The following is a 62,103-nucleotide window of genomic DNA, read 5'->3' as shown; positions in this document are numbered from 1 at the left end:
GGCTTTGCACGAAATTTAGTATGCGTTGCACGTGTATGAGCACTCCTTGTTCCAGTGAATCATATTTCAGACACCAATGTTACGTTTTTCTTGTTGCCACGATAAAGAAACTCTGTCAAAAAGTGTAATTTAGGTCCATTGTAATTTACTTTGTTCTTAGTATTTTTGTTCCATTCTCAATTTTGCCTTGATTTCCGATCAAGGAAATATATGTAACATATTAGAGAAGCCTTCTTCTGTCAAGACAATTAAGATGGGTTTTATAACAGTCTAAATTTATAATAACAGTTAGATATCTAATTCTTAATATTCGCTAAAAATGTACAGTTCAGAGTACAATTAATTACCACTGGCACTATTTACGTGTTCGTTCCTTTGTGAACTGAAAAATATTTTTGATATCTCAGAATATCTAGAGTAGGAATTGACACATTTAGTTCAAAAGCACAGTTCAGCGAACTTTCATCTAGCATACATATTTCCGACTGCTTCAAAGGGAGTCCTCGGAGTCAAATTATCTCATTTTTTAGGAAGTTTTCTAAGGTAGATGAGTAATCGCTGACATCTAAAAAAACATGAAAACTAATGGTTACTCCGGAATTTACACTCTAAACGTAAACAAATTGAAAATAGTGGTCAAATTAATTAAACAGATGGTCGTGCTGTCATAAAATAATGTTTACACAGAACAGTTGATCATGTTTAACAGGCTCTTTCAATAATTAATGCTTTCGCAACTTTAGAGACCAAGATGAGAGTTTTCACTACTTCACAGAACAGTAGGGCATAGCCCGGAGGAATTATCGAAACAAGAATATGCCTATATTCATCCCAGGGACACTAAGAATGGCCATCTAAAATTTCAGTACAATCGGTTAAATATTTTTAACGTGAAAACATAACAAACAAAATATTATAGGATGGAATTAGGACAACGACTTATTTTTCTTAAAATGTTTATTTTGAATATTAATAATTAAAAATTAATGGAACGATCGCGTTTCGAAGACTCTGTATAGTAACTATTGTGAACAATAGCAACTGTTGTGAACAATACCAACGTCAGTGGAATTAACACAACTTTGAAATGTTTCAGAATCTAATTGATGATACATAAATTAAATTGGTGGGTATTTTTCTAACTCTTGAATTTTCTCTGTATTTTGTGAATTTTAATTAACTTTATTTAAAAACAGAAGATACATATCAAGATACGATAATGGTTTTCTTATTTAAGAATAAGATTACAATAGTCTTAACTAATATTACGTATACAAACAAACACACACGCACATGTTGTGTGCGTATAGCCCGACAGTATAGCCAGTATAGCCCGATTGTAGGCTACTGTTGACAATTATTAAAAGTCAATTTATTTATTGGTATGATATATATTACACTAATGTATTTGATCAATGGGATCTCGACCAAAGTCAACGTGAACGAGGTATTGCTGTTGGTGAATGTAAACACAAGACCAGAGTTGATGAGATAGGATACCATAGCTTTGGATACAGTGATAAAATAGGGAGATGATAGGATGACTTTTTTCAAAGAGAAAACAGATGATGTTTTGCTAAAAGAAATCTGGTGGGTAGATTAATTAGAGTGAGAATGGAAGAAGTAGTCATTAACTCATCTCAAGGCTATAATTTATCTGGTTTTGATTGGCTAATCTTCAGTCTTTATTTGTAAGATCTATACTCAACCAATGATAACAATCACATAAAGCACTTATATATGTTGAAATAACTGTCTGTCAATGATATTTTTTACTTAAATGAAGGCCTACTTAAACCAGGAAATATTTTAGGATTAATTGAAGGATAGCCCATGAAAAAGGCCAAAACTTTCCAGATAAACAAAACTGTATGACTTTCCTCTTAACTGCATTGCTGACTAAACTCTGTGCAAGGTAATGTAAAAACAGTTTGTCAAACAACCAATCTCTTTCAATTGTGTTCTCTAGAATATGTTTGCTACATAGTGTAGTTGGTGCTGTACGAGCAAAACTATTGATAGACACAGCAAATTATCCGATAATTATGGTGAATCTCTGTGGCCACTCTTTCTTGTTTCTGGTTATGATGCACGATTTGGGTCTACTTAGTGACTTCCTAGGTTTTATACGTATCATAAATGATACTTCCATTATATTTAAGTTTCGAATCGCGAGAGTATGCTTGACAGAGGACTTTGGACGTGTTCATGCCATTCCAAGTTATGGTTTTTCGATCATTAAGTAGGTCAACTAGGTAACCCCCATCAAGTGTTAACTTTATTCTTGGCCCACTGTACTATTCATTTCTGCTATTATTGGGATTTGCGGTTGACTATGAGCTCTCTCGTGCGTTGATGCTGTTTGTACTAGACTAGTTTGTGTAACTACATACAAAATAATTTTCTTCTTCAGACTCCTTTATGATAATATACGATTCAACGGCCACTTAAATTATGGCTTGCAGCTATAGGAACATGTTTTCAACGGCTCTGAGTTCATATTATGGCGTACTTCATAATAATGTAATCTTAATAATAATGTCAAGCTACCGTCTGGAACCTTAAGGCTTCTCATCGTAAGTTCTGTATCATCCGTGACTAAAATCATTATATAATTCTCTATATGTTCTTCGTAGAAATTAAAACAATTCAGTTTCCTATGAATGATTCCATTTACAAATGGATATACTCAATATCAATTTTACAATATCTAATAAAGTAGGGAACTGTTTTACTACATCGGTGTCTATAACAAATTTTATAAAACAGTGATGTAGGGGTGGTTAACGTAGTTAGTTGCAGGCTAAATAATTGTGCAAAGGAATTTTACTTTTAATATCTACTGTACTTAGTGTCCCAAAAATCATTTCACCAAGTGGAATAAATATATAGTAAGAACACTACTTATTTAACTAAGATAGTGAATCTAAGCAGTTTAAAAGTTGAACATTTACTGGTACTGTAGTAAACACTAGGAGCTTACATTCATACAGGTATGTACCTGTATGTACGAGGTATGTGGTGGTCCAGGGGATTAGTTCAGTTAGTTCTGTGGACCGACGCTAGGTCTGCGCCACAAGCATCTCTGATAAGTGTTAATGAAGTGTCATACCAAGTTACAACGACACCCCTTAATCCTTTTCCACCATCAGAAACCACACTTGTTCATCAACCGAGACAGTGAGAGAGACGGTAAGTTCCCACCACAGAAAGCATACGAGTGTTCGCTTTAGTCGTGCCTCAATGTATTTAAACCTATTCAGAAAACTAAACAAGCATAATAAGTCATCTTCTAGTAAATCTTGATTAAACTATGAACGACAAGGTTTTAATAGTTGTACTACGTGGAGTACAAAATAAATTAATCATTATTTTTGTACATATTCCACTAACACTGTAGAAGGAAATACTTTCTTCGGTTGTTATTTTGCGATTTGTGGCTACAAATTTCAAGACAATATGCAAATAATTAAATTTTGAAACTGAATAAACATGGAAACCAACATTGAAGAGGAAAGCCAACTTAAATTCCTGTAATAAAACAGCTGTGTTTCAATAATACATCATATACAGGATTATACAGTACCGTCTTTAGGGACATCGAATACTGTTAGTTACTCAATGCTTAACTATAATTATTTCTTTATATTATAATATAATTTGTAAAGTACTGTTGTATTATTTAGTTAATATTTATTTGTGTTATATTTTACGTGTTTTTATTTAATTTTACGAAAAAATCGTATATTTTGTTTGATTTAAGTCAAGTCAAGACAGGGAAAGTGGTCGCCTGGTGAAACAAAAGACAATTAATTTGAAAAATCTTCAATGACTCGCATTTGAGAATTTTTCAATAGGAGTTATAAAGTAAGTTATTGTAACTCCCGTTTTTATTTTATTTTTTATTCTAACTGTACATACCATTTTTACAATAAAGGTGCAAGTTAGATGGCAAAGTGTACATTAAATCTATAATAAACAGTAAGCTTGTAAAAGACTAAATAAATACATAACAGTAACAAATAATGGCAGTAAGAAGTCCTATAGAATCAGTAAATTGTAAAAATAACAAAAAATTGTATTAATAATAATTTAATAACAGAACAGCAATATAAGAAAAGATGAGCAACAACAAGCACATCAACAGAAAAGAGAATTATCTAGTAGAGTATACAACTAACAACGTAAGTGCAAAGCATGACATGGCGCATCAATGATATGTACAAGACAAGCAAGGATTGTTGTGAAATGAAGCCTCTTGTTGACTTTATTTAGAAACCCGACAGAAAATATGCCTTGAAGGTGATAGGCCTACTAGGAATATGGTCAGCAGGACTTGGAGTGATGATTATAACAATTCCAAGACCCCTTAACCGATCAACTCTGTCGAGGATCACGCCTCCAACATGGTAGTTCAAGTTTAAACGTAGAGCTGCACGAGAAAATGATTACTTGGCATTTCGATGTGTTCAAGACTGTAGCATTTGCCTCGCACTACTCTAAGTGTTGGAGAGCGACTTCTGAAGATACTTATGGTCAGATGATGAAAGGATACGAGTAGAAATCTACATATTATCCGCAAACAGAAGAGAGTTAACTTGAATAATTTAAAAAAAAATACCTATTGTTCAAAAATATATCTATCTATTGTTTATTGATAAGTATAATAAACAATAGAGGGCCCATGTGAGAACGCTGAGGAACACCAGACAGTACTGAGAAAGGTGCAGAAACGGAACCATTACACTTTACAGATAAATATGGTCGACAAGGTAGCTCAACAACCATTTCAGAAGCAAACTATCCACCCCATATCCAGCAAGTTCTACTATCAGCGAGTCATGGTGAATCTTGTCAAACGCTTTAGAGTAGTCACAGAAACATTAGGACGTTGGAAATCGTAGAGCGGCCATGGAGAAAACCGTTTAAGTATCGTGTATAAAAGGTTTCTGGTAAAAGTATGGTTGCTCAAGAACCAATGTCAGGAAGATCTTCGCCTATACAGATTGAATGATTATATGTCTTATATGATTAATTGCTTATGACAGAGCTGTCACCTTTCTTAAAAATTAGGGCTACATATACACTCTTCAAACCGACAGGGAAAAAGCAAGTAAGGGTGCACGGTACCTTAGTAAAGCGGGAGACCGCACTCTTGTTGTAATCAAGAGCTTCAAGTTTCTTTTGTACAACTGTAACACATAATGCGATCCTTGAGAAGGAATTACTCAATCAAAAATTAAATAAAGGGGTATCTAATGAGCGGTTCGAGAAGTCTGTAAAAAAATATCTAACAAATGGGTTACTGATAATCAGAGAATCATCAGCCATATATCCATGCAATATAATTTTAAGTACTAGGGGAGTGTTGATTTTCGTGTTGTTAATATGCGACGAGAAGTATTTAATATTGTGTGGAATACTGTCTTCAATCTCTACAATATCGTTCCTGTAACAGTACGAGACAAACTCTTACAATCTCGCCACGAAGGTACAATGGTCATAGGAGATCCTTGTAGTTTTGTCCCTAATATGCAGCCTTTTTCAATGACAATGGGTGTTAGTCTTCTTTAAATCCATGTAGGGAAATGAGACAGTGTAATTCTCCTCAAGGGAGTGTTCTGCTCTATGATTGATGAAAGAATCTGATACAATGTAAAGTGGTATTCCGCATCATTGGCGTTATAAATACAGGGAAGACTAAGAGCTTATCATTTGTAGAAGTCATTATCAACATTATTAAAATCCCTGAAATTCCTGAAATCCGGAACGAATCTATTGTTAGAACATATCGGGTGTGATTTAAATGAAATAATGATATTCAATGCAGGACGTTGCACATCTTCAGGAATAAGAACATCTATAGCATGTGTGGCTTCCGTAGCAGGAAGAGATGAAACTCCAGACCCAAAACAACCTCTCGCTAATTTCTTGTGCAATTAAATAGCGCGAGGTCATGGAGGGAGGCCAATTCATGAATTTCGGAGTTATCAATAGATCCGGAATTATCATGCCAATCAACGTGAGGTAGTTTGAAGTCACCCGCCACAAGATAATTATCCTTCATCTCTCTAGAACTAACAGCCTTGTCGACGGCAATGCAGAAGTTCAAATATGTAAACGCAGCTTGATTTGGTGGGATACATACAAAGCCAACTGTTGTATGAGGTAGTGATGAGGTACACTTATCAAAAAACATTTTTGGTATTACAATATCCAAACAACATCCTGTAGTATTGTAAAGAATTGTGTGTGGCAATAAGCATTCCACCAATCACTACATTTGCGACGGTAGATTTAATCAGAGGAGATCTATCACTTTTGAATACCATATGGTTTACGAAACCCAGTTTAGAGTCATCCAAGTCAGGATTTAAGTTAGTTTCCACCAAAACAAAACAATAACATGATATGAGGTAGTTACCAGTGCCTTACCTAACTGTATCAATTTGTTGCTAATACCATTTCATTTTAAAAATAGCAATCAAGTTTCCTTTGTGTACCGTTTGAAGTTACATGATTTTTTTATCTCTTACAATCCCCTTCACCACACTCGACCCTTCTACTCAGCTCAGATCTCAATGAGCTTAGGTGATCCATTCACGAGGGGTTCTGTCTCCAAACACCCTAACGGTTGAACAATACTATTTAATTTGATTTCCAGAATTCGACTCCAAGAATGCCTTAGCATTAGTATAACGAAAAATAAGTACCAGTACAATAAGCGGTAAGTTTGAAAGGCCGCTTCTTACTTAGCTGGGGCTTGCCCACTCTCAAGATTTTAACAGTAGTAAAATGAATATCTGGAAGGTAGGAAGTAACTAACTTATTATAAGTACTGCGATCATGTAGCTTGCGAGTTCAAATGTTTCTGTCTTTAGATTCAGTCAAATTGAAGAGATTGACTCAGTTATGACTTTCTCCGAGTCACATGAAGGCTCCGAGCTGCATAATGTTCCATAATTTTTCTCTAGAGTCTTGATTTTGGTCTCATTGTTGCATACGCGTGTCTCCAGCACTAGCAGATTCTTATTGAGATTATTAATCTTTGTAATCAAGTTGTTCAATTTTGCTGGGAGGGATGTTAGTGAGTCTGCTTTATTAGTTAGTTCATATATGTTATCAGTGAGCAAAGTAAGTTGACTTAAAAGTAGTTTATGATGCTGGTTGAATTAATCAAGATAACCAGCTCTATAAATTGAAGCAGCCATCTTAGGTAAAAAGTTGTTGGGGACTTAAAGAGTTCTTTGAAGGTGACAAAGACACACATCATCCCACATCAACGACCATTCATATAAATGAATAGTTTAATCTTCTAGTTATTGTAACACGACTCATCCAAAATTGTAGTCAAACATTAAGAATGCATTATGTTTCCAAAGGTTTGACTGTATATCGAAGATGTTTGAGCAATCTGGCCTTGTTTCATAGCAATGTATAATGTCACCTAGAATTCAAATATTAAAAGTCGAGCCAAAGGTGTGTTCTACACAACAGACAACATATAAACCGTCGGCCGAGAAAATGGTACTGAAAGGTAAAGATAAAATTGTACTATTTTTTGCCTTAAAGGCAAAAGAATGCGTGGCTTCTACATTCTTAAGTACGATAATTATTTTTATACATACATGGCCAAACATTGTTTTAAAAGTATATGCTTTGATTTTATTTTACTTTAAACGCCTTTGGCAGAATGGGCACACATGTTCTTTGAATTGTTCAAGTCGGTCAGTCAGCTGGCTGGGATTTAGTATGCTGTCTGCTTGCGTCCGTTGTGCTGTCTGCTAGTGCTTGCCCCTGGCATTGGTGAAAAAAGAAGGGCCGAGATTAGTTAAATTAATAAATTCCGTGTTATGCCAGTAAATATTATTTAAGTATCACTCTGTTATCAACAAGGCATAGATGTAGTATTAGCTTTAATATCGCTATATCGTTTTAATGAAACTCCAGTTGTCTTCTGAACCATCTATTCTTGTGACCCAAAACCTAAGGTAAGGTTAGTGTGAGTACAATGTTAGGTTAGGCTCATCTTCTATACATTAGTGTAGGTTCTTTCATGGGCGACCTAGAAACCTCTTTTTATTATTTCAAAGCTTTCTCCTGTTGAGCATTCCAGAGCTCATCCTGAACAGGTTTCATATTTAGAAAGTCTGCACATTTCACACTAAAAAGAAATTTAAACCCAATTTTCATAAATGAGTTGAGTAAAAAATGTGAATGACCAATATTGTTTATTTTAGATGCTGAAAATTATTTTATAATGTAATGATAATTAATTTTGGTATCAGTTGACTTATACAGGAAAATAAATATCCAAGCTATTTTATGTAAATTAACCATAAAACAAATTAAAAAATGCTAGCAATATCATGTGTACAAAATTAAAATTGATCTGATGCCATAGGAAATTCTTTTATATGTGAAGAATTTTATTTATTGACTACAAATTACTTATATTTTCATCTAGTGAGAGTATTTTTGAATATGAAATAAGATACTCAATGATGCTCAATTTATTACTGGTAAAGATTACTTGGCACTTTGTCATACACTGTCACAATAAAACACATTATTGTACAATTCAATGTTAAGAGCAATGCAATCCTATAGCTCGACAAAACTTCTAAAACAAGCAATACATTAAATACATAAATCATTAATTAAAACAACAACCCTTTATAACACCAATAAAAGAGTTTCCTAAGATTAACAATAACAATAATTTTTTTAATTCATCAGTAATCTCAAAAAATAATACACTTCATAAAGTGGGTGTTCCAAGAAGAATAAGCCAAATTTATCTTTTGAATATAGTATGTAATATGGCAGTGATAAACTATTTGGCAGTGCATTCCATAATTTTGGTCCAAGAGATAATGTTGCTAATGAATATTGTTTGGAAGTCAGGTTGGGTAGGGTCCAATAAGCGGACCCGGTTTTTTATATCGAAGAATAAATCATCGATACCTAATATTCGCATATCGAATCATAGACTATCAATCGATATAAAAGTAATAACAATCGAATATGTTTTAAATTAAAATGTGAATTTAATGATGTAACAAATAATAAATGAACATAACCAAAATCAGGGAAACTCATAACTTTAACTAAATGAAACAGAACGAAAACGTTTTTACTAAAGTTGTGTCCACCATTACCTTCTTTTTTGCATCTGAAGACGACCATGTTAGCTCCTCTGACAGTTACATTTGTTACCTTTCCACAAATATCACATAATGGATTCTTAGGTCCTAACCCAACATTCTGAAGCCATAAAAACATGTTTTATCGTCTTTTGAAGCAATTTTGTGAAGCTTCCTAAGATTGACAGCCATTTTTAATACACAATGTTACTTATGTGAAATTTAAAATATTACCTTAATTGTATTATTTGAAAGTGTTTACAGCTGTTCATATAGATTATTTGAGTTAATTGTTAAAAATAATTAATCAGTATCGATTGATTATATCGATGGTTACATGATTAGATAATATCATTTGCCAATTTCGATATAAAAAACCGGGTCCGCTTATTGGACCCTACCCGTCAGGTTTTTTGTTACAATATTGATGTGTTAAGTTGTTTGATCTAGCCATATAAAGCAATAGTTTATACACAACTAAACAAGGGACTGTCACAATATGAAGTTCTTGAAATTTTTGTTTACATAAATTTGTATAACCAATACTAGAGATATAACTTACTGCTTTTTTGTATTAACAAAATTTTATTAATGTTCTTTTTAAATGTATTTCCCCGTATTTCAATACCATAAACCGATTGAGAGTAAAAAAGCACAATATACCATTTAAGAGCTTTTTCATTGCAGAATTCAGACAGGTTTCTAATCATAAATATTGCTTTAGATAACTTTAAACAAATAGTGGTTATATGGTCATTCCAATTTAAGTTTTTGTCAATAATCCATCCGAAAAATTTTGTAGAACCACTCATTAGTATCACTAAATTGTCACCTGCTGTTTGAATTTCAAAGGAAGATTTTTTATTTGAAGTAAAATTTACAGTTGTTGATTTATTTAAATTTATTAATAATTTAATTTTTAAAAGTTTTCATAAAGTATTGCACTATACTCGTACATTATTAATCTGTATATTTCCTATGATTTTTAAATTCTCTAAAGTTTCATGTTTACATAGTATAGATGTGTCATCTGCATATATAACATTTTCTGGTTAGGATTACGTATATTTCTAAAGTTATTAATATATATTAAAAAATAGCAATGGAACAAGAACGGAACCCTGGTGCATACCCCACTTAATTTCTGCTGTTTTAGATGTGACTTCAGTCTGATGATTTTTTTATACTCACAAACTGTTTCCTACAGACTAAGTAAGACTTCAGTAAATCATGAGAGGTTTCCCTCTATTCGGCAGTTTTCTAATATATCAAGTCAAATATTTATATGTTATATTCTAGGTTAACTAGCCTTGCATTAAAAGTAGTAGCCCTAGGCCTAAACATGATGGTAATACCCTGAGATAGGCGTACATTCTGATATTAATACAAATAAATCATCTGTATGTGGACAGAAGTTTATAGGATGGAAACTTTTTGAACTTACGAAGAACGTTTTAAAACAATCTCAGAGATTTTACAATACGAAAATGAGATAATTTAGAGAAATATTTGAAATACCCTGTTTGTACATGTTATTTTATAAAACATTTATAATCATTTTTTTTTTTGCTTATTATAGCTAATAATCTTTTATATTCTTGATAAATTGCCTGTCTTTAATTTCACTTTTTAGGAAACAATCAGTATTTTTATTTAATAAAAGTAAAAACCTATGAAGTGAGAAAAATTTAATTGACTAAATAAATAATACTTTTATATTCCACCTAAATGTGTGTTGTCCAATGAAGACAGTTAAACAAAACAAAAAACTTGTGAATTAATGATGACTGAATAACACCTGGAATTTTAGTGTCAAGGAAAACCTCAAATCATTGTGGTTATGATCTAAACAATTTACAAGTCCAAATTTCCAATTTTGTATAAAGTAAAACCAGATTTATAACATTCCCTCTAGTTTAGTCGGAAGAAAATTAGATTTCACATGTGGTTGTCTTAAATTATCAAACTCAAGATTCATTATTAGTTTTACACAACACTGATGGTATGAGTTAATATCAGTTACTTCTAATATACTCAAATATTTAGAAACTTCATTATATTGAACTTTACAACACAAAGCCGTTAAAGCATATAAATTGCTTGTAAATACATGGACTTCATTTAGTTGCTATTAATTCAAAATTATGGTTTTAAACATAGTCACTAATAATGATTTGATTGTATACTTTTAAAATTTTTGAATAGCTGCCATCTTGAAATATTGATTCATCAAAAAATGAATAAGAGTATTTAAAATTGCTTGAAAAGTTCAGAAAAAATGTCAATTTTGGTTTATGTTCGAGATAAAAATTGTTGCTCAGATGTGACTTTCCGGATTCTTGAAGCCTATTATTGTTTCAGAATAGGTAAAGAACATATTCAAGCAATGTGTAAGTACTGTCTTAGTCCCAAATTTAGATTGAACTGGATAGAAATTATAGCAATTAAATTGATCAATATTATTTCCACATTGTTATATTACTCAAAACATTGTATGGTCATTATCTGTAAACGTTTCAAGATATCAAAACTCACATAAAAACAAACTTTTTTATAAGTATTTAAAAAGCACTTTTTTGTTTTGCTCCACGTTGTATAATAAATGTGATATAACTTAATCATTTCTTTCCCAAACTCTGAACAGCCGCTATTTTGAATTGTTAAGAAATATTATAAAATTCAAGAATAAAAGTAATTTAAATTTACTTCCTGGGGATTATATGGAAAAAATATCTCCTGGAAATTCAGTCATGAGGGTGATTGTAGTAGGCAGATCAAATGTACCTAAAAAGGCGACAAGAGCAATAAAAGTGTACAAACATGGAAAGAAAGCTGAAAGAAGTAACAAAAAAACTGTCAGAAGCCACTTGGAAAACTATTAAATAAAAAATTACCATTGAAATCAAACTGAAAGGTTGTATACCGCTTTGTAATAGGAAAGCAGATTTTGCTTTCATAAGCCACACAGATGATTTAAGAAAGGCTTTGTTTAAAATTGTCAATGGTGAAATATATTTGGAATACCTTGGATCAGCTATTATTAGATGCTTGTTGAGACGCTCTCAGGCACAAACAGTTCCCGCGCTTTTGTCCGCTCAACTCAGGTTTTTATTAAAGGAGGAAATAACGTTTTTATTACTGGAAATCCTACAATAATTTGGCTGTACAGTGACTTCATGTATGGAGTAGACAAAGCCTACCAGATGTTATATTGTTATTTGGACGGATGCTGTTGTTCGAAGTACTGGAAAAAAGTCACATTTTTTCAAGAATGATTGTAAATTTATATGTTAAACAAAATGAAAACTGATAAACCCCTGGCAAGGACTGGTTTCACTGTCTCCATAATAAAGGAATTGTCTGCTGAGTGGTTAGGTGATGTACCTGCAGTTTAGAATGCAAGTCATGGTGATGACGATCCCCTTGAACACTTACCGGGTGGAAAGCGAAACACGCAGTTTTTGTTTGTAAAATGTGCCAGAAAAAGTGTACATCCTTTATGTTTGCCCAAGCACATGTGCTAATAATAATAAAATATTGTTATGTGTGTTTTTGTTAACATTCATAGGTATTTTGTAGTTATATTATAAGCAAAATAAAATGAATTTGTTCAGTTATATGATCTAATTCCCATTTTTAGGTTCTTTTAGTTTATAAGCTTTATAAACGTTGAACAATCACCACTAGTTAAACTATCAGAATTGTATTGAGAAAAGGATTAATTTTCAAAACAAAGACCAAAATAGCACTTTTTGAAAATTCTTTCACCACTTTAGTTTTTAATCTACATGTATCTAGTTTTGTATATATTTTTATAATTAAATGTAGATCACAATAAAAAATGGTTCTATGTATTAATTTTTGTTATTTACCTAATGTTACAGTAAACTTCAAAACAAATTTCTATTGAACACATACCAATTTTTTGCAAATCTAAAAATTAATAAATAATTAATTACATTTTTTATTAAATATCCTTTTTAGATCATTCAATTTACTGTTATATACAAATTGATAGATATATCTTAATAAACAAATGTACAGTGAATTTCTAAACAAAAGCCTACCAGACTGACCTATTTCAATTGGCTAAAAGCATTAAGTAAGATGTAATACTTGAAGTATCTTATGGTAATTTCCTAATACTGTCCAAAGAGTGGATCGGAAGTAATGATTCTCATGATCCCAAAGACATAAACCTACATATAAGACAAGGGAGTTAACGATTAGCTAACTTATGCAGAAATTGTAAGGCAGAAATTTGAGAATCTAGATGATGTTGTGTTATTAAAAATAGCAACAGAGAAAAAATAACCTTAATTTATGAAAATAGTGTATTCATTAGAGTTTATTTACTTATTTACCATACATTTCTGTAGTGACTAGTTTATTTGAGGAATAATAAACAATTCCAAAGAGTAAACAAAGTGTTTGTCCAAAAGGATCAATAATGCACTCTATTATTGAATATAGATGATACACACTAATATATATACCATATCTCGACATGAGATTGACAAAATAAGGTGTTGGCAAAGTAAGGATATACCATATCTCGACATGAGATCGACAAAATAAGGTTGTTGGAGTATTTCAGGCTGGTGAGTGGTGGGATTGAATTAGAAGGAAAATTGATGTGTTTCTATTATTCTTAGGACATTGAGGTTGGGTTATTGGAAAACCACTGATAAGATAATCATGCTGTTGAAACTTTAGTTTGTCCAGTGATGCCGTAAGGCTGGTTAGTTGACTCTTAGCAAGGTTGATATATTTTTAATAAAGCTTTAAAACTGGGAAATGAAAAAGTACTTGTTAATGTTTCTAGGAATATATTGTAGAAACACGATAATTCGTGAGGAATAGGAAAATATTTATACATGTATATAGTAAAATTTATTTTAATTTGACAACAATGCAATATCTAATAATGCTTAGTATTAAATACAATCTTTAAATGATTTAAATAAGAAATAGTTTAATTTTGGATATTTTTCTTCACCTTAAGACCTTTATGTGGGTGTTTTTTGACAATCATTAGCCATACTCTTCGATTTTTTTTATGACTAATTATAAAAAAATAATCATATATTGTTCGCACAAGTTTTATCATTATCAGTATTATTTAAAATGTCAGAGTTGTACTGCCAATAGGTCAACACATGAAGTGTGCGATAACCTGACTGCCCTTCATCCACCAAGTAATGATCTTCACCCAATGAAAAATATCTTCACTAATCATTTAGTAAATACTCGGTAATCTCCTGCAATATTGAATTGAGAAAGATTTTAGTAATCTTGATGCATACAAATCTAGGCTTTCGAGGAACGCAGTTGAATAAAGTTAATAAAATTAAGACTTTTCAATGTAAACTTAGTAGTTTACAATATTAAATAAGTAATATTAAATAGTTTGTGTATATTGTTAGGACATAATTTTATAAATTTGGTATTCTCTTAAATTAAAAAATGCCTTCGGAGATAACAATAACTGCCATCACTATTATATTCGGAGGTGCAGATGGCCGAGTAGTGGGGGACGTTGGGCTCTGAGTCTGAGTTAGGGATAGTGCACGTTCAAATCCTGTCTGTGATTGTCGCACTTTTTATCAGTATCATCGACCTTGTACTATATCGACTCTCCCCCTTATTATGTTTGGCAAGATTCAGAATCAGAATCAGAATCAGAATCAGTCTTTATTGTTACGTCAACGTTTATACATAGCATTGCTATAGAAACAGGTAACATTGTCATAAATTAATGTAATAATGATACATACACATATACATTCATACATTTGCACATCACAATTCACATATACATATAAACTTAATAAAAATACATATAAGAGGTCAAGACAGCGTAACAAATTTAATGTAATCTATGTTAAAACACAATTTTAAAATTCAGGATCCATCAAATACTCATCAACACTATAATAGTTTTTTTCCAACAAAAAATCTGTTAGTTTGCTTTTAAATGTTTTTGAATTGATTAAATGTTTATATTTTTGAGGTAACTTATTGTATAGTTTTTTTTGCCGTGTATATTGGAGTTTTTTCTACCAGACGCAGTCGATGTATGGGATATTGAAAATTAGCTTTAAATCTTGTATTGTAATTATGATCAAAGTTATCACTTGATAAGCTTTCAAAATTTGATTGTACTGTTAGTAGGGTTTTCAGAATGTATAAATTTGGAAGTGATAAGATTTTCAATTCTTTAAACAGAGGTTTGCAAGAAGTTCTAAATGATGAAAAGGTCATTAATCTCATAATTTTTTTTTGGATCTTAAAAACTTTATCAAAGTCAGAAGATGATCCCCAAAATTCAATACCATATTGAATTATTGAAAAAAAGAAAGAGTAGTAAATTATTATTCTAGTTTCCAAATTAATTGAATTTCGTAACACTAGCATTTGATAACATGCCGAGTTTAATCTTCTATTAATATTTTCAATACATTTTTTCCAAGAAAAGTTTATATCCAGATCTATACCTAAAAATTTTGCACTATCACATAATTTTATTTGTTGGCCGTGGAAAATCACATCCTTATTATAGCCCTCCTTTAATTGTGCTGTTCGAAAATTTAATAGTTGAGTTTTCTCTTGATTTAATTTCAATCCGTTAACCTTAAACCAGTATGCCAATTCATAAAAAGCTTGATTTAATTTATTTTTCAATTGAAAGTGAGAGTTTGCTTTAACAACTGCGGTTGTGTCATCTGCATATAATATAATTTTTGGTGAAACATTTTTAGGTAAATCATTAACATACAGAAGAAAAAGTAGAGGCCCCAAAATAGACCCTTGAGGAACGCCAACTTTAATTTCCTCCCAACGAGATCTAGATTTTACACTATTTTTAAAAATTACTTTTAAAAATAAAAAATAAGATTCTTGTGCAGACCAGTGGCCCATGAGGACAGGTGGAATAAGGCTTATAAGGGGATTGGTCTTAAAAAAAATAAGACTTCAGATATTAAATCGTGATACCTTTATTGCATCTCGTAACATGTCAGTCATTCTAGCAGATAGTTTAGATGATAACTAAATAGTTAATGCCCACCACAGTTGTTCAATATAATTTTGAAGTTTTAAAAAACCTTATTTAATTAATATTCCTTTTACTTTTATTTTTCCTTAATGTTTTACTAAAGCTAAGTGTAAAGAAGGCCTATTTGAGGGAAAAGAACAAGTTGCTGTCTATCAGACCTTCTTAGCCAGGAGTGTTTTATTAGTTGAGTTTAGACTCCTACATTGGCTGGGATGGTACTCAGAGAGCAAACACTCAATCTTCTACTGAGTACACTACAACAATAATTAACTACTAGTATGGGGTTTTATTAGTTGAGTTTAGCCTCCTACATTGGCTGGGATGGTACTCAGAGATCAAACACTCAATCTTCTACTGAGTACACTACAACAATAATTAACTACTAGTATGGGGTTTTATTAGTTGAGTTTAGCCTCCTACATTGGCTGGGATGGTACTCAGAGAGCAAACACTCAATCTTCTACTGAGTACACTGCAACAATAATTAACTACTAGTATGGGGTTTTATTAGTTGAGTTTAGCCTCCTACATTGGCTGGGATGGTACTCAGAGATCAAACACTCAATCTTCTACTGAGTACACTACAACAATAATTAACTACTAGTATGGGGTTTTATTAGTTGAGTTTAGCCTCCTACATTGGCTGGGATGGTACTCAGAGAGCAAACACTCAATCTTCTACTGAGTACACTACAACAATAATTAACTACTAGTATGGGGTTTTATTAGTTGAGTTTAGCCTCCTACATTGGCTGGGATGGTACTCAGAGAGCAAACACTCAATCTTCTACTGAGTACACTGCAACAATAATTAACTACTAGTATGGGGTTTTATTAGTTGAGTTTAGCCTCCTACATTGGCTGGGATGGTACTCAGAGAGCAAATACTCAATCTTCTACTGAGTACACTGCAACAATAATTAACTACTAGTATGGGGTTTTATTAGTTGAGTTTAGCCTCCTACATTGGCTGGGATGGTACTCAGAGAGCAAACACTCAATCTTCTACTGAGTACACTACAACAATAATTAACTACTAGTATGGGGTTTTATTAGTTGAGTTTAGCCTCCTACATTGGCTGGGATGGTACTCAGAGAGCAAACACTCAATCTTCTACTGAGTACACTGCAACAATAATTAACTACTAGTATGGGGTTTTATTAGTTGAGTTTAGCCTCCTACATTGGCTGGGATGGTACTCAGAGATCAAACACTCAATCTTCTACTGAGTACACTACAACAATAATTAACTACTAGTATGGGGTTTTATTAGTTGAGTTTAGCCTCCTACATTGGCTGGGATGGTACTCAGAGAGCAAACACTCAATCTTCTACTGAGTACACTGCAACAATAATTAACTACTAGTATGGGGTTTTATTAGTTGAGTTTAGCCTCCTACATTGGCTGGGATGGTACTCAGAGAGCAAACACTCAATCTTCTACTGAGTACACTGCAACAATAATTAACTACTAGTATGGGGTTTTATTAGTTGAGTTTAGCCTCCTACATTGGCTGGGATGGTACTCAGAGAGCAAACACTCAATCTTCTACTGAGTACACTACAACAATAATTAACTACTAGTATGGGGTTTTATTAGTTGAGTTTAGCCTCCTACATTGGCTGGGATGGTACTCAGAGAGCAAACACTCAATCTTCTACTGAGTACACTACAACAATAATTAACTACTAGTATGGGGTTTTATTAGTTGAGTTTAGCCTCCTACATTGGCTGGGATGGTACTCAGAGAGCAAACACTCAATCTTCTACTGAGTACACTGCAACAATAATTAACTACTAGTATGGGGTTTTATTAGTTGAGTTTAGCCTCCTACATTGGCTGGGATGGTACTCAGAGATCAAACACTCAATCTTCTACTGAGTACACTACAACAATAATTAACTACTAGTATGGGGTTTTATTAGTTGAGTTTAGCCTCCTACATTGGCTGGGATGGTACTCAGAGAGCAAACACTCAATCTTCTACTGAGTACACTGCAACAATAATTAACTACTAGTATGGGGTTTTATTAGTTGAGTTTAGCCTCCTACATTGGCTGGGATGGTACTCAGAGAGCAAACACTCAATCTTCTACTGAGTACACTGCAACAATAATTAACTACTAGTATGGGGTTTTATTAGTTGAGTTTAGCCTCCTACATTGGCTGGGATGGTACTCAGAGAGCAAACACTCAATCTTCTACTGAGTACACTGCAACAATAATTAACTACTAGTATGGGGTTTTATTAGTTGAGTTTAGCCTCCTACATTGGCTGGGATGGTACTCAGAGAGCAAACACTCAATCTTCTACTGAGTACACTACAACAATAATTAACTACTAGTATGGGGTTTTATTAGTTGAGTTTAGCCTCCTACATTGGCTGGGATGGTACTCAGAGAGCAAACACTCAATCTTCTACTGAGTACACTACAACAATAATTAACTACTAGTATGGGGTTTTATTAGTTGAGTTTAGCCTCCTACATTGGCTGGGATGGTACTCAGAGAGCAAACACTCAATCTTCTACTGAGAACACTGCAACAATAATTAACTACTAGTATGGGGTTTTATTAGTTGAGTTTAGCCTCCTACATTGGCTGGGATGGTACTCAGAGAGCAAACACTCAATCTTCTACTGAGTACACTACAACAATAATTAACTACTAGTATGGGGTTTTCTCTGCAGTATGAATTAAGGATTGACCTCTTAAGAGTTCAAGTAGATTGTTTCCATTTAAAATCTATGCCACCTGCCACTTACTTTTGACTTTTAAGGCACTATGACACCTCCCTTGTGAAAACATGGTCAAGTAAAGGAATAGATACACCGCCTTGTGAAAAGCTGTTTCTGTGATATTTTGTATCTTCAGATGCAGGTAGACAGCAGATTTCTGTTGTCACTTTGTTACAGCTTACTCAGTTGAAGATAAAAAGCTTGCTCTTTCTTCAAGATTCATCCCAGTCAGTGTAGGAGAATAAGCTCTACTACTGAAGACTTCTTTGTTTGTTGATCTGCATTAATCATTAACAATCTAACAATGGTAAATAACTAAAAAAAAAAACAAGTTCCACATATTTATTTTGTCTAACACGGCACACTCTTTTTCCATTCCATCCTGAAAGTATTTGCTTCCTATCCATGCCCAATCCTGGCATTGTTCATCCTCTGGCATTGTTTTTGTCTGAAAAGTTAACTTTATTATTTATATTGATCCTTATTGTTACAAAATCAAGTTATTTCCTAATATCTAACAAATGCCTTCCTGGGTATCAAATGAGTTTTTATGGTAATTAAAACTATCTGTTATGTATGTTTTTCCCTCTCTACATAGTGGTTATTTTATACATGGTTACAAACACTTGCTTGTTTTAATGAGGCATATAACATTTCAATGGGTTGTTTATAAGGTTCTTTTGGAATTTCTAACAATGTTTAGAAATAAACCAGGATATCATGGAAAATTTTAAGAGAAAAATCTCCCTTTTTCAAGAAAATCTAAAACACAAATGCAAAAAATAATGTAAAATATCACATTAACATGTTGACTGCAACAGAGGTTTGAGAACACTTGTTGTCTTATTTACTACTTCTCATCACTCAATGTAGAGCCGCAGCAGTGAAGGTATTAAAAATGTATACAGAAAGTGCATGAATCTACATATTTATTTCTCTATTTGTTGTGTACAGACTCTAAATTAATTGAAATTTTATAATTCATTATGGTTTTTTATTGGAAGAAATAAAAAAAAACAGCTCTAGTTATTCTGCCCATTATTTAAAATTTTAATTATTTTTGTATAGATTAGTAATCATTTCAAATGCTCTATAAAAAGTTTTTAAAAGTTTTAGATATGGGATGATACATTCTATTGTTGTAGTGACAGTGGACGGCACCACTGTAATGTCATGATCATGAAAGATCATGCATTTCATCAATTTACTAAAAGAATGTGGATGTCTGACTTTTTACTGTAATTGAAAACTATAGAATTTGACAAGATTATTTGGTCAAAGCTTATACAGCAAGAAACTAATAAGTAAGATCAGTATTGTATGTACAATATGTTGCCATAAGACTGAGCAGGGTTTGTACTTGACAGTATGTATGAAAGTGTCCTAACCAACTCAGCCATCTGCTTCCAACAAGTTCCTTGTTTTTGAAATGTAAGTGTTAAATTTTGGTCATTAATTAGTTATTGTGATTAATTTAAAATTTAGGTTTCAGGTTTTTATTGTAGTGATACTTTAATATTATTTGATTACATAATGTTAATGCGGTATGATTCTAAAATTATACATGAAAAATAGTGGTGATATACTAATTTTTAAATGGGCAGCTTTCAAAATCTGTTATTTCAACTTGGACTGATAATTAGTTAATCAAAATAAATAATTCCGTTTCGAAGTCGTGGTCAAAGAAAAACTGCTATATGAGTATGTGAGATGATTTTCTCTGGGAAATCAGGGCAGCAAGGTCAGCACTCTAAAAGTAGCTTCTTGCCATCAGTGAAAGGTTAACTAATGCCAGAATGTGTTTGAGCATTGTTATTCAATCAGCTGATAGAAGAAGGGCTGAGCAACTGGTTTTAGTCAGCGGTCCATAACACCACAATCAGTTCTCCAATCAACATCTAAGGGCCATTCTTGTGCTTCTTCTGACACCAGTGTGTGATTATTATTGTTGTGCACGATAACTTGAGATATTTTAATACTTTGTAGGTTTCATAGCGTGTGATTCTTTTAATTTTTTTTCTCTTATTGTTTTGGTTTAGTTGCATCTTGAGTTGCTTGGTAAGTTAAAAACAATTGGCTCTTATTAATATCAATAAATAATCTAATATTAAAACTAATATGTATAATAATTTGTTATATAACTTTTTAAAATTATTTCTAGCCACAAAATAACAATATCTGTGAATTTTTTTGGTCAGGTTGAATGTAATGAAAATTTGGCTATAAATATTAGTTTACAGTTTAAATGTAATTTTAAATTCCTGTTTTAACTTTTAAAAAACAAATGTCAATTATGCAGTTTTATAATTACAGTTATTGCTTATTCCAAATAACGTACTCTAATAATAAAAATTACAAATATAATAACAAGTAACTAATAAATATCATGTTTTATTGCATGTGATGTCAATTTAAGAATTTTATATAGGGTAAATAGAAGGAAGTAACTTAAAAAAAAAAAAAAAAAAAAAACTAAAGGGTCAATATAACCTAACATAGTGCAAAATTACAAAATGTTTTGTTGTAAGTTTTGAGAGATGGCCAAATTTTAATTTTAATATAAAACTGCTTGATCTGACCATTTGGATCAGGTGATAGATTTAATCTATTAAATGAAATTTGTACATACATAACGCACAGCTATTGAGCTTTTTTATAGATTTTTTTGTTACAATGGTCTGAAACAAAAAGATATAATAAATTTCAGTAATTAATGAGCCCAGTGATATCAGACCTTGTATGCTATCAATATAATCAGTACCTAAACATTAAATTTATGTAAACCTAATATAATGTCTTATTTTGTTATGAGATTTCTATAATTTGTATCTAATGATAATGCTCATATATTTTGCATAAATCCATGATAATATAGGATCGTATTTTAGTGATATGTCTTTACTCTAATAATAAATTATCTGTGATTAAAATATATTATAATTATATAAATAACCCTTTCCTTGTCAATTGTCTCATATTGCCAAAACCCAATTGCCTCCAAATACCACCAATTGCTTTATAATTGCTCCTGCTTTGTGCTGACATGATATGAATAGTTTTTGAACTGCTAATAAAAATATTTATTGAATTTACAGTATTGTTAGCCACGTTCTTTGAATGATTTTACTCCTAGTAGGAATGCTATCTAGTGTATGAATTGTATATACTCGTATGTATATAACATGAATAACGTATTAATTGTTTTATGAATCTCTTTAATGACAGTGATTTAGTTGTTTTACTTCACAATTCCTTCCAACTTGTGATGCTATCTTACATAATCATTGGAACTATTTGTGACTTTCTGCAAATACTGTGTTTTATTGATATCATATTGTTATATTGTTTCCACAAGTCATAACAACTCTTATTTCTGTCTGACAATTACAAACAAAAATTTCTTGTACAAATGTTTAGAATTAGTGTATCTCAAAAGCTTTACAATTTTACAAATACGACTACATTATAGAGAGTACTCTTTACAACAATATATATGCCAGAAGTGGGCCACAGTGGTTCAACCAGGAGAGTGTTAAAGGTATAGGTTGTGTATTACACTTTGAAGTAATAATGATCAAATAATGAAGTAGTATTTCATAAGCAAAATTAGCACCATATTATCTTCTATTAACTGATATAGTTAAGAGTAATCATTCATACCTTATTATGATATTAAGCTTATCATTTTACGGTACCTCTGAGTTATTTTAATAGTCAATTGATCATGAACCCTAATCATGTCTTTCCAGTTCATATGGAAGAATTAGGTGGAATTTACTACAACAGAAATATAAATAATGTATTGTGGGATTCACATGTAAATACAGTACATTTGAAAACTGTTTGAAGATATAATAACATTATTAATTACAGAAAGCTTAGGATTTATTATAAGCACTCCAGAATACTCTTATATTTGTTATCTGTGTTCATAAAAAAATGAGTTTTGAATTCTTAACATTTTAAACGGTCACCACATTGGAACGGAATGGCAAACCAAACTAGCAATAAAGATATTTTTTAACTAGAAAAATGTTTGTACCAAGTTTGAACTTGTTTGGGGTTTTTTGGAGCCGCTCTCTTTCCCACAAACCATGTTATGTAGCATAGATATATAGACTGTATATATCAAAGATTGGGGAATAGGTTTTGGCTCTGGGGGCATGTTTGGTAAACTTATGTGAAAATTTGTTTTAAGTGCTATCCTGAGGTCAATTGCAATAGGCTGATTTTATATACAAAATCTACCAGAAAGATAAAATATTTATCTACACACTTTTTAGAATATTTTACACAGTGTGCTTCCTTCTACATTATGATTTTTCCAAAACTGGTGTGTTGTGCTTCAATAAATGAATTTGAAAAATGTATTTCCAGATTTATTTTAGTATACGTATAAAAGATGTTGTTGGTTAAATTAGTCTTCCTGGACGGGAAGGATCCATTCAACTCTTCAGAAAATAGATATTAATATTAATGAAGTCTAAACTAACAATGTTTTGTGTGCTCTGATGGTATATATAAACAGTTCTCTGCTGCCTGTAACTGTAATAGCTATATTTAGATCAAATTATTAATAGAAGAGAGGAATAACTTAACAAAGACATTCAATTGTTAGTCAAATGAAAAGATGGTCAACAGATCAGAGATCACTTAACACTCGAAAACTATGTAACAATTATTCCCTGTTAAATATTAATGGAAGGTTTCATGTTAATGTAGCTTTTAACTGCAATAATTGTTATTTATTATTCCTTTAAAGTGGTTAAGTTTAAAATTGTGTTTTCAAGAAAAGGTCTGTAACTTTGTCTAAATCAGTATTTGTACTTAATTGTTTTGATTAAAATTAATTAATAAAAATGTTTTAGGCTTTTATTCCATTTGAAAATGGTGTGTGTGTGTGTGTGTGTGCGCGCACGCGTGCGTGCGTGCGTGCGTGTGTGTGTGTAGCTTTAGTTTTGGAGGGAGCAATTCATCTAAGAGGTCAAGAATCAATTTCCATACAAATTTTGAATCAGGTGTAAAGTCTCTTAAATCTACTACATGTTGACTTTTAAACGAATTGCCATCATAATCATTGTGTTTAATTCTAAATGCAAAATGTACTTTACTGATAGGTAAGATACTGCCAATATTAAATATTTTGTAATGCAGCCAGAAGCGTTACATTTGCGAAAACTTACTCATTAATGCGTGCATAGTTTGGTACAAAATTTATTCAGCACATAACTGGTACATTGCAATAATGCCATACCTTATAATACATGGACCACACGAAATACCACTGCATCTATTTAATTCCACAACTTTTTGTATCAGTCTAGTAGCTAATACAGCCCTTAGCATACAGAAATCCTGAGCCATAATATTAAAATAATATAAGTTTTTATCAATAAATGCATGCCATGCCAGTGTCAGATAAAAGTGGAAAGACTTACTTCTGTTAAAGGGGGTAAAAAGCAAAAATTTAACCGGTGTAAAAATCAACAGCACTAATTATTAATATTTTTGTTTTAATAGTTTCAAAACAAAATTTGGTGTCGGTATTAAACCCAAACTTGGACAAAGAATTATTGGTTCCAAGACCTATCATTTAACTTTAGAATTAAACCAGCCTCTGGTGATGTAATGAAATTTGGGAGTCAGTATCGTATATTGTCCTCTATGTTTAGGAATTCGCTATAATTAGGTCCTCAATTATTTGTTCCAAGATGAGTTATTTCTAGCTGATATTGATTGTTTATGAAGTCTCACAAAATTCCAATTAGTATTCCAATAAACATTTGCCACAAGTGAGTCATTCACTTTTACATGGGCGCCAGACTAAAAAGGGGTTTAGATGTTAACTGAAGTTGACTGAGAAAAGACAAAATCGATTCCAGTCTTGCCTACAATAGCAATCCAGCTTTTACTGAGAATTTGACTTCTAATGTTAAGTTCCAATATTTCACCTCTCAAGAAGTCTGGTTACCTTTATACGTCTTTGTCATCAAAGGAGTTTGTGTAGACATAGGTGGAAAAGAAAGCCCAATTCTCAAATTCGAAACCAACCTAAAATTTTGTTCATGAAGTAACTATGTTATGTTCACTAAGAACTAGCTAGTAGGGATCATCCTCAGTCATTCATGAGATATTTCTCAGTATTAAGAGAAGTGTTGTAAGTTAATTCTTTCAAAAGGTGGAACCGTATCTCGTGGTCAGAATCTATCTCATTGTGTGACAGCTCTCCTTGCTGACATCGTTATCTCAGATTTATTCACTGTAAGACTTCTCTTAGGAAACTGAGTGAAGAGATATATCTCAGTTTTATTCAAACTACCCAATATTTTTCTAGTTTTAGTTCTGTACATGAGGATATAATGTAAAAATGTTAAAAGTTTATTGATAGAATTTGTTATATTTTTAGTGTATAATTTTAACATTATATGTTTAGATAATGATATAATATAACTGTACTATGATCATTCTTGTTGTGGTGTAGTAATATCAACTTAATAGTTAAAATGGTTTTTACATTTACCCAAGGAAAAAAATGCTATATGATGCCATTCATAGAAGAGAAATGTTAGTGAAAATTAATCGGGTAATGTATGACAGATAGAAAGACAACTTGATATACAGTAGCTGTATAAGGTTATGTAAATATTTGTGATTTGGAGGTTGGGTGAATTAAAACAGGATATAATGGATACTAGATGCCATTTCCGATCCATAATACGAGTAGTTTTGTTCATCATGGCAATGTAAAAAACTAGCATTTACATATTGCGAGGCTTTGCATAAAATTTCTTATTGAAAAACAGGTACAACTTGGGTATATTCTTTTTAAATTACATTCTAAACACTCTTGAGTTAGGTGATAATCACTAAACAATATTCCAATCTTCTGATCCATTTTAGATTGAAGCTTAAAGAACTATTTTGTTTTGTTTTGGGGCCCTCCAGTCGGAGAGTAAAACAGTTTTTATAAAGTAGCATGTAATAACTTGGATTTTTCTCCAATATTTTATAAAAAAGGATTTTAGTAAAAATTAAACTATTTTAGGCCAATGTGGAGGCCTATAGTTTACTACCTGCCATTGTAGGTTATTTAGGTTTGAGGTATTTCTGGTGCCATAGTTGAGTTTGTCTAAAAGGCCCTACTTCAGTAAAACAGAAACAACTAAGATGTGTTTTATAAGTCTTTAAATTAGTACTAACAGTTAGTAACTTTGTCTTTGATATCTGCATTACACTAATGATCAAGGATTGCATACTTAATATTTGCTAAAATTTACAGTTAAGAGTATATTTTTACCAAAACTTTCTATTTTATTATCTGTATGACCGCTGTGCTCATCAGTGATTTCACAGAAGAGTATAATAAGTAGTGTTGTTAGTTTTAAGCTTACTCTATGCTTTCAATCTAATAAACGTAAAGAACTTTAAATTAGTACTTAAACCAATAGAACTTAAGATTGTGTTATCATATTATGTTTTCAATTATTTACTGTAGGGTGATTAAGCCAAAAAGGGGATTTTAAGACCAGTGGGGCTAGTCTGAAGAGATTTCCGAAATAGGAATAGGTCTATGTTAACCAGGAACACTAAGAACGTCCATGTAAAATTTCAATACAATCGGTCCAGACGTTTTTACATGATTAAGCACACAGACAGACACTATTAGATTTTTATATAATAATATAGATAGACAAGCAGACATCAGTAAACTTAAAGTTGAGATTGTTGATTAAGTAATAAAATCTGATCATTCGTGTCCATAAACAGTACGTAAATCCTTAAGAGCCATTAGAAGTTGTTTGTGTAAAGTGCTGAAAGATAGTGTTTAAATAAGAAATCCGGTTGATTTGATTAGCTTTTATTGAAGATTGATCCCAGAATATCACTATAAACAATGTTATATTTTATTCCTGTGGTTGGCTGTTCCAGCATGGGGCCACCAGAAGACGTGGGTATCGTGGCCTTGGAGCTAGTGGTACCGGCTCAATGTGTCGACCAGGCAGAACTTGAGGTAAACATTCACGTCAGCAGGATTGTTGTATATAAGCAATTTTTATTGCCAGGTGTATGATTATGTCTTTTAAGTTATTGTTATTTAAACTGAAGGAAAACTCCATTAACATTCATGCTACATACACAACATAATATGTTTCAATTAGAAATCAGTCAACATGATCAGTGTAATTTTCTGCAGTCCTCGATCCTAACTTTTCTAACTCTTTTTAACCCCTTACTTTACTTTATTTACAGACATTTACTCCATAGGATATTTATAATGTTGTGACGATTATCAATTGACATAGTAGTCCCATGCATTGTAAGTAATTTTGGAAGGTAATGATGTAATATATGCAGAGGTTAAGAAACTATCACTAGTTTAGTAGAAGATTAAATATAATGGAATATAATAATTTCTTTATTTTTTATCCGTCCGGTCAAAATAAAATGAAAATAGTAATTTAATTACAACTTTTATCATATAATTCTAAAACTGTACACTGCAAAGACTACATTTGTATCTAACTTGTATAAAAATTTGGTTCTAATCAGATCTGAAGTTTTGTATTTATGAATTTAAAAAAAATATAGTTTGGATGAAAGCACTAATAAACTGGTACATTTTTTGTCATTATTTACATAAAAGCTGGACGTTATTGTTTGTAAATAATTTGCTTTTTACGTTTAAACACAGAAATAAACCAGCTAAATTTTAATGTAACTCCTATTATTGTAGCTTTACTGGTTAGGCATGGTTAACATTCAAATTCAAATATTTAAATTTTTGATCCAAGAGTTGTATTATCTTTGCTCCAACAGAGAATACAAGATATGAACACTGCTGAATAACACAGAGGTTTCAGCAGTAGTAACAGACAACGGGACCTTTGTTCACTGAGACTTATCTATTCCGGACCTGTTTATAACAATAAACCATCAAATTATGCATCCTTTTTTTTATTATTAATCCTTTATTAATTCTGTACATAAAACTTTCTGAAACAATTTATATTCCTAAACTACTATGATTTTACTGTTTAATATCTATTACAGTAGTATTAAATCTTGTGCAAGGTGTTTGATGGAGTGTCGGCTGGAAAGTACACAGTAGGACTTGGACAGGCAAGGATGGGCTTCTGTACTGATCGAGAAGACATCAACTCTCTTTGTCTCACTGCGGTCGCTCAGCTGATGGAGAAGAACAACCTGAGCTACAGAGATATTGGCCGTCTCGAGGTCGGCACAGAGACTATCATTGACAAGTCCAAGAGTGTCAAAACTGTACTCATGCAGCTCTTCCATGAGAGTGGCAACTACGATGTTGAAGGTATTGAATTATATTTGTTCAGATTATAGGAACAGCAGCCAAAATTGCGTTCTTTGTAATCATTGGAATTTTGGGTTGATCATAGTTGCAGATAAACATGCAGATGAAATGTTGTTGCTGTCTGTGAATTTTTATCTCTCTTGAGAACAAAAAGCAACAATCTATAATTTTTTTTTAGTTTTTGACTATGGAAAATAGTTAGGTTACAATATGACACTTACTGGAACATTGTTTTAAGCCAATAGAATCTTACATGTACATGATAACTTGAGTCTGACCTTCATTAGCTCTGAGAATCAAAGATGTGTATGGATTGGAAATGCATTATCTTGATTTTGCATGTAGTTTATTTTGTATAATGGTAAAAATCTTTGAAGGTCTGAAAATACAAATAAAAACATCTAAATTAATTCTTGTTTTTAATATTGCTAAAACATTGGATTAACTACAGAAAAACTGCATGGTCTGTTAAAGAAGTAATCAGTAACCTTACACTTATATCAAAGAAAGAGACACACAGGGAACAGGTAAATAACTACTACGTATTACTTGCTTACCTAGGTATTTATACGGACCTAATTGTGGAGATGAAACTATTAATATAACACAAGTATGTATTGTTATTCCTATAGTATTATACAAATACCGTACTAATGGATATATACAGGGTGTATATTATGTCTGGAAACAACCCAAAGTATATCCTTTAATAATTTTAAATATAAATTTGAAACCTCTTACAATCGTGATAGAGATTGGGGCAATCTACTTTTTGTGAACAAATGTTTTGTTATGTCACACCAACGGGGGACGTACTGCAGAGGGGTATCGTGAATATTCTTAATGGAAGCCTATACCTTGTTGATTACATAATTTTAAAGGTAATAGGCTTACTGAATTTGAATGCCAACAAAACCGCATCTCAAAGGAATTATTCTATCAGAAAATAGAGCATTTTTTTTGTAGTTTGAAAATTTACTGATGTTTCAAGCAATTGTAATTTTAAACATGGTTCTTGCCACAAAATGTGTTACACTATTTGTTAGCATTTTTTGAAATGATTCAATTTAAATTAAAATAAACAATTTTATTTTTAAGCTGGGTTTTCATTAGTACACAAATTTACAGTTTTTATTAACAATGAATTTAAAACTTAGGGAGCTCACTTTCTCTGATTACTTATGAATCTGTACTTGGTTGTTTTCCACGGTCAGCAGGGAAGGTTTCTAAGAGACCAAAGGGTCACTAGGCCTAATGAGAAACATTATTGTGTTATTAAATATCTGGTCTACAGGTTTCAGTTTGTTGAGCATGGAGCTTTCCACTAGACAGGTCTAAGCTTGGGGAAATTACAAATGGGCAAAGGTCATATCAATTACCAGTTGAGTTAATCAGTGTCTCTGAAAGCATTGCTGTCCAGATGTTATTCTTAATTACATGTTAGTTCAGTTTTTTATTTTTGCATTTTAATGGACATTGTTCTGAAAGAGAACGGAATTACTCTGTTGATGATGCAGTGGATATAGGCGAATCGTTTCCTCAAAGAATTTATTCTGGGGAAGTTTATAATTTGTTTAATGACACTTTCCCTCAGAAAAGGTATTTCCCATAAGTGTTTCAACATATCAAAAAAACTATTGAGCGTTTTGAAATTGACAGGGAGTGTACGTTGAATCGGCCAAAGCTCGGGTAGGGATACAATCTGCAACAGAATTGAAGAACATGCTACTAGGATGTTTTGCAAACATCTTATTGGAAGGACCCTACCAAACCATACATCGCTACAGAAAAGACTGCACAGCAACTCATGATATGCACCCTATGTCTGTGAGTAAGAATTTTGAAAAGTAATAAATACAAAAACCATTTAAAGTTCATTTAGTCAACAACAGTTAAGTGAGGATGATTATCTGACAGAAGAGTTGAAGTTTTGGTGAAACTTGTGATGCGCAAATGTGATGGCCAATAGAGGGATTTTCTGACCAACCATACTATTCTGACTGAGGCAACCTTTTTTCCTCAAATGGCAATGTTAAACAAGCACAATTGCCGTTACTGGGTCTAGTGAATTGGAAAACCCACATTGGGATTACTGAGTCCCATTCACACAGGCAACCACAAAAAACTGAAAAAACGTATGGTGTGGAATTTTAGGTCAACAAAATTTGTTGGGACCCTTTTTTCATCAATGGAAAATTTAATTGCCGAACCCTTATTTTTTTTCTTATACATATATGCTCCAAAATGAAATAATTCCCAGCTATTCAAATTGCATCAGGAGAATACTTTGATAATGTATTGGTTTCCGAAGCCAGGATGGTGCTCCACCCCAATTATGGGGAGACAGGTTAAGAGAAGTAATTCTGGATTTAAGGTTTTCCTCATAAATGGATTGGCCGAAGGAGGAGGAAGAAATTTCGGGGGGAATGGCCTCCAAGATCTCCGGAGTTTGTCACCAATCGATTATTTCCTATGGGTTCAATTATCTTATAATCCAATGTTAATAATAGAAGAAAGCCTCATAATTTTTTTTTTGGATAAGACCTAAGAAACAGGATTTTAGAGGAGATTTGCTTTGATAACTGAAGGAAATTGTTAAGGCAACTCTGTCGAAATCATTTTACAGCAAGATTGGCCTCATTGTCAAAAACGTTAGAAGGGAACACCAGTTAGAAACAATTGACTTTGACACCAAATGCAGGTAAATAAATACGTTTGTTGTAAGACTTTTCTAACAGCTTACATTATTTTTTTATTTTTGTAATAAGAATAATCAATAACATTAAGTATTTCCATAATTGTACTGTATTACAAAACTGGCAAATTTGTGATAATAGAACCAGCTTAAAATGAAAATTTTTTGTTTTTTTTAATTGAAGACACTTTGAAAAAAAATGCTAAAAAATTAGTGTAAACACATTTTGTGGCAAGAACCTGTTTTAAAATTACAATTGTTTGATAACATCAGATAAATTTTTCAATTACTAAAAGATGACTCTATTTTTATGATATAGAAATAATTCCTTTGAGATGCGGTTTGTGGCATTCAATTCAGTAAGCTTTTATTAGGTTGCTCTCATCAGATAAATAGTTTGTCTTGGTCAGATATTCTCTTAATTGGCATCACATTTGCGCCATCACAAGTTCAACAAAAAAACTCCAAACTTCTTCTGATCGTATATCATCCTCACACTTAACTGTTGGACTAAATGAACTCTTTATAAATGGATTTGTATTTATATAATTTTCAAAATCTTAATCTCACTGACATAGGGTGTGCATATTTCATAGTTGGTGTGCAAGCGCTTTTTCTGAGCCCGATGTATGTGGGGTTCTTCAATAAATGTTTTGCAAAACATCTACGTGCATGGTTCTTCATCTGTTGCAGGATTGTATCATACACGACTTTGGCCTGATTACGTACACTCCCTGTCATTTCAAATCGCTCAATAGTGTTTGAGTTATTGTTTGGAACCACTTATGGGAGATTCCTTTTTGGGAAAAGTGTTCATTTAACAACCAAATTATTAAACTTCCCGATAAGATCTTTGCGACGATCGCCATTATCCTCGCATCTTCATCAACAGGAGTAATTCGTTCTCTTTCAGACAATTCCATTAAAATGCCCCAAAAATAAAAACTGAACTACTGTAATTAGATAAAACTTGATGACAGCAATATTGCTTCAGAGGGACCACTGATGAACACCATCAAACAGGATTGATATGACCTTTGCCCATTTGTTAATTCCCAAGTGTAGGAACCTGTCTAGTGAAAAGCTCCATGACTCAACAAACTGAAAAACCTGTAGGACCAGATGATTAATAACACAATAATGTTTCTACATCGGCTAGTGACCTTTGTCTCTTTAAACCTTCCTGACTGACTGGGAAAAACAACCTAGTTACAGATTCATAAAGTTAATCAGAGAAAGTGTGACTCATAAGTTTTATTTCATTGTAATAAGAACTGGTATAATTGTGTACTAATGGAAACCAGCTTAAAAATAATTGTTTATTTTATTTTAATTGAATACATTTAAAAAAATGCTAAAAAAATAGTGTTGTAACACATTTTGTGGACAAGAACCCTGTTAAAAATTACATTGTTGAAACATCAGTAAATTTTCAATTCCTACTAACAATGCTCTATTTTCTGATAGAATTAAACTCCTTTGAGTTGCGGGGTTTTGTGGCATTCAATTTCAGTAAGCTATTTTATCCTTTTAAAATTTATGTATCACATGGTATAGGCTTCATTAAGAATAGTTGCACGATTACCATCGGCAAGACGTCCCACGTTGGACGCTGTGATTAACATAAACAACCATCTGTTCAAAAGACACAACATAAAGTAGATGCACCAATCTCTAATCACGATTGTAAGAGGTTTCTAAATTTATATTTTAAATTTTATTAAAGGCATATATTTGGGTGTTTCCCAGACATTAATATACTCACCCTGTATATCTTTTGAACAGAAACACTTTGAACAGTGTGTAAAAAGTATATGTAATACATATGGACAACATTTCATGTCTGTATTAGAAGTGGGTGTACTTGTAGTACATCGTTGTGTTTTTATATCTTTGTGAACACAATAATTGGATGACTTGTACGATTTTTAATATTAATAAAATGTTTTGAGTGATTTAAACTGTTTTGTGTTTTGCCTCTTTGATAGTTTTGGTTTGCTTCAAGTACTCATTTTAAATAAGGAAAAGAGGGCATTATATAATGTTCATATCCCTGAAAGTTTTGAATTCTAATTAATTTAAACAAATGTTAATTAAGTAAAACTTCAGAGAATATATATTTTGATTTAATAATAAAACTGCTAAAATAAAACTAAAACTGCTTCAATGACATAAATGTAATTTTCAGGTACAATAGTACCAATTGTATTTATAAACTTACTGTGACAATTTGTCAAAAGAATTAATATTGAAAGTGTGAAAAATCAAAATTTGTGTAAAATTCAACTCAATGCATTTTTAGTTAGGTCGTTATTTACACTATATTAAGCTTTATTCAGTAAAATTTGTTTCTTACATTATGAAAACAGCTTTTTTATGAGATATCTATGGTTGTTGATAATATGTTACACGGTAAATGCACTCCTACTGACTCCCAATGGGACCAAATCTCCGTCAAATAAGGGAAAAAGCCATTGATCGTCGGAGACTTCAGACATTTCTCCACGTCTTGGAGTTCACTTCACTTTATTAAGTGCGTGTTTTAGAGATAGTGAAGTTTACACACAACATGGTGGTTGTGATTCCTGACTTAGGTGTGCCACAACGCTTTAGTATAATTTGTTTATTTTAACCTAGTTTGTAATTATGTATTAGGTTAGTTATTTACCTGAAGAAGAGATTAGATTGCAGATCTCGAAACGTAGTGTTACTGATTTTTTGTTTCAATGAAGGATGGCAAATGTCCGGAAAAAGCCTGTTTCCTTCAGCATTTAATTATTTTTCTCATGTTTTGGGAGGGGCTTCCTCTGAGAACGCTGACTTTTATTTATAATGTATCTAATAATTCTCCTTTTCTACTTACTACTGTGGTTACATTATGTGTGCTAGCAAAATTATTTTTTTAAATAAGTTATCTCCTTAAAATATTTAAAGTTTTCGTTTTTATTTTAATTACTTTTTGCATACCTACTGCCATGTAAATTTTCTTTTAGGAATACATCTTCAAAAGACAACAATATTTATGGTTTTAGAAGAGAATGAATTAAAGTACAAAATTAAAATATACTTATATATTATAGTATAATACTAAAGCTTAGTAAGACAATTTTTATTTTTTTTTATTTGGTAGAATACTATCAAGCATTATTTCCAAATGATGTATAGTAACATACTATTAAAACAAAATGATATGATTTGAGATATTAATTAAGAATAAGAATAAGAATCATTTATTCCATTGATCTGTTTACAGAAATAGGACAAGTCATTTTAAAATTACATACATTGTTAGAGCTAAAAATTAAATTAACACAAAAGTGTTGTAAAAAGTTCACATGAAATTTAAGTAATGTAGCAATAAATAAAAGTAATTATAGTTAGTTATAAACTAAAACCTAACATTAATATGGCAATTCATGAATTCCTCAATGCTGTAAAAAGGATTTTTCACTAGCCAATCATATAACTTTTTTTTAATATTTTAAAGGAAACAAGTCTTGCATCATCAGGCAGCTTATTAAAAAAATTTATAAAATTTAATTTAAACGAGCTTTTAGTTTTAGCTAGTCTGTGAGGCAATATATCAATCTTATTCCTTCCCCTAGTGTTGTATTGATGGATCTCCTGTCTTGTATGAAAAAGATTCAAATTAGATTTTGTATACAATAAAACTTGAAAAATATAAAGATTTACTATTGTGGGAATTTGAAATTGTACAAAAAGAGGTTTGCAGTGTTCAAGTGGGTTGGCTCCTCCAATATTACGAACAGCCTTTTTCTGTAGCACAAGAATGTCAATGACATGTGAAGAATGACCCCATACAAGTAGACCATACAATATGTGCGACTGAAAAAGCCCAAAATATGCCAATCTTAAATACTCTGGACTAACAAAACTTTTGAGTTTCCAAAGTAAGTAATTTACTCTAGAGATTTTGTTACAGACAGTATCTATATGAGTTGACCAGTTTAATTTTGAGTCTACATTAATTCCTAGGAGCTTGACCGATACCAAATTGATTTCCTGTTTGAGGCTTAAAGTAATACACTGTGTTTTATCCAAATTGCATGCTAGCTTATTTGCTGCAAACCATTCATAAGCCCTTTTCTCAGATTGTTGGGTAATTTGTGCCAAACAGTCTAAATTATGATGACTAGAAAGTAAGGTGGTATCATCAGCGTAAATCACTGAATGAGTATTGAGGTTTTTAGGAAGATCATTAATATAAACGATAAAGAAAAAAGGCCCAAGAATAGAACCCTGTGGAACACCAGTTTCCACGGTTTTCATTTGAGAGCATTTATTCCTGACACATACATATTGCAATTTATTGGAAAGATATGACTTAATAAGTCTTAAAGCACAATCACTAACACCGTAAAATGCAAGCTTATCAAGAAGAACATCAACAAGGACACTGTCAAATGCTTTACTGAGGTCACATAAAACTAATGAAGAGGAATCCTTTTTTTCAAAAGCCTCTAGGGTATGATCAATTATGTTTAATACAGCCGAAGTTGTAGATCTTCCCTAGCGGAAGCCATATTGACTATTTGAAATTAAACTATGAAACTCAAAATAGCCATTCAGCTGGTTGTACATAATTGATTCAAAAATTTTAGAAAATATAGGGACAATTGAGATTGGACGATAGTTATGTACACAATTTTTGTCACCTTTCTTAAACACTGGAGTAACTTTTGACACCTTTAGTAAAGGTGAAAAAAATCCCTCATTCATGCAGTTATTTAAAATTATCGCTAGGGGTTCACTTATAAATTTAATAGTACTTTTAATAATGAAATTCGACAACCAATAATAGTCCATAGCTTTTGAATTTGAGAATTTTGACACAGCCTTTATAACATCCTCGGCTGTAACTGTTAGCCAAACAAATGAATTTTGATCAATCATTCGTTCTCCCAGAAAGTAATCAGGACTATGGTGGCTGGGGGGAATTCCTTCACTAAGCTCTTTAATTGAGTTTATGAAATACTGGTTGAATTCCTCAGGATCCAAATTTACATCTTGACTGTGTGTAGGTGAGTGTTCATTACTAATCACCTTCCAAGCAGCCCTGCATTGGTTAGGAGCTTTACTAATATACTGCTCAACTGCAACTTTTTTTGCTAGTGTTAATTCATTCCTATACCTTTTTTATGTTGAATATATACATTATAAGCTGCCTGAGTTTGCTCTGACCCCCTTAAATTCAAACTTTTATAAATTGTGAATAATGCAAGCATTTCATTTCTTGTTTTGGCTAGTTCCGGTGTATACCACTTGACAAGTTTAGTGTTATTAGACCGTGATTTATTTGAGGTTTTTACTAAGGGTGAGCAACAAATTTTTTTAAAAAACTATTAAAAAGTGTTTTAATGTCAATTTTATTTTGTTTAAAATCATCTATCATGTCCCAATTTTCTTTCTTTAAATAATAAATAAACTGATCCAGACTTTCATCACTGTGCCTTCTAATAAAACCATTACTAGCTTGCAACATGTTTTGATTGTTCTGTAAGTGCTTTGTGGAAAACATTTAAAAAAAATGTAGTAACAGCTGGTTACTAACATTTTTAAAAATATTAGTAACCCATTAGCACAAAATCAGGTTGATTACAATGAAAATAGTTACCCTCTTACTACATTCAAATGTTAATGGAAACTTTACTTAGAAATATTTTATTAATAACATTTGAAGATGTATCTTTTGCAACTCAAGTTATGAATTTATTATTATTTGTAAATTTCAATAAAACCTTAATTTTCACATTTTGTTTCTTGTATTTCCAACTCTACATAATAAAGTAAAACTTTGTACAGTTCTCAAACAATTGCTTTGATATTTAAATATAATTATCAAATAATTTATTAATGTATACCTTATGGTTTCTATTACGCTTTACAAAGTTGAGTAAAATGTGCATTTTCAATTATTTGTATAACTACCTATACTTAACTTAGAAAATGTCACCCATGTCCATTGTTTGTAAAATGATCATTATTACATATATTGTACATTAGAGAGATAATATAAAAATATGTTTTTTGACACATGTTATCTAAATTGTTGAAAAATGCTCCTTGGTAAAAGATATAAGGTAATTTTTATTATTTTCCACTTTAAATTTGATGAAATTGCTTTTGATTTCAGGCATTGACACAACAAATGCTTGCTATGGTGGAACTGCTGCTCTGTTCAATGCTGTGGCCTGGGTGGAGTCCCGAAGTTGGGACGGACGGCTAGCCATCGTTGTGGCGGCTGACATTGCAGTGTATGCGGCCGGTAGTGCACGACCTACGGGTGGTGCAGGGGCTGTGGCTATGCTGATCGGGCCAAACGCTAGTCTCGCCTTCGAACCCGGCCTCAGAGCTACTTTCATGGACCACGTATATGATTTTTTCAAACCTGATTTAAGTTCTGAATATCCTACTGTTGATGGAAAATTATCAATACAATGCTATCTCACAGCGCTAGACCATTGTTACCAACTCTACTGTCGGAAAGCAAAAAAACTGGCAGGTATTGAATCCGAATCGAACGATATGGTCGGAGTGAAATCATTGGATGCTGTATTGTTTCATACGCCGTACTGTAAACTTGTACAAAAGTCACTTGCTCGTTTGGTGCTCAATGACTTTGTCAATACACCAAAAGAAAATATTCCTGATGTTTATCCGGGATTAGAGAAATATACAGGAGTGCAGTTAGAAGACACTTATTTTGATCGAGATGTAGAAAAAGGATTTATGGAGTTCAGTAAGGCGATGTTTGCTGAAAAGACACAGCCATCTCTATATGTTGCAAACCAAGTAGGCAACATGTACACTTCTTCTCTCTATGGAGGACTTGTTTCTTATCTAATCAACAAACCTGTTTCTGAACTTGTTGGAAAAAGAATTGGATTGTTTTCTTACGGTTCAGGGCTCGCTTCATCTATGTTCTCTTTGAAGGTGCGCAATGAAGGATTGAAAACTCTTGTGACCAATTTGAGTCACATCCAAACAATGCTTGAGAATCGAAAAATAATGTCTCCAAAAGATTTTTCAAACACAATGGCAATGAAGGAACAAAATGCACATAAGTCATCCATGACTCCAATCGACTCTGTTGAAAATTTGTTTCCTGGAACATTCTACTTGAAAGTCATATCTGACTATCGGCGATCCTATGACAGAGTACCGATATAACAACTGCTCCACTCTTTCATTCACAATTGCCTTATTGGTCCTCACAATCATAATATTAATAGATCAAATTTGTATAATCTGTAAAATACTTTTTTACATAGTTAAACAGTATTTATTGCTAAGCAATATTAGACATTTTTTTAACATTAATTATATTGTGTAATCTTAATCCTAAGACTGTATTGAAGTTTAAAAAACCACAAATAATGTTTGATATAAGTGGTTAAAACCTACTTACATAGTTGGTATATTTTACAACAAATTCAATTATAGTAAGTATTGAATTAGCATAATAACTTTCAAATTAAGTTAGTAAATATTGTTTAATAGGGAGGGATTGGAAGAGGGAGAGAGGAAAATATACTGCTTTATTCCGAGGTATAAAATTTTTAATCCATACTTTTAGTGGTTATTACTACAAATAGTTTTTAAAGACTTTAATTTGGTATTTTATTGGATCGTACTTGTATTGCTATAAACTTAATACTAAAAGCAAGGTAAAATGTTGTTATTATTGTTATTTAATTATGATAAAAATATTTTATTTTGCATTAGTGAACTCTACGATCTTTTATAATTTGTTTTCCTAATTATTTACAATTTTTAAATTAATTTTATTTCAATATTATATAATGTAAAATTATATTTCTTACCCAAAGTTGTTTTTTTTTTATTTACAGATTTTGTAAATAGATTTATTGTAGTATGGAACATGCAGTGTGTTCTTGGATCACATCAAATATAAATGGATTGAACAAAGAAGTATTGGCAAATAAAACAAATAATATTATTTACTTGCTGTGTTACTTTACAGTATTAACAATTTAAAAATATAAACAAGAGCTTAAATCATTAGAGCAATATAAACTTCAACCCTTTGAACCTCATGCTACAATTATATCCTTCCAGAAATGTGTAAAAATTCACATTTTAGAAAAACCTTAAGCAATGATTCGTGTAAGATTGTTATTAACCATAGATCTGGCACAGATTAATTGAATTAACGTTTGAAAGCGCTTTAACAGTGGCAAACATTCATTAAATAAACGTTTCACAAAACCTTTTTTGTAATAACATTTTAGTACCAATATTTTTATGTAGAATACAAGAGTATTTTTTTTGGTCATACTAATATTTTAATTAAACACCAATAAACATCTTTTGAACTGTGTGAATCTTTAAAAGGTAGTGTTATACTCTCACAGGATTTGAAACTGAGATTTTGTCATTATAGAAACTCCCCAAAATTGAGCTAGAACTGTTCTAGTGCCTTAAATGACAAAGAAATATTCATAATCAATTTAATATTCTATCACACATAATTTATTCAATTTTATATTCCAATGATGTCAAGTCATAATATTTGTAAAATTTGTACATAATTAATATGTATGCATACTAATCTTATGTAGTTCTTCATAAGTCATGTATTGTTTTGCTATTGCCCGTTATTATTTTATAAAAAAATATAAATAAAATTTAATTATATATATATATATATATAAATGTTTACAGTTTCGAATTTGTATTAGTTTACTTATAATTAAAATATTGATTGATACACTGTATTGCTGGAATTTATATATTTTGGAAGTCATTATTACTTCTTACAGTATAACAATTAATAAAAATAATTTTACTACATAACAAATAATACAAATAATTTTATTGTTTTAGACAAAGTAATTATTTGTATAAATGAATTAGTGAATAAATAATCTTAGATTACTCAGATTATAACCACAAATACCTGAAGAATACTGCTATGAAAAATGTAAAATGATACTCATAAAACTTTATCACAATTGATTTTCTAGAAAGTCTGATCTAGTTTATGCTATAAAAAGACACTAACATTAATTCAAAGTCAAAATATTTTTATTTATGTTAGGCACAAAAGTACAATAAATAATGTAAACTACAACTAAGTTTTTTCTTCATATTATGCATTTCATGTTAAGAATTTTTTACTATTTTCATTCAGTTAATTTTTAAAACACTACTACTATAAAAAAAGAACTAAACTGGTACAAGAATAATGTATAACAATAATATACAATTACAACACAATACAACTTTATCAGATTCAAGAATTGATAAGCTAACTGGCAAATAACATGCTTTTTATATAAAATGCTGTTTGTTTTTATGCCAGTACATGTTTTGAACATCATCTGTGTTGTTTTGAAAATAATAGTTTTGGCATACAAATCATGCACTAGAAAATATTTACAAAACAAAATCTTAAAATAAAAGGTGATTTTAGATTACCACCTTGGAATTTCTCACACATAAAGTTAATGGCAATTGATAATTGTCATTAAAAATATTGCTGAAATTATAAAACGGGTATATTCAATATAATCTAAAATAATCTTAGATTATTGGCCTACAACATTTGAAATTGAGTGATATGACAAATTTGTGTTATATAAAATAGAAAACGTCTGTAAATTTGGTGTACAAGCAACATGGCATGTCACGTGTACTTTGCTCATGTAAAGCAATAGGAAGTTTTATCTTCAAGTTAACTAAGAGAAAGAATTAAGAAGATTGTTGAAGTTTTGGTTTACATCGGTTTTTTGATAATGAATGTTAATATATTTAAAACCAAAATTCATTATGTTAATGGTTTACATAATAATAGGTCTTAAAAGTGTTCTGTTAAATATGACTAAAAATTGTATATTTTACTTCTCTTTCTTCCCTCCTCAAAGGCAGCTTACTAAACATAGATAATGTTTAGTTCTTTTTAATACATTTCAAATACATTTATTAAAGATCCCAGAAAATATATATATATATATAATTTTAAATGTGCAAAGTTTATGAACTTTATTTTTAATTTTGGGTTATGAATTGTCCTTAAGAATTTGTATTAAAGCAGTTCTTATCCTTAACAAGAGATTGTAGTTATTGATTTCTATAATCATGATAAGCATGACCAAAGTTGTTGTTATTTAGTTTTAAGCATTACCTTCAAAAACAGAATAGTTGGTCTTATATTTATCTTAAGTACTAGAGTGTTAAGATACTTATAACTATATGAGGTCTCCAACTGCATTTTGTGTTTGGGGTAACCGATTGACCAAGTGAAGTATACACAGTAGAGGCAGGACTCCCTGGTTAGTATCGGCACTCCACGACTTCTGTGGAGACTTAACCTCATTTAAAAATTCATATCAAATTGTGCAAACAACCATTCTTGAAAAAGGTCTTCTTTTTCCATGTCCATAGCAGTTGAATGTCGTGCATGGATTGCAGCAAAAACATGTTCTATGTTTTTGGAATTCTTATCTGTGTTTTTAAGGTTTACCAAAACCCAAACTATTCTTCACTAAAAATGTTTATTTTTAAATTACCCAACCCATTCTTTAATTTAGGCATCGCCAAAAATGTCTTCAAAACTTGATGCAAACTCTTTTTACCAATACAATTATTGTAGTGTGATGAGATGCTCTATACGCATGCAGATACAAACACTGTAGCTCACTTAGACGGTAGAGTGCCTACACCATGTCATGGGAATAACCAAACGTGAGTTGTCTCCACAGTAAATACCTCTCACAGACTATAACATGCTCTAAATACAAGATGTAGATCCAAATGCAGACATTTTACTAGTTAATACAAGTTTTATTCTCATTTTACGTCATGTTTTTCATCATTTATTTCATTAACCCTTTGAGCAATGACTTTTCAAACATCTAACAAACAAACACCAAAAAGTGAGGTTTTAAAGTTGTTTAAATAACTTCTTTTATTATATTGACATCTAGTGTTAGTTCAGAAGTTATTACTTTTTGTAAGAAAAATGTCATGTAATCACATTTTTTGTATATAAAACAAACTTAAAAACAATAAAGTATATAGTATTTAAAGATTACACTTAGTTTTATTTTTAAATAAAATATAAAATAATTTTTTTTTATTATTAGACAAGTCATACTATAGGTCTTGCTCAGTAGGATTATGACTAGAATTATTCATAAAAGTTGTTTTTGACATCTAGTGGATTAGGAGTACAACATTTGCTTCTAAAACTTACCAAGGGATGGCAGGGTGGTTCACTGACACAAATAAGCATATCACAACATACAAGTTCACACTACTTTAACATAAATATATGATGTTACTATTGGTGGCTCGTAGCGTGGCAACGTGACTGTTACATCGTTACTGTTCAAAGGGTTAATAACTTATACAATGCCAAATTAGGGAAACTAGTTTGATTAATCATAAAGCCTTACAAAACCATTTAGCAGTTTGCATTATTCAGTAGCAGTGATCTAAATTACTCCTAACATTACGGCTGGTTGTAGAAGGTTATTATGTAACTATTAGTGTTTTATCTTAATTTTAAGAATTATTAATAAATCCTTTTAGTATAGTGAATTATTGGTTTAGTAGCCACCAAAGCGTTGTTTAATAATCACATTCAACAGCAGTAACCGATTAAGGTCTGTTAATTAATCAATAAGTATTAATCTATTAATTTAAGTATACCTCGTGAATGAAAATTCACATGTGTTAATCTAATGCCGGAATCCTGCATTAAAAAAAATTAATTATCATACTAAATGTGTATGGGTATGGTTTAGTGACTGTTAACTTAACTATTATAAATTTAACTGTAAATCAAGAAATTATAGTCCCTGAGCCAAAAGCCAATTTCCATGTTATGGGCACACAATCTGGTTTTACTTGAATTTCTTAGAGGAATCTCCCTTAAGAAAGCAATTGATAGTCAGCCACTCTAGTTTTGTGAAATCACCAATAAATGAATGAATCAGTGTTAGGTAACCATATACAGTTACTATTTGGTTGAAAGTGGTGACTAGTCTCTATGTACTTGCATGATGGTAATCAACTATTATTTTTAAGTGTTTCAAGGTAATAAAAATATGACAATAAACAATTGTTTCATATTTTTATACCTTTTTGATACCCTCACAATTGTGACCTCTACCACAACTCTAGCGAAGTTGACAATCCATTCCTTTCTTAAGAAGAATTTGTCTATTTTAGAATTTGTATAAGCACCAAGCGGTGTGCTTATACAATGCAAATTGGCTTTCGGCTCTTGTATTATAACAATTGGATACACAAGCTTTCAAAATATCATGTATCATTGATGGTTTTATGAGATGAAAATGAAGTCTTGAGTCAAATTTTTCCTAAGAATATAAGATTCATTAATTTGTCATTTCCATTTTTTGTCAAAATTTTAAAAAATTAGCAAATTTACGTACTAGGCCAGTATAGATTAAAAAACAAGTGCGCACTGAAGACCTATTGGGTTCCCATATATTAGATAACAGGAAAGGGACATAATCTACTGCTTTACAATGTTAATTTCAACGTTTTCTCTTAAAATTGTGTCATAACCATTTAATTATTGACATTTCCCTCCAAGTTTTCCCCTCTTCCTAGCCGCAGTGGTGATGCAGAGCCAACATTGTGTTTTGTGTTCACCACATTACACTATACAATAACCCGATGTGTTACAAGAATTAAATTATATTAAGCTTTCATTGCACAAAAGCTTGTAGTTGAGCTATATATTGTGAATATCTTTGAGTGTTAAGCTTGGGATTATTAATAGCCCTAAATCCTTTGACATGGACTCCTTACTGCCATTGAATTACTGCTTTTGAATGTGACCAAATATATTTTTTTATATGGTCTTGAACTCTGGGGTTGTTTGTAAAATAAGTAAGGTTAAAGTTGTTCTAAATAATGCTTAACATGTTGACTGCTGTAGAAGCTATCTGCTACCACTCTCACAGCTCTCTGATGTACAGAAGTGAGCGTGTTAATCTTATTGCTGTATATTTAAAAATAACATTATTGGTCAATCAAAACATAATATGCTTCAAAATAGGCAACCACAAAGTAAACAATATTAGCACACCTCATAATGGTTAAAATATGTTCACCTAAATTTCGTTTCAGTAGTGTTCTTATTAATTGGTTTATATGATGGTTTTGAACATAAAAACATTATGCTAAACATATAAATATTAAAAACTGACAATAAATTAGTATAAGATTACAAATGGTAAATTGTTTTCACTACTAGTGTCTATAAATTGCTCAAGATATACTAAGTAGTGCTGCCTGCACGAATGTCACCTATATTTGTTTTTGGAAGTAGAATTTTATCATGAAATCGTTATGAGTTACTTAATGTCTATTTCTACTTGATATAGCTGTATGGCTAAAAGATTCATATACAGAGAAAGAAAGCTGTTAAGAACTTTGGTACCATTATACTAGGAATATTATTAGATTGTTTACTCTGTCGATATTGCCATGGAAATATTTTTGCCATTCTCTTTGTAATAAAATTAATGTGTTGGAGGTTTTATATCCTTATAGGAGTTTATCCAATTTTTATCAAAACCACAGAATTTGTTGAACTGCAATCATGGTGGTAGGAAAGCTAAAGACTTCAATCATTAAATACACATATTTTTATTTTAACATTTTATTGGTTTCAAGATGAAGCAATTTTTATGGAAATTAATGAGAGCTTCAATATCGATGCTACATCTACATATTGTAAATATCTACAACTCCACTTTGAACCAGCATGAAATGGGCTATCACATGTTTTTTCATTGCTTCTAATTTACTTCAGATATCAGAATTAGTGGCATTATACTATGTCTGATGGGTGAATAAGATTGTGGTGAATAAGAAAATATTTTGTCAATTTATACATTTTATAATGTAAATGGGAAGCACTATCAAAATTTACCTTTCCACTTAATCTGTAATCTATATTATTTCATAGTAACTCTGCATTATGAGTACATGATCAGATAAAAAGAATAAAATTAAGTAGTAAAAATATGGAATATTGGTAACATACGCATAAGTATGAGTGTTAAAGTACATCGTAGAAACTGTGATAGATCTTGACCATAAGGATGTATAATCTTTTACTCTAAAAAGCTTAACACAATATATGGTAACTAAACAGATGGAGTCTCACTTCACAATTAATTTTTGTTTATGATGAAAATCTTTAATTTCTGTTGTGAAGCTTGTTACTTTTTAGTTTATTTTAATCTAACTTCAATGATGAGATTGTATTAATAAAATATACATTTTCCGTAACTTTGTAAAATTGGTGGAAATATTTGTATAACAACTTCACATTGGATTAATTGAAATGTATATAATCCATTGGTAGAGGCTTTGTAATCATATTAACCTTACTAATATTTAGGTTAGGTTTTTGTACAATATCTTTATTTTAGGAAATAAATGGTATGGCTTATTTTTTTAAGTGTAATTATTATTCCTTTTTAATTGTCCCAGATAGATACTATGTTTGAAAATATTTTCTTTGTGTTGCCTTATGAAAGTAAACCATGGCAACCTTGAATGTTTACATAAATTTTGTATTCAAGTTATACAGAAATTATTTAGGCCTTAATGGCAAAGAAATTTTACTGCTGAAAAACCGTACATTATTGTATTATGAACAGTTTTCTTTCTTTGTCAAGCTAAAAAGTATCCAACAATACTGCCATCTTTTATTTGGTAACAACTTTTAATGCACTTTCTTTATTAATATATCACAAAAACTTTCCAGTGCATTTTTCCAAGTAGAGAACCTGATGGATGTAAAAGTTGTTTCATGATAAATTAAACTTATACCTTCAACCTCCTTGAAAATTTAACAAAACACCTTTTCATTAGTTAGAACTCCACTTGATCCAACCATGATTTTTGGAAAAGCTTTTTCTCACCCTTGTTTCAAAAAAAAATCTATCTGCCCAAGAATCGATCTGAAAGATGATGGCCCAGGAATCAGTAAAAAAACTGCTCATGTGTTCTCCTCTACTGTTGTTTCCAAGCACCGTTTTTGAAACGAGTTCTTCTTCATTGTTAAAAAGTAGTTTATTTTTTAATTGAATCAAAACTCATATTTAAATAACACTAATTTATTATTGTTCACAATAATTTACGAAATAAAGCTCAGTGACTCACATTAAAATGTGATGAAAGACATTCACAAACTGCAATGGAAAGTGAATGCTGAATAGGGTGTTAAGACAATAGCACATGCGCTAAACCTGAGGCTGGGAACATTGTATAAGCTTACTGTCTGTGTGCCAAGGATGAATCTTACCAAACCCCCAACTGTGCAGTTAACCGACCCACTGTGCAGTTGCTGCCACCTGTCTCATCTCACAATAATTTTAAGCTACAACCAAACAGCCTCGATGGAACAATTCGCAGCAGCTGAGCTCTTAAGCATATAAACGTTAACTATTAGAATTAAGATTTTATTATAGTATTATGTTATTAACTCAACATATCACGGTTATCTCATAAAATGTTGGTGGGTCTTGGAGCCTCCAATCCTTATGAAGTTGTTGCGCAAGTTGTTATCAAACTAAATCTAAATTATTAAAAATGTGTTATGCCACATCTAATTCCCATAATACATTCTCAAAAAAAGTAACAAATGAACAGGTCTCTCATTCAAAATTTTTACTCGAAAACTTACCTATGTTTTTTCTATATCAGAACACGATAACATAACATCTGCCACAATATGTTATAGCCATAGTAAATTAAGAACCGCAAGGCAAAGCTCCTTTAATACATCTATTCTAACTAGCTCAGAAAATGTCCAAAATATTCACAAAATGATTCTTTTGCATAGTCACGTCTGTCCTTATTCCTTACAACATTGGTTTACTCAAGATAGATTCATATCAAGAATCTGTAGCAATTCAAGATAAAAACCTTTGTATTTTATTGTAACATTGGGCAATCTCCATAACATAAGATATGTTCTTCCTAACTTTGGAAACAATACTGCTAGTACACATAATGTAGCTATGGTGGGAAGGGATAGTTTAATTCGGATGTTGAGTTTAGCTTAATTTCACCTTCCATTTAGTGCAGAATCTGGAGTCTAAGTCCATTGGAAGAGATTAAAAAAAATCAGGCAAGGAAAACATTCAAAATGAACTCTGCATCGTTTTGACATCAGAAAAGTGGTCTGACTGGTTTACCCATTGTGAGAACACCTCTTAATCTAGATTACACTGTGACAGTGTCCGATTTCAGATTCTGCATTTAGCTGAAGGTGAAATGTAGCTAAACTCATTATTCACACTGAATCAATCTTTCCCACCATAACTACTATATACATAGAAAACTCGTTTGTTCCACCGTGCTTTGGGATAATGTCTAAAACAGTGTACTCAGTTCAGTTCCTGAGGAAACAATGAGAATACCTCATCATCTACATAATACTGGATGGCTGCTGGGTAAACCAGACAAATCTCTTTTGTAGTCTAGGTGTCTAATGTCAAAATGATGCAGAGTTTGTTTGGAAAGTTTCAACACCAATTTAAAAAGGTGGACGTGGACTTCAGATTGCAGGAGTCAAATCTGTAATAGTGTTACAGACACTGCACTAAGTGGAAAGTGAAATGGAGCTACTCTTCATTCACAATACTTTTTGTTTGTTCAAAAAAGATCAGCTTGGAATCTAAGATTCTGCATGATGTACTTTATCTTGATTCCTCAATCCCATAAAAAATGGATAAGATTACAGGTAAACGTAATGACCCATTTGCAGCGGTTTAGTATTTTGATTTCATTTAGCCCTTCAACAACATTAATGCATGGTTGATTGCAGACCACCTAACAGTAGAATCAGTGGTTGATTACAAAGCTAAATGTTCTGCCTATCTGGAAATCAGAAAAGAGATCTTAATATAATCAATATGAAGCTGGATGTCACAGTCAGATTAGATAGGAAGGAAATCCTCAGAATACACCCATCAAATAATACTGTAATAATGTCCTTTCTTGACCCAGTAAATATATGATGTTTTTTGTGTGTAGCGATAATATGGCAAACTTTTATAAGGATATTTATAAATGTTTTGGATTATTTTTTTATAATAGAAATTGTTCTAAAATTAGAGAGTGTTTGTGGGTTCTTTTATAATCAGTGTAATAACTACAGTTTTCTATAAGATAAGTAAACTCGTCTGATTCTTTATCCCTCATAGACATAATAATTGTTGAGTTAAAGTCCTAACAAGGGTGTATAAAACACTCATATTTGACTTCCATAAATACTATGCAATTAAAATGTACATGAACATCATAAGAACCGCAGACAAATATATTTTTATCACAACAGATTTTACCTTTGGTTAAAAGTTCCATTGTTGAACTAAAATAAAATAGCAAATGAATCTTACGTTATTTTGAGTCTTCTATAACAGCTTCTATAACCAGTCAAAGCAGATGGGTGACAGTACTCCCTCATGTTTAGTCTAACAACAGCCTGAGGGAGATACATCTACTCCAACAAGTCATCTTCCGCAGCAGACTAGACTTATAGATCAACCCTTTCATCTCAATCTCTCAACATTTGTGGTGAGTGTTCGTGGTTCCTGAACATTCATGGGGTTGCCCAGATGTAAGTTACACATTGATTTTTGCTGTACCCATTATAGGTTCAACTGAAAGGTATAAACCAGCTGGAAGTAAACCCTCCTGGGTGGAATATTTCATTAAAAAGTAATTTCCTTAAGTCATTAAAACATCTCATTCTCTGAAGTTGTAATTGTAGGTGCATAACCTTTGTAGTCTGATTGAACCAAGATTGTAAGTTCTTCTAGGAGGTTTAAATTTGTTCTATACCTCTTCTTCTGATAGGCATTTAGACAATCATAGTTTTACAAGTCCTTTTGCTGTTCAGACACCCTCTCATCAAAACCTGTGAGATATGAGAGTAGACTATCTTACAACAAAGAAAGAAGAACAAATTTTATCAACTGATATAAAAACCACAATATTTTACTTGAAAGGCAGCAAAATGGGAAATTGAAATATTTGTTTAGTTCCAAGGAAAGTCCTAGATTCGAGGAGAGGAAATTAATTAAATCTTAAGAGGAACTGTAGTAATTTCTTATAAAATGTCCCTTGACAATCAATGGTTTGAACATAAATAACGTACAAATTTCTTCTGAAGTGCAATGCTAACTATTGGAAAATTATTTTGTAATAAAAGTTCAAAATAATTAAAAAAAATATAACAACTGAAAATTATAAATAGTTACTAATCCTTCCATTTACGTGCAGCATCTGAAATCTGATGCTGTTGCAGACTTGACTCCTGAAATCTGAAGTCATGTTCGTCTAAAAGGATAAAAAAATAGTTGGTGACGAAGAACAAGGATGCTCAAAATGAACCTCCCATATTGTTTCGACATCAGAGACAACCAGACTACAAAAAGTATTGCAATCTAGGTGAAGAGGTATTCTCATTATCTCATCAGGTGCACAAGTGAGTGCACTACGATGTTGACTGACATGATCCCAAAGCACGATGGAGCAACTGAGTCTTCTACACATAAAGCAGCTATGTTAGGAAGGGCTGACTTGAAGTGAATATTGCCTGACATGATCCCAAAGCATGGTGGAGCAATCGAGTCTTCTACACAAAAGCAGCTATGGTGGGAAGGGCTGATTCGAAGTGAATGTTGAATTTAGTTCCAGATCACCTTCCTCTTACGTGCAGCATCTGATATCTGATGGTGCTGAAGACTTGAGTCCTGAAATCTGGAGTCATGTTCGTCTGAAGGGGTCTGTAGAATACGAAAATTAAATTATTGTAAAGTGCTTTATAAGTAGTATAATGCAAATTGCAAACACAGTTATTATCTCATTTTAAATTTAGATTGCACCAATGATCAATAAACTATCTACTGCAATGGAAATACTGTTTAAATGCTGTTATAAAAACTACAATACAAAGCTGTGAATGTTTGCACATAAAGTAATCAAATCTAGTTAGATTGAAAGTAAATTAAAAGAGCCGAAAGAAGAGGCTTTATGATTGAAGTTAGCTTTCGTTGGTATATATTGTCTTGATCGGGGCACAAGGTAACTAACTCTACAGTAGTACAGGAAATATCTTAGACTGAAAGTGAATTTAAACAAACAGAATTTGATTCTTTATAACAAAATTGAGATTAATCTATATAAAGAGAGTTTCCTGAATTACTTATCAACGCCTAGAAAAAAAACCATGAAAGATAGAGGCATGAAATTTGGTACATAACTTCATATTGCGCCATAGAGGCTCATGAAGGAATGGTTTTTCTCTATGACATCGGGGTTGGTGATAAAGTTGTGAAAAATTCCATAAGAAATGCATTGCAGAAAAAATCATTTTATTTATTGAATGGACTTGTCAAAAAATAATCAAATGATCTATGTAAACAAATATTACAACACAATCATATGTTTAATTAATTTAAGTACTATTTTAAATGTATTGATACTGTTGGCGAGAGAAAAGAAGAGACCTGGCCCGTGCCGGCGCACAGCTGTGTACTAGTGTGTTGCCGCGCGGTAATTTCAGGCGCTTCGCCCCACAGCCAACCCTGCGAATTGTTTATCATAGCAATGGAACAGTGAAACAATAATGGAATTACGAAACAAGGCGCGGCAACATACTAGTAGTAGCGCCTGCAAATTTCAGATAGGCCAGAATCCAGGTCTCTTCTTTTCTCTCGCGATCAGTATTTGTAGTCTTGAAAGCATAGAGTAAGCATAAAAATCACATTTCTTATTTCAATATTTTCTTTAATCACTTTTGGAGCAATGAGGTTATCCAGATAATAAAATTGGAATTTTAAGTAAGATCTACTTGTAAATGAAATTCTTATTAAATATTAAGTATCCAGCACTTGATAGTGTAATGCAGGAATTATACATAATGATACTATCTGGCTTTTGCTACAGATTTAAAGACTTTTAAAATCCCAGCTTAATGTTTTTTATTAGAAGTAAGCTTCTCAGACCTCTATAGCTTATGTGTATATTTTCTTGAGAACAAAGCAAACAACTGTGGCACAAGAAATACCTTAGGGCGGATGTATATTACAATGACCGAAAGTAGACAATTTATTACCGAAGTAGTCTTTTCAGACCCATTTATGTATATATACATATCATGATGTAGAAAATATCATTCTTTCAAATCAGAAGTAATTATCTACACGTAGAACATAAAATAAGAGTCATTAGCAATTTTGCTTATCATTAGAAGCTATTAACCATGGACACTAACATAATATATATCTAAGATAAGCTTACTTCAATTCCTAAACTGCACAGAACCCCACCATACATTATATAATTACTTGATATTGTCTTCGGCTTAAGGATTCCTCCACACTGGCCTAAAATAGTTCATTTGTTTCTGAAATCGATCAATTCAATTAATTATTTCATTAATTAACAATTAAGTCCTTGTTAGTAATTCTACTTTCAGGATTCTTTCTTAACTTTCATATTTGTTCAAATATTAATTTTTTATTGACAATCATTGTATTTATAGGTTATTAATCTAATATTTTCTATAATTAAAATAAATGTAGTTCTTGTTTAGGATATAATTTTTCTCCCTTTTTCTGAAAATCAATCATTTTTATGTTTTCTTCCATACTTTTATCATTTTAATCCGTTTGTAAATGATGCTCTGCACAATTTATAACATACATACATATTGAGACAATGTATGTATGTATTTATAAATTATGTTATTATTAATTTAATCACTCTAATTTATCATAGAGTACCACTCAAAATTTTGGATATTGACAGTATTTGTCTGTAACGTAAATGAGTATAGATGCACCAAATATTTTTTACAGATTTATCAAATATTTTTGAAATTTGAATGTATGCAAAATGTGTTAAAGACATTTTTTAGTCTGAACTTGTTCCATCCACATTGAGAAATAATTAAAAAATTGTTTTGCATATATTTTAATACTTAAAGAATACATATTTTTGAAACAATATCGACCCTATAATCAGAAGGTTAAACAAGAGTTCATTGTTATCAATAGCCTCAACTTTTTTCTTTGGCTGACACTGTATACCATACTACACTATTTTTAGTTTGTTTTTGAGAATGAAAGGAATGTGAAAGTAAAAGGATTTTTTTCAAACATTTGATATTGTTCAGTTTTCACTGAACGATGACAAATGTCTGTAGTAATACGAGTATACTGTAATCTTGTTATTTAAAGTAGTCATTATTATGGACAACTTTGTAGAAACTAGATAGTGAATTGTTCCTGTATTTCTTGAGCAGCTTTCTAACAAGGTTTGCATCTAATGAAAAGTACCTCACTATAGTAAATTCCAGGAAGACAATAATAAAGCAGTCAGCTGTTTGCTGAACACCATAAGCTAGGCAATCAAAGTTTATTTGGTTGAGAAGCACCCTATTATTGTTAATTTATAAATTCTGTTTATTTGTTTAACAAAAATCTATTTCTTTCATTAAGATGGATAAATATTCAAATAGGATAAAACATTGTGTGTGCAATTCCAAAATATATACTACACTAAAACGAGCACAATAGAAAGGATCACTACTTACACATTACGCTGAATACACAACAACAATAATAAATTAATTTTCCTAAATAATATATAGCCAACCGATCAATAAGACGCCGTCAGTATTGCTATTATATCAGTTACAATATTCAACTTTTGTAATTAACTACATGCAATTATTATGAGCATAGTGTTGCCTAAAACTTACTAAATCACATTAGAAAATAATGCATCACTTGCAATTATATTAAGGAATGGCTATTTTCTATAGATAGTGAAAATAAATACCTAATTGAGTCAGTTACTTAACTATCACTTATATCGATAAGAAAGCATTGGAAGATGTTTACAATTTGAAAGCAAGTATTAGTATAGTGTTTGAATGTTTGTTTCTGATAGTTCACATTTAGAAAATTCTGTGCAAAGAACATTATTAATAACAGCAAAGTCTAAATCGGAATTATTTATTAAATCAAAACAAAAAGGAACAACACATTATTTTTACTAAGATTAACAATTAATTTTACGTGTATTTTAGACCAGAACTGAGAACATGATTTACTTCAATATTGGTGCTTCTTTGCCACTTAATGCTGATAAGAAAATAGTTTGATTCTAATTATATAATTATACATTTCACTAAATTTCCATAACCAATAACAATTAATATATGATAGTGATGTTAGTTAAAGAATAACGTGTTAACAATAAACAATAACAAAACAAACCATAATTAAATTTTGACTCTAAAAACATTATAAAAAAGAGATTTATTCAACTTCTTCAATGGTTGGACCACTGTCACCTGCACTGTGTAGTTTGACCATCACTGGAGAACAGATCCTCTGCAGCTCTTTATACTTGTCATCATACTCTTCTTTCTCTGCCAAGGTGTTGCGCTCAAGCCAGGACAACGTATCTTGACAGGCGTCTCTTGCTTTCATCTTGTCGTTCGCACTAAGCTTGCCTCCCATGTCATCCAATGCTTGCATTACACTAAATGTGTAGCTCTCAAGTCGATTTCGTCCAGAAATTCTGTTTCTCTGTTTCTTATCTTCTTCCTTATACTTTTCAGCATCATTTAACATCCTCTCAATTTCAGCTTTAGAAAGTCTTCCTTTATCGTTTTTGATAACAATATTCTTTGATCGACCTGAACTATTGTCTTTAGCAGAAACATTCATAATTCCATTAGCATCGATATCAAATGTAACATCGATTTTTGGCACACCTCTAGGTGCAGGAGGGATGCCTGATAAGTCAAATGTCCCCAACAGGTTATTATCTTTAGTCATAGCTCGCTCTCCCTCATACACTTGAATCGTTACTGCTGGTTGGTTGTCAGAATAGGTAGTAAATGTTTGGGTCTGTTTGCAAGGAATTCTACTGTTTCGTTCGATGATTACACTCATTACTCCTCCTGCAGTCTCAATGCCAAGAGATAGTGGTGCGACATCTACTAGAAGTACATCCTGAATTGCTGAACTCTGGTCTCCACTTAAAATTGCAGCTTGTATAGCAGCACCGTAAGCAACAGCTTCATCAGGATTAATTGATAAATTAAGTGACTTACCAGAGAAAAAGTTTTGTAACAGACTTTGAATTTTAGGGATGCGTGTGGATCCTCCGACTAGCACTACATCGTGAATATTGGATTTATCGATATTAGCATCATTCAGTGCCTTCTCTACTGGCTGAAGTGTTGAGCGAAACAGATCTGCACACAGTTCCTCAAATCTTGCACGAGATATTTTTGTATAAAAGTCAATTCCATCGAACAAAGCATCTATTTCAATACTCGCTTCAGTGCTTGAAGACAAGGTACGTTTCGCTCTTTCTGCTGCTGTTCTCAAACGTCTTAAAGCTCGAGCATTCCCTCGTAGCTCCTTCTTGAATTTTCTTTTAAATTCTTCACTAAAATAATTTACGAGACGGCTATCAAAATCCTCACCACCGAGATGTGTATCACCAGCAGTAGCCTTGACTTGAAATAATGAGCCTTCATCGATTGTTAAAATGGATACATCAAAGGTTCCACCGCCAAGATCAAATATTAAAACTGTTCTCTCGCCTGTTAATCCTTTGTCTAGACCATAAGCTAAGGCTGCTGCTGTGGGTTCATTTATAATCCTTAAAACATTTATACCTGCAATTGCACCTGCGTCTTTAGTAGCTTGACGTTGAGAGTCATTAAAATAAGCAGGAACCGTAATAACAGCATCTTGAATAGAAGTTCCCAAAAATGCTTCTGCAGTTTGTTTCATTTTAGTCAGTACCATAGAACTTATTTCTTCAGGTGCAAATCTTTTTACTTCTCCCTTGTATTGTATTTGAATTTTTGGTTTATCTGCATCATTGATCACTTTAAAAGGCCAATGTTTCAAATCACCCTGAATTTTTTCGTCGTCATAACGTCTACCTATTAACCTTTTCGCATCAAATACAGTATTTTCAGGATTCATGGCTACCTGATTTTTTGCTGCATCGCCAATGAGTCTCTCAGTGTCCGTGAAAGCTACATAGCTCGGCGTCGTCCGGTTACCTTGATCGTTAGCTATTATCTCAACTTTACCGTGTTGGAAGACCCCAACACAAGAATATGTAGTGCCAAGGTCAATTCCGATTGCAGGTGATCTTGGCATTGTGAAACTACTTTAGTGTTTTCCTTTGAACAAACTGTAACCAATAACAGTACCTAATCACAATATTGTTTATACAAACGAATAAGTTTTGTTGTGAAATACCGAATTCTAGCCACCGACTTCACGGACACACCATGTTTACACAAGGAAAGTGTCGCGTAAACTAACCGCAAGATCGTATTTTGAAAATAAAAACAAATGATCGGTGGCTTGTATTGTTCGAATACGGGAAACATCTAGACTTCCATGCGATTGGCCCAACATAATGACAAGCTCGGCTCGACCAATAGTGGCGTCCGTTTTATCAATACATGGGGGCGGGCGTTTCTAGAACATTGCAACAGCATGAGCACAGCTGATACCTCTACCGCAATGTGTATTATTCAGCACGAGGGGCCCTTCCGTTTATACAGATAGTTTGCCTCGCTATTCTAGTATCAGGACAAGGTCTTGCACGAAAGGTTACAGGCATTGATCGACCTAGTCGCTCTTCCAGAACGGGATGTCTCAGAAAATAAACTATAAGTGTACGAAAAGTACATTGGATATTAGATGTTTATCAGAACGTGTTTTTATCGTTAACCTATACTTATAGAAATAAAATTACTGCTAATATATCAGAAGTAATGCAATGATGTGTTTAATTAATTTTATAACACATTTCAAATGTTCAAAAAACTAGAACTAAGTACCTTTGTAAGTTCACAAAAAAGTAAGGATATATTGTGGTGTCTTATATAATATTTGACTTAAGGTGTGTATTCTTTGATAACAAAAATTTTACCAAAGAGATTATTACATTTATTGTGTGTATAAAATACAAAAATAAAATACAAATGAGTAATAAAAACTACTAACTTCTAACATTAGTAAGTTAATTTTAAGCTCCTATTCAAATAATCTCAAGAACTTCATGCAAACTGTAAATACCTATCTGACATACCAATAATGTTCAAATTTGATCGCAAATAATAGTAAACTTGGAGCTATTTTATTTCAAGCCAGAGTTAAAATATGTATAACCAAAGTGGATAATTGCATTTGTATAAATGTTTAGCTTTTAGTTTCTATTGTGCTATAACCTAGAATTTAAAACGCATTGCCGTTATTAGAAACCAAACTAATACAATCAAACATTAATAAAGAGGGGAATTTTAAGACGCTATTTGGTTAAAAACTATACTCTACAATTCACTCGCTATCGAGACCCAGACTATCCGAGAAACTCAAATAAACCATCTTAAGAAACCTGACAGTCCGTAGTCACTAACGTCAAGAGCATTATTTACCTAAAAGAAGGGAGTCAAATAATTACGTTAATAATTAATATTATACTCATTTTGACAACGGAAACCACAGCTTTTCGAGGAAATAAAGATACAGCGATAATAATTATTGTGGAGGGCTAATGATGAAACCTAAATTGAGATAGACAGTGTTTATTGGTTTCGAGAAAGAATAACAATACAGCAATGAACTATATTACTGTACTATAATACAATAATGCACATTAAATTATACATTATGCAGACATATACAATTTTCTCATACATTTTTGAAAAAAAGAGCAATGAATATTAGTTTGAAGACATAAAGATTTCTATGTTTTAAAACTGGAATAGCTTTTATGACGACAACCCGAGTTGTCAAGAGGAGTTGAAAAAGAAAGGGGATAACTCAAATGACATTACTTGACAAAGTAATAAGTTACATATTAAATAACAAAAATCAGTTGTATTACTTTTGTTAGGATGAGTGAATGTATCCAACGATACAAATAACTGGATTTTGTAAAAGGAAATTGAATTCAATATATTAATTTATTAGTAATATAAATTTGACAAACTTAGATTGAACATTTGTGTAAGCTTGGCCTGTTTGTTGGAAGAAGAGAATTTAGATATTGTTGTACCAGAGTTGTAGTCAATAAAGTAATTTAGTAGAAATCTTTTTGAGGTCGTCTATAATAACGCGTTGAGTTTCGATTCACCCACCTCATGGTTAGATGACGAAGTTAATTTTAATAGTTGATAATTTTGTAGGTTACCCTCAGAGGGTTGCGAGTTCCTGGCATGGTCGAATTTTGTTTACCAATAAGTTTTTATGCAGAAACTGACTAATTTACAATATGTCTTCAATTCTGGTAGGCCAAAAATCTGTAAAATATAAACATCTGAAAGTTTTTGTCTGTTATTTCTATTTTTTTTAACAATGTTATATATGGCTGTTATATACTGAAATTGTGTTATGAATCAAAGGGAACACCCTGTTGAAATATTTTTCAACATCTGTTTTATTCAAAACACTGTTTCAATGTTCTAGTTACAATATTTTCCGAAAGTGTTATTTGGCTTTCTTAAAGATATTTTTTACTTCAATTTTTCAGCATACTGTCTACTTAAGAACTATTAAATAAAAGGCATTCGTGGTTAGACACATGATATTGGAGAATTTATACATTTGTTATATGACAGAAGTTATAAAAATGTTAATAATTCTCTTCCTCCTCTGTGAGATCTCAGGTTGACGTCTGTAACAGTTGTTTGTCTTAACCTGCAAACAAAAAGAACGTATAATATGGCATTAGAATCTTTATTATGACGAGTATTATAACATTAAAATCTCCAAAGAAAATAGATTTATTTTTCATTTATTCGTGTAATCTGCGTTCGTTCATTGTCAACGATAGTTATTTACCGATCGCTTACATATATTTGAGCCGTACTTTGTGTATGAAAACCCCATGTTAGATAACCAAAGTAGCACTTTGTAACTAGAAGTTCGTATTTTCTATGTCTATGTTAGTTTTTCGCCGCGCCGCCGCGCCGTGGGTATGACACGTCTATGCGTGGACGTCAACCGCTCACCTATTAAAAACACGATTACGTATTACATGTGTCATGATTAACTGTGTAGTTTTATATACAGTATACTCCTGTATATAATTAAACATATGTATCGGTTTAAATTCCAATACCCTTTAACATGGATAGCATGGTTTTAAATATAAAGGTATAATTCATATTATTTGAATAAAAATACATTCAAATTATCAATTAAAAGACCTATATTAAGGAAGCCAATTTTATAATCTTTAAATAATATAGGATGTGATATGTAATTTTTAATATATAGCAATTTCCAGAGCCCCTATAAATCCTTTTAAAATAGCGTTGTTTTATTTAAATTCATATGTTATCGGGTGTCGTCAACAATTTTAACTTAAGTTGTAACCGTTTGGGGGCTCAAATAAGAGTAACATACTCTCAGAAAGCTGCGAAACTTGCAGTTTTTAATATTATATCATTTAAACATATTCCGGGGATATGACCTTGGGCCGCAGGGAGGGAGGCATGGAAAATTCCCAGATTTTTCGGTAGCGGTAACCCCCTCCCCCAACCCATTAGGTTATCCTACATACGCCTATGAGTGTGACACAACATGTGAGGTGTCACAGGGCCATTGTAATAACATATCTTTTCAGAGCCCAAAGTTTATCAATTGCATACTGAAACGAAATAAAATTCAGAACATTATTGCTTTAAACAGTTGGCGTACTGAATTCCATGTGAAAATAGTGCACTGTAAAACTATTTACAACAATGGTAGATTACAATTATAGTTTGTCCAAAATGTTTACCATAATATACGTATTTATTTGAGTAGGGCCTACGCCTACATAACCAAGCAATTGTACCATTATGTCAAAGCCTACTAGGGTACATTAACCCATCTTGATTACAAAAAAACTTCAACATTCTCTCTCTGCAATAAAACATTTTCGTCAGGCCAGAATGTAAAACAGAAAGTTTGACGTTTGGTAGTCTAACCAAGTTGTAAACATGTACACTAGATATCACAATATGTTTAATTGCATTTTTAATTATTCAACATGTATGATGAGTTCTCGGCCTAGCTGTGCAATTTATCACCTGACATATAATAAATACATTGGTTTTTGTAAGTATATATTTTAATCTTAGATGAAGTTTACCCATGATTGTTGTTCATGTTAATATAGGGCAAAGAAATTTACTTTCCCTAAAAATTGTTTATGAGTATTAAGTGTGTGTATGTGATTGCATCAAGAAAATAGAGAGGAAGTAATAAATTGTGCTATCGGTTTATACGCTCGAAGATGGGAACGCAACGAGGTAACTTGTTTTGAGGCTGCATCTATCTCGAAAAATTCATTAAATTGACTCTAATACTCGTAACATTGTGTTTCAGTCGTGCACGATCACTTGGTGCGCAACTCCATCATCTCGGTGCGCTGTATTCTTCTGAGTTAAAAGTGTTGGCTATAAGAAACGTTTATTTTCTTATAGCCTCAAAATAACAACGTTAAACTTCAAACACCTTTAAGGACGTAAAGGGTTTAAGGATCTTAAAAGGTACTACCCAACTTACTGCAGAATTTCGTGGTATATTATTATTATCGTGGTATTATTCCTGGTTAAAAGGATATAAATACTTAATATCACCACGAGTCCTTCGTGTTTTTGTCCGTTTTTTGTAGCTTATTATTGCATAATGGTTTATGAACAGGTTAAGTGCAAGAGTAATGTAAGTTTTCATGTCATATTTAACGTAGCATTTGCCTTTGTTTCAAAACGGCAAATAGCAGCTATTCTAATATGTTTAGACCAGATCACAAAAACCATAGCAGTAAATGAGGAGCAAACATTCAAAAGGTGATTTCTCACAAAAAATTGAAAAGTGAGTTTTTGGATTATTGCTATTCTCTAAGTTGAATCTCACGAGATTCAATAATTAGTTTCAGTCAAAAAATGCTTTCTCCTATTGAAAATAAATGTAGAAAACTGACATCTCAATCAAAAAGTGTTTCCTCCAAAGCCTATGTTCATTCAATTAGTGGTTTCTCCAGTGGACAAATCACAGCTGCTCACTTGTGTCACATGACCAGTCGTCATCTGTTATTATTTCCAGCAGATATTTGAGGTTATAGTGAATGTTTAAAGTCATGTTAGACTGTTTTCATAAGTTTTTGGATTAAGTTAATGTTGTTTTATTATAATTTTGAAAATAATGGAAGAAGTAGTGGATGGTGTGATAGTGAGCATTGTAAATAGTGGGACACGCAAGAGACAGGCAAGTGGTGGGAAAAGGAAAGAAGCCAAACGTAAGCGGTACTCTGCACCATCAGGTAGTAATGTTTACACCCCATGCAAACACTCCACTAAGACTTTATCATGCTCTGATATTAGACCAAATGATGTAAAGAAACTGCGGGACAAACTTTATAAAGTACCAGAAAAACTTCGCCAAGATTCTATACTTTTCTTCATTAGTCGTTACAAAGAACGTTAAACGACGTAGGCCTAACATGCCGAACCAAAACAAGTCTCTTTCAACAGGCTCATAGCATGACTTTTCAGCTAATTACTATATTCAAAGCAATGAAAAAAAATTTCCTGTTTGCAAGAAAAATTTTCTTGCAATCCCCAAAGTAGGGAGAAAAAGGCTAGCCAATTTAGTCGCAAAAGTTTATTCTGAAGAGCCTATTGAGGATAAGCGCGGTGGTGATAGGAAAAATAACAGGAGTATCGAAAAGAAAAATAAAGTAAGAGATTTTATTTCTAACTTGAGGGCATGTGAAAGTCACTATGGAAGAAAAAAGTCTAAACGTCTGTACTTAAATTGTAAATTAAGTATAAAGAAGTTGCACCAAATGTATAGTGACCAAGTAGTTAACAATGACCAGTACAAAGTCAGTTTTGCTATGTTTAGGAGATTATTCGTCAATGAATTCAACATTGGCTTTAAATCTCCATCAAGTGATGTGTTTAGCACTTGTGCACTACTTGATCAGAAAATAAAAAGTTTACCAATGGGATCTGCCGAACGTGTAAACCGTATGACTGAAAAAAGAATCCATAAGCTAAGGGCGAACTCATTTTATTCGTTCATGAAAGAAAACACTGATGAATCAGTTATGAATTTATGTTTTGATTTGCAACAAATCCAACAACTTCCAAAAACAAACATCCAAGATGCATATTATCTAAGGTAGTTGAACTTTTATAGCTTATGTGTAACAAGCTTAGATGGTAAAATTTCAAGCTTAGATAAAAAATTCAACTTTTTACACTTGGTCTTAAGAACAAGCAGGGAAAGGTAGTACTGAAATTTCATCAGCTCTCTATAGCCACCTCAAAACAATGAACTTAGAAGGTATAAAAACTTTGAGATTATTTTGTGATGGCTGCATCTCCCAGAATAAAAATAACATCAACCTTCACATGCTTTTGCATTTTTTGTATACGTCCAATTCAAGTGTTAATGAGATTAAGTTTTACTTCCCAGTGAGAGGACACATTTTTCTACCAGCAGACCGTGTTTTCGGTAGGGTTGAAAAAGTCCTGAGAAAAAATGTTACATTAATATCCAAGGAGCAATATTATGAAATATACAAGATTATTGGGGATGTGAAAGTTTTGGGTGTTGGTTGGGAATTTTTAAACACAAAATCACTTAGCGTGCTCTTCAAAAATCTCCCATACATTTCAGAATTGAAGCGGATTGCTTTTGAGAAATCCCAAGGAAGTGTCAAGGTCAATGGCTTCAATAGTATTGATAATAACACGATAAAACAAAAACTATTTAAACGTTATGTCTAAGACTAAAGATGAAAATTCAAGATAGATAAAATATCAATTATAAAAACATTTTTATATATTTTAAATTGCTAAACACAAATGAAATCTTTAGCAAAAAATGTTAGGATTGGTGGGAAGTAAAGAAAGGTGTTAATAATAAATACAGCCTCTCTACTTGTATCGTCCAGCGTCGTGGTTATCCCATCGTTCCCAGAGGCGGTTTAAGAGGGCGGGCAGAGGGGGCAACCGTTCTCCACCGTAATACCGTAACAT

General features: G+C 31.8%; 2 protein-coding genes across 3 annotated transcripts; one reads left to right on the top strand and one right to left on the bottom strand.

The window, feature by feature from the left end:
• The first annotated feature begins 7,756 nt into the window (after positions 1-7,756).
• Positions 7,757-45,448, top strand: LOC124359259 (hydroxymethylglutaryl-CoA synthase 1). 2 transcript variants are annotated; one of them, XM_046811863.1, is made up of 4 exons: positions 7,757-7,991; positions 26,875-26,956; positions 28,018-28,270; positions 37,120-45,448. In XM_046811863.1, exons 1-4 carry the CDS (start codon positions 7,939-7,941, stop codon positions 38,154-38,156), a joined length of 1,425 nt encoding a protein of 474 aa, XP_046667819.1. In that variant the 5' UTR covers positions 7,757-7,938; the 3' UTR covers positions 38,157-45,448. The 2 variants fall into 2 exon arrangements, with proteins under 2 accessions (XP_046667819.1, XP_046667821.1); XM_046811865.1 differs by lacking the exon at positions 7,757-7,991 and adding an exon at positions 20,445-21,003.
• Positions 45,449-53,016: 7,568 nt separating this feature from the next.
• Positions 53,017-55,424, bottom strand: LOC124359258 (heat shock protein 68-like). Its single transcript, XM_046811862.1, has one exon. The coding sequence runs from the start codon at positions 55,208-55,210 to the stop codon at positions 53,339-53,341; it is 1,872 nt and encodes a 623-aa protein (XP_046667818.1). The 5' UTR covers positions 55,211-55,424; the 3' UTR covers positions 53,017-53,338.
• Between the last annotated feature and the right edge of the window lie 6,679 nt (positions 55,425-62,103).

Source organism: Homalodisca vitripennis, chromosome 4, assembly GCF_021130785.1.
Source record: "Homalodisca vitripennis isolate AUS2020 chromosome 4, UT_GWSS_2.1, whole genome shotgun sequence".
NCBI classification, from domain to species: Eukaryota; Metazoa; Arthropoda; class Insecta; order Hemiptera; family Cicadellidae; genus Homalodisca; species Homalodisca vitripennis.
The sequence above is the reverse complement of the archived record's forward strand: the minus strand, read 5'-3'. Positions and strand labels throughout refer to the sequence as shown.

Excerpts from the sequence above, each read along its gene's own strand:
- LOC124359259 (XM_046811863.1), top strand. The coding sequence starts at position 7,939 with ATGAAACTCCAGTTGTCTTCTGAACCATCTATTCTTGTGACCCAAAAC. Across the intron at positions 26,957-28,017 it reads TCGACCAGGCAGAACTTGAG|GTGTTTGATGGAGTGTCGGC; the intron begins GTAAACATTCAC and ends ATCTTGTGCAAG. Across the intron at positions 28,271-37,119 it reads TGGCAACTACGATGTTGAAG|GCATTGACACAACAAATGCT; the intron begins GTATTGAATTAT and ends TTTTGATTTCAG.
- LOC124359258 (XM_046811862.1), bottom strand. The coding sequence starts at position 55,210 with ATGCCAAGATCACCTGCAATCGGAATTGACCTTGGCACTACATATTCT.